The sequence below is a fragment of the Chrysemys picta genome, chromosome 2, assembly GCF_011386835.1.
Source record: "Chrysemys picta bellii isolate R12L10 chromosome 2, ASM1138683v2, whole genome shotgun sequence".
Taxonomy (NCBI): Eukaryota; Metazoa; Chordata; order Testudines; family Emydidae; genus Chrysemys; species Chrysemys picta.
Window position 1 is genome coordinate 287,355,236 of NC_088792.1, and position 68,843 is coordinate 287,424,078.

Consider the following 68,843-nt stretch of genomic DNA (forward strand, 5'->3'; position numbering starts at 1 on the left):
AATAGACAAGCCCAATGAAGGGTGGGGGAAATGAGGCGTGTTCTCCCCCTTGGACAGATGGGGACCGGAGCAGAAGATTTGCCCTGGATTACACAGGGAGGCTATGGAAGAGCAAAGGATTGAACCCAGATCTCTCCAGTCCCTGCCTAACACTTCATGCACCCGCCCATCCTTCCTCCTTTCCCCAAATAGTCAGTGTGAGTTTTTAATTGGGTGTGTGTGTGTGTGTGTGAAGCTTTTGACTTTAGTTTTAAAGACAAAAAATTAAGACCTTTCCCCAAGGGTCAAAGAAAACAATGCGGAAGCCTAGAACCTAGCAACCCCAGTGATCAAGTGCCTTACAACTAAGTGTGGCAGAATTCAAGTCTTCTGGGTTTTGTACTACTTCAATGGGCCATATCAATGTTTACATTGTTAAGCATTTCCCCCCCCTAATTTTTATCTATTTAAATTTTCACATTTGTGGGAAATCAGTGGGGGGCAAGTTTCAGACAATGGGGGCTCAGAGAGTAATTATTTAATGACCATAGATGTTGAGCTTCAAAAAGCGAGATCTGCGTAACTGTTAAAACCTGTTTTGTGAACATCACATGTTAAAATATACAAAGTAAATATCCTTAACTCAGAGACTAACATTTATTTGAGCATAAGCTTTCATGGACTACAGCCCACTTCATCGGATGCATAAAATGGAACATCTAATAAGGAGATATATATACACATACAGAGAACGTGAAACGGTGGGAGTTCATGTTCTCTGTATGTATATTTATCTCCTTACTAGATGTTCCATTCTATGCATCCGAAGAAGTGGGCTGTAGCCCACGAAAGCTTATGCTCAAATAAATTTGTTAGTCTCTAAGGTGCCACAAGTACTCCTGTTCTTTTCGCGGATACAGACTAACACGGCTGCTACTCTGAAACCTATCCTTAACTCAAATTAAAATAAATTCTCAGGCAGAATTTGTTTTTTTCAGTAAATTTTGATAATGGACAGAAACATGTTTGGTGAAATTGACAATTAATGATATTTACCGATAAAAAACAAACCCTTCCAAACCTCCTCCTAAATACCATGATACAGGCACCTCGTTAGCTTGACACCCCCTTTAACCACACAGCAAAGACAGCAGACTATCAAATACTGCCATGCACATGTCCCTCTGAATGAGAAGACTTCAGCTCCACAGCCCATTCACCACTCACCCTCACTTCTGAAATGCAGCCAGCCAGTGCTGATTAATACTTTTCATTCATAAGATACAGGGGGTGGGATGTTGGCTGAAGAAGTGGGCAGTAGCCCACGAAAGCTTATGCTCTAATAAATGTGTTAGTCTCTAAGGTGCCACAAGTACTCCTGTTCTTTTTGCGGATACAGACTAACACGGCTGCTACTCTGAAACCTTTTCATAAAATAAATTTCAGCAGGAAATATCGGTTTTCAATGAGGTTTTTATTGGGGGGGGGGGGAAATCAGACAATATCCCCAAATGACCCTGTTTTTCAATGAAAACCTGAACATATTTGTAGAAAAAATGTAAACAACGATGAAAAACCTTACAATTCCTGACCAGCTCCAGGTGCAACCTCATGGTAGGGGGAGGATGGATGGAGGGGGACAGAACCTCGTCTTGTCCGGCGCTGTTCTTACTCTGGAGGGATCGCTCCTCCCGTCCCCCAAAAATTCAAGCTCCCTGCAATTCCCCCTCTCGGTGGCCCAATCCGAAGCTCACTAAAGCCAATGGAAAGATTCCTATTGACTTCAGTGGGCTTTGGACACTGCCCTATCCAGATTCCCCTCTCTCCTCCTGAGCCAGTCCCTCCAGCATCCTACCTCCTGGATCCTTTATTTCCTTCCCTCACGCCGCTCATTTCAACCGGAAGCCAATTCAGGGTCCTGCACGGGCGCTGCCTGCACAGCACTGCAGGGCTGCAAACGGGGGTGGAACAGAGACGGCTGGCTGCATGGCTGAGAATTAGCCAACAGGATGGGGGGCAGCACATGAGATGGGAACTGGCCTTGCAGGGACATCGGTTCAGGCCCCTAAATGGAGGCCCTGTCCCTATCTGTGTCATCCTCCAAAGCCACAGGAATATTGCATGATGCCACCTGCCAAGGTGCATTACGTAGCTGGAGTCCCAGGACCGTGAGCTTGGCGGACAGATCCCGGCGGGAGCAGTGGGGGAAAGCCAGGCAGGCAACACATTTCAGAGCCATTTGGAGAAGGGGCCCACAGAGCACATCCTCCTCCCCTGGGCCATGCGTTGTGCTGGGGTCACAGCTGGCACTGAGTGGCTGGTCATGCAGCCAGTCAGAGATTGCCAAGAGCAAAGGCACTTTCTACTTCTGTTTGCAGCTCACCACTCGGCTTAGAGCTGGCATTACCTACCCACCCCACACCAGAGCAAACGGGGGTCACAGTTCAGGAAGGATCTTCACTGCCCTGCTGTGGGTTCCCCTGCATGAATGTGAGAGGGCTGTTAGCTCCATGCTGGGACCAGCTCACCGGGCAGGAGTGGGATGGCGGGCCTCAAGTCTCAGGCTGCCAGATGAGACAGAGAGGCTGAGCACTCAGGAGATCAGAGCTCTACGCTCTAATACCGAACTGGCTTGTGTCACTTTGCCGTCCCGTGCCTCGGTTTCCCCAGCTGTAGAATAGGGACAATCATGCCACCCAGCCTTCGAGAGCCACAGAGGGAAAAGCACTCCACGCACTACCTTGTGATGGCCAAAGAACGCGGGTGCGTTCTCCGAGGGAGCAGGTCGGTAAGTATAGTTGGGAGTGGAGTCTTGTGCAGCCGGAACACAGCCTTATGGGTACCTCTGCATGTCATCGTTAACTCTTTCACTGCTGAGCATTTTATCACACATCCAGACAACGTACTGTTGGTAGATGGAGTGGCTGACAATAGGACAGCGGAGCTGTTGGTCGAGGTTTGCTGACATGGGGAGATAAACGTTGATGCCCCCGCCCAACCTACAATCACCACTGCCCAAAGGAGGGAGGAGATCAATTCCCTTTCCCCCTTCTAGCTACCAGAAGACCCAGTTACCCACCTCCCTCCCTGGTTCTGTCAATACAGTACCAGGTTTCACCGAGCATTTGGCGGGGCTGCGGGGGCTCCGACTTCGATTTGACAGTAAGCCAGGGACAGTGTGTAGTGATGGATTTGGCGCTGCAGCAGAATGGAGGAGCTACGGTGCATGGAGGATTTGTACCAACCCCCCCTTATTGAAAATGCTGCAGCCGGAAGAGGGTTAACACAACCTACAGCCACGGAACAGCTTCTTTTCCGCTTGCGATGCACTCTGCCTTAGACTGACCGCTGCTTGCCCTCAGGCCAGGGGCCAGCTTGCATGGACTAGAGCAGGTGGGGATGCCGTCACCATTAACCCTTTAGTTAGCAGAGGAGCCAAGAGATCAGCAGACCTTTGGAGGGCACCGTACAGCTCTATTTCACCGCCCGCTGCTGGCACCCATGGCTTCCTACGCCGCATGCCAGCTGGGGCTCTCCTGGGACTGCCGGTGCAGCTGCTAACAGGCAGCTGGAGCTTACGGTCTCTCCCAGGCCCCTGCTGCTACGTATTTCCTACCCACCCACCAGTGAAAAGAGTCAAGAATACAGGGAATTCCCCCATCACCCAGGCACTCAGAGGGAGCAGGGGTTGCTGGAACCTGGGGACTTGCACCTCCCTGCTAAAGGGGGAGGGAAGCTGCAGGCTGCATTAAGGCTCCATGAGCCACCCCCCCCCCCAGGAGAGCATCCTATAAACCAGCACCTGCTCACACCGTCCCCCACCAGACCAGACACACCGGCACATGAGACGCTGGGTGGATCGGATCGGCACCAGGTTTCCCCGACAGCTGCGTGATCATTGCAGCGTGAGACGGCGAGCCTGGTGCCAAGGCTGCCTTCTGAGAATGGGCACCATCTCTAAACAAAGGAGAGCAGAAGAAGCCAGGACTCTGGGCCAGCAGCTCCCACGTCCTGCTGTTGTTATTATTTATTAGGGACCCACCGTCCGGAGAGAGCACACAATGCGTATGGAATGGCTACGAGTGTGAAGTCCCCACAGCCGAGGCAGGGCTGGGCCAAGGCAGGTCAGGGGACTGCCAGGAACACAAGGGGACCCTGCCTCACCTGTGGGGAAGCCATGTCCCGTGGGGAAGGACTGGGGCTAGAGGATATCACTGGTGACCTGGAGCTGGGAATCCCTCAGGCAGGAAGAGAGGCACCTAGGAAGGGAAGAATGGGATCTACATCCGCTGGACAACCTGGGAAACTTCCTTCCATCACGGGACGGAGATTCCACGTGGCTCAGACAGGCCAGGCGCCCCGGAACACCCCGCCCGGCTGGGCCCCTATCTCTCGCCCAGCTCGCGAGCCCGCATGGTCGCAGCCTCCACGGCGTTCATGACGGTGGCCCGCAGCGCCCCCTTCTCCAGCTCGTGCAGGGCGTGGATGGTGGTGCCGCCAGGCGTGCAGACGTTGCTGCGCAGCTTGGCCGGGTGCTCCCCTGTCTCCAGGATCATCTTTGCTGCTCCCTGCAAGAGGAGGCGGGTTCAGAGGAGAGCGGGATGGGTGGGGGGCTGTGATTTAGCATCCTATAACTGTCCCTGCTCTCTGATTTGGGGAGCTGGGGGAGGGAGACCATGCTCCATCCAAACTGCTCCCTTCCCAGGAAGAGACACAAGCTCACTCTGTGGCCTTTGGGAACAGAACCTAGGTCTCCCAACCTGGGTGCCTTGCTCTGATTGCTAGACAGCGCTGCCTCCCATTGTCATACATGGTGTGAATGCCATTAACACAAGAGTTACGGGGAACCAGGTCAAACTCTCGTCAGAGTAATGCAGCTAATGTACCCCATTGTAAATTCATGACCTGCTTCCTCCAAGTGCCTTACAATGATAGACTCACGGAGCTTGGTCTATTTAGCTTAATGAAGAGCAAGTTAAGGGGTGACTTGATCACAGTCTATAGGTACCTACATGGGGAACAAATATTTGATAATGGGCTCGTCAGTCCATCAGAGGAAAGTCTAACACCATCCAATGGCTGGAAGTTAAAGCTAGACAAATTCAGACTAGAAATAAGTCAGAATTTTTTAACTGTGAAGGTAATTGGCCATTGGATCAATTTACCCCAAGGGTCTTGGTGAATTCTCCATCACTGGCAATTTTAAAATCCAGATGGGCTGTTTCTCTAACAGCTCTGCTCTAGGAATGATTTGGGGGCAGGTCTCTGGCCTGTCTAAAACACAAGGTCGGGCTAGATAATCACAATGGTCCCTTCTGGCCTTAGAATCTATGATGGATGCAAGAAATTGGCCAGTTGGTAATCCTCAGATTAAGGGGCAGCTGGCTCCAGGTGCCCTCTTCCCCAGTCTGTGCACGGGGATCCTACCTCTAGCCTGCATCCTGCTCCCCCTCTGTTCACATGGTTCTGGTTTCGCTAACTGGAAGGACTTTGGGGCAGTTAGTGACTCTTCCTAGGTTTGTCTGGTGCAGCTGCAACCACCTCCTCCCTCTGGTGGCCATGCTAGGACAGCCAAAGAGGCTTTGCTTCTTCCCGTTCAGCCCCATCACGTCCTGGATGAGTCCCCAGGAATCTTTTGCACTGACTGCAAGGATTCTTAAGCAGCAAGGCCCCTACGGGTCCCAGAGGAGCCCTTACACCCTTGGCTGGTCACAGCTCAGCTCAAACGGCAGAGTCCGTCAGAGAAGCTAAGGGGATAGGAACCAAGGTGTGGTAAGATAGCAACAGCTAAGGAATTACTGGAAAGGCAGATGGAACCACAAGGCTCAGAGGCGATACAGGACTTTTCCTTAAGACTGAGAGCTTGTCCTGGGCACTTGCTGTCCGGGCAGTAGCAGCGGGTGCTGCTGGCTGCATAGGGGAACCCAGGACTGGAATAGACGTCGGAACTGCAGGTCAGAAGAAAGGTGCATTGGCGCTGATGGAGGGGACAGGACTGGGTTAAGCAGGGGAATCTGAAGACTGACAGCGAAGTCCAAACTTACCAGCAGTGTCTGGGCTGCAATTTTATTGGCCAAGGCACTGGGCATGCCCATCTTCACAGCACCGTCTGCCAGGGCTTCGGCAAACAAGTAAACCTGGAGCAGGGAAAGGCGGACGTTCAGGGAACAGCTAGATCTTATGCCTGTTGCTTCTGGAGGACAGGACATGGAGGCCTCCTAGGACAGGAGCCAGCCTGGCAGTGCTGAACCAGCAGAGCCTTCCAAAAGCTGCTGGCCACCATCCTGATCCTGGCAGAAATCAGACGCCCATGAAGCTATAAGCAAGTTACAGGCAAGGGACTGAGGTCTCCAGCTGGACTCCGTCAGACCCCTGATTCCCAAGCCTCTATGGGCAACGGCTCCAGTTACTAGACTAAGAGCTCAGCTGGGCCCCCCGTGTGCTGTCTAACCTACCAGGGGCGCAGGCTGCCCCACTCTAAGATCACATGGTTTAGAGGCAGCCGAGGGTCTAGCACGGGCATGAGCACACACAGCTCAGCAGGCACCAGGGATTTGTCCTTCAGGGAGCGAGGGGAGCCCCGGGTGCCCATCGGAGAAGCCTCAGGTGTCAGGACTGATAACCCAGAGCACTGCTTGGGAGTCGCTGTATGGAGCTGCAGACAGGCCAGGGTGGAGGGAACAACCCTGCCCTGGCAGGGCTGGCAGATGATTAACCGCGAAATCCCTGGGGCTGGAGGGCCCAGCGCAAGGGCACTTACGTAGGCTACCCCGCTGCCACTCAGGCCTGTGTGGATATCGAGGTAGGACTCCGGCGTTTCTTCACACAGCCCGCAGGCGGACAGCAGGCTTCTCAGCAGGGCGGCCTCCTGCTCCCCAGCACAGCTCCCCCGGGCAACCACCACTGCCCCCTCCTGCACCACGCAGGGCAGGTTGGGCATGACCCGCAGCACCTTGGTCCCAGCAGGGAGAAGCTGCAGGGAGAGACGGCCGTGATACTACACCAGGAGAACACTGCTGCTGGTGGGGACAGGGGCTGGGAGACAGCCCAGCGGTCTCAACGGAGGGCGTAGTATGTGCCTTTGGTCACGGAGGACATGGCAGGCTTAACCAAGCCCTTGCAGTGTGTCCACATGGCAAACCCACCAGGCAGCTCAGGAATTCAGCATGATTGCCAGGGGAAGCCAGGGCTGAGAAGGCCAAGGGGCTGAAGGTCAGGATTGCGGGGCATCGGCAAAGCTGTGTGTGTGTGTGTGGGAGGGTGTCCAGGACTGGGATAACAGGGGGGCTGCAGGTCAAGATAGAGGGGCACAGGGCATAATACTCAATCTGTGGCAATCATTTTACATAGTACAGGGAGGAGCAGAGGTGGGTGGGGAAAAAACATTGACAGCAACTGAGGAAGGAGGGTTTGCGGAGCCTAGCCAGGGTGGTGTGTGTGTCAGCTCAGCGCCCCCTGCTGGATTCAGTCTGTACAGAAAGGCAACAATCCAGAAGCAGGACTAAACAGAGAGCAGCTGATTGATGACAAGAAACACAAACCCACCGGGGATTACGCTTGCTGGCTAGCACAGCCCACCAAGCAGGCCCATGTATGCCTGTGCTAAGCTCCAGGGCTTTGGCGCCTCTGCTGAGACTAGCACAAACTGACCTGCTTGCTGGCAACCAGTACCTGGCGACCTGGCAGGGGTGGATTAAGGCATAGGCATGACAGACCCATGCCCTGGGCCCCAGCTCCTGGAATCATGGGATTACAGCACATTTTCAGCTTTCACTTAAAAAAAAATAAAAGTCTCTAGCTCTCTTGACTGCAAAGGGAAGCTTGAAAACATGACCTGGGCATAACAGGTACAGGGACGGCTGCCTGAGTCTGCAGAGAACCTGGGACAATAGCTCTGAGAGGTGTGAACTGCCTTATACACCTCAATGGGCTGGATTACACCTGGAAGTAGCAAGCATCCCCCTTCCCAGAACAATACTCCATGCGTGGCAGAAGGGGAAGAGTACAGCAGGCCTGGCGTTCCACCCCAGCAGGCCAGGTGTAAGTACTGATACACCCCTTGCTACCCCCTGCCTCTCTGGGATGGAGAGGGTAGCTATTCTTAAGGGATGGATGCCTCCTGCAACTCCCTCCCCTGCCCCCACACCCATTCCATGTAGGGGGGCATATCTATGGCACATGGGGGGGGAGCCTTGATCTGGCCCTGGCTGTATACTCACTGGAGAGCTGTGTGGATTTGGAGCGCTCTTCACCTACAGGCATTCTTCCTCTTCTCCAGGCCATTGTATAAAAGCAAATATAACCCCTTCACGTGTGTGTGCATGCCCCGGACACTCACAGGTTAATGGGGGGTGGGAGGGACAAGAGGGACCATCAGATGCTCACCTGTTGCAGGGTCTGCAAAGTGACCCCAGCAGCCACCGATACGATAATGTGGTCCCGGGTAACGGCAGGAGCAATCTCCTGCAGGACTCCAGGAAGCAGGTGAGGCTTGGTGGCTAGGAAGACCAGGGTACAGCGCTGCAGCACCTCGCTGTTGCAGTGCGTCGTCCTGCAGCCCAAATCCTGCCGCCCAAGGAGATGGGACACGGTTACAGGCTTGGAGAGGAAAGGCCGGCAGAGCGGGACAGGCTGGAATTCACCAGTACAACAGCAGCACTCAGCCCTCGCCTGCTCTTAACACGCTTTGTGACATTAAAACTCAGCCCTGTGAGGTGTGGAAGGGCCATTTGAGGATCATTTCATCCGGTACTGGCATGCACTTTAAACTGCAAGGCTGGGGTACTGGGCTGAGCATTGACCCAAAGGGAAGGGCTCCCCCAGCTAATTCACCAGCACCATTTCCCAGGGCACCCCGGGTGTTCCTCACAGGAATTTAGTAGCTGGCAGGATCTGATGGGATCACAACAAAGTGGCATCAAGCGCCGCTACTGTGTTTGCCTCCTGTTTCCAGACATCAAGACACTATTAGCTCTTCCAGTCCCGTGGAAGAGAGACTCAACCTTTCCCACACAGCCTGTCCTCGCTCACCTGGAAGGCGCCCAAGTTCCTGTCGGACGGCGCACTGGCCAAGATGTTAGCAGCTTTGACTTTTCCTTAAAACACAGAGCAAAGAAGGAATCAGCTGCGTTAAGATGCATCCAGACAATCCTGCATTGCCTCCAGCACAGACGAGAGACCAAGACAAACACAGATGAACCTTGGAACCATCACCCAAACCGGGCTGGGGCAAGACCCCAGCCCAAGGGTTCCCCCCTCACCAGCAAGTGTGAGATTCCCAAGGGCTGTGAAACGCTACTAGGCAGGAGAAGAGGCTAATCACTGCTGGAGGAGCTGGCCAAGCGTGGGCAAACAGGGGCCGTGTGCTCTGTGGGCAGCGATGCCAGGTGATTGCAGGGAACTTACTTTTACCATATGAGGGCAATCGTGTCAGCAGACCTGGAACGGCTGCAAGCATCATGGGAACAACCAGGCAGCTCTATGCGGCCTTCACTCCCTAGGGATCGGATCCCAGCGCCATTGATAACTGGACCTGAGCAGAGACGCCCCTCGCAGGGGTGCGGATGCTGGGCATTGCAACTACTTATCCCAGAATCCTTTGCACAGCAAGGACATGCAGACGCTTCTGGGATGATGGGTGCAGCCGGGGCCTATGGAGGGACGTAGCCGCGGCTGGCATGGGGCTCTGGAACTCCAGCGCTGGGCACGGCCTGGGGCTCCATCACTGAGCACCAACATGCAGCTGCCCCCCGGGTGGTTATACAGGGACCCATTGCCCAGCGCTGAAATGCAGCCACCTCTGGGGCGAGGCACGGGGTTATACAGGGACACCTCATGGGGTGGGGGAGCAGGGCCGCCCGGAGAGGCGGGCAAGTGGGGCAATTTGCCCGGGCCCCGCATTGCAACCTTTTTTTTAATGGAGGGGGGCCCCGAAATTGCTTTGCCCCAGGCCCCCGAGGGACGCCCTCTGCAGTGGGGCGGGGGCTGATTACACATGGAGTGGCAGGGGGTGCGCTCTAGCATGGGGGGCTGGTTACCCCGTGACCCCTGGCGGGGGTGGGGGCAGAGGAGGGGGAGTCCCGCCGGCGCCGCGCCCCCCCGCGCGCCCTACCTGCGCGCACCACGCCCTGCGCCACCCCTTGGGCCATGCGCCCGGCCCCCACGAACCCGACCCGCAGCTCCCCGCGCGCCTCCATCGCGCGCCGCCTCCCCGACGTCACGCGGCCAGGCCCGTGGGGCGGGGCTCTGTGCTCGCGCCCAGCACCGCGCGCCGCCACCCTGACCCCACCCCCGCTGCCGATGGGCGGAGCGCCGCCTGACCCCGCCCCCGCCTCGCGATTGGCCGCGCCCGGGTGTGACGTCGTCGGGCGCCGGTTTCATATGGCTCCCGGGAAGGGTAAAGCTGCTTCTCGAGGGGGCGGTGTCAGGTGAGTGCCGCGGCTGGCCCACGTGGGGTTCCGATGGGGGCGGGGCGTGGTTTCCGCTCTCCTCCCACGTTGGCAGCGCTTGGGGGTGCACATGCTAGCGGGGGGGCTCCTCCCCGGGGGGAGGCAGCCCCGCCCCCGTCTCTCCCCAGCCCCGCCCCTCTCCCTGGCTGGTTAGCAGCTTTGCACCCCCCTTGCTCCTTCCCCCCCCCCCCCCGGCTCTCCGAGCGCTCCCCACAGGGCGGTGTCCTTCTCCTCATGGTGGGGGCTGCAAAGGGGGGGCAGATCCTCCCTCGGCCTGGAGTCTGTACATCCAACTGGGGCATCTCTGTGCCAGCGCTAGCTCCACCACCAGATGTGGGCTGGGGGCTGAAATGCCGCCGTGGGCCCCTCCGGCCCGTGCCAGACAGGAGGCCAGTCTGAATGATGGGAACGGGCCCTTCGGTGTCTAACCCGCCCCCGCTCCCAGTCATCCCGTCCGCACCAGAGTTAGTGCCCGGAGAGCCCTGCTCCCATCCCCTGGCCCCGCTGCCATCTGCCTTGAATGTGTCCGCTCTGCGCGGAGTGACTGGCTCAGGCTGTGAATGGACAGCCAGGGCTGTGGCCTGGAGGGGCTGGTGTCACGGTTTCTGAATCAAATGATCAGTTTTAGTCCATTACCACTTTTTTTTTAAAGTTCTGTAACATCGCTGTTCAAAGACCTCAGAGACCCCACATCTAGTGGCTAAAGCTGGGGGCTGGGAGTTAGGACTCCTGGGTTCTGTTCTAAGGCCTGTCATTGAGCCTGAGTGGCCTCTGTTTCCCTTTCTGGGAAATGTGGCTAGGACTTCAATCATCTTCGGTGGCGTGCAAGGACAAATCCACTAATCTTGGATGTGCTTTGAGACCCTTAGACAGCAGAACCCTTTGAGTTACAATTTACAACACGCTAATATGGTAAATTCTGATATGAAAGGATGGGGAACCAACAGAGATTGGGGTTAGAAAATAATTAGCTACTTCAACAGGCACTTTCTTTTCAGCTGGTTTCACCTAAGTATTGATATGTCTGATCCTTTCCTAACATGCCTTTCTGTAGATGTCACAACTTGACACCGCGGGCTTTGTTCCCTCCGAGGGGTGGAGGGCCTCTCTGATAAGATTGCCTTGGCTAGCTTCATCTTGGCCAAAGTCTCCTGTTGTAGGGGACCAATGTTTAAACGTACGGAGCCGCCTCCAGAAGTGTGTTGCTCTCGGATAAAAAGGATCCGAAGGTTAAACGTTAAGGGAATTAATTGAGGCACAGAGCCTACCAAGAAGGAGCAGTTTTCGCTTTAAAAGTATATCTTGGATAGGGAAGAGCTGGGAGCCAAATTCGAACTCCATTGCTCCTGGGAGGCTTTAGCATCCTTAATGTTATCTTGTTACAATCGGATCTGTGAAATGAGAGCTCCAATAACCGGAACGCAGCAGCACCATTGTCGCTAGCTACCCATGGCTCCTACCCTGGCAGCCTGGCTCACTTTGCTTAAAACCAGCTGTAGGAAAATCTGGAGAATGTATGCGAATATTACCTCCCTGAGGGCCACGTCGCCAGCAGCATCTAGGAGCATAAAGTTCTTTATAACGGAGAGACCGGGACAGGTGCAGGTGTGTGGCCTGTGGAGACTCTAGATCCCAGCATGTATCAACGTGGGACTTTTGCATGCTGGGGCTGTTAGCTTCCACGATCCCAGACACTCCGTTAGTTCTAGCTATCTGACCATTAATCTTCCTCTCCCAGATGCCCCCTCTAGGACATACACAGGAGGAAATCGGGGAGGAACCGTAAGCCCCTGGGCACCTCCCAACTCAGTGTCACGAATATCACTGTTATTATTTATTTGTATTGTTGTAGCACCTAGGCACCCCAGACGTGGCATTGTGCTGGGGGCTGCACAAATACAGACACGTCCCTGCCCCCAGAGAGCTTCCGATCGAAGCATGAGACGAGATCACAGATGGGTACAGACAGGGGAGTACAAGGCATCAGCGAGACCGTGCGGTCGGCGTGGCAGGCCGTGGCCTCAGCACACCACCGGCATAGCTGTTGTCAATGTAACATCAGGCCTGTGCCGTTCGCTCCCCTCTTCTGGAGCTTGTGGACGGTGTTCGGGCCAGTCCCACGCCTGCTCCTGGATGGGCCCCACTCTGCAGCTCAATGCCGTGCCATTGACCATTGCTCTGTGCGGGGCCTCCTAACCGAGCCAGGCTGAGGTCTCTGAGCTCAGGAGTGGGGAGGGATGCAGGGGGCTTGGATGTGGAGCTGCTGCTCAATGCCTGGGGCTCCCCAGACTCCTCTCAGTTCAAACTCTCTCTGTTTTCTGCCTGCAGGATCCCCCTCCATGCCTCAAGATGCTGCGCCTGGACCGCCGGGCTCTCTTCCTTCCTACCCTCCTCTCCCTCCTTTTCACTCCCTCCTCTGGATTTTTTGGCTGGCTGAGGCAGGGAGCAGCTCCAGAAAGAGACCCCGTCCCCCCAACACCAGCGCCAGCCTCGAGGAGTCTCCCTAATGCTCCCTTTGAGATGACGACGGGGGATGAGCGATTCCTGGCTGAGGCCAGGCACCTGGATCTGTCTCCACTGGACTCTTGTCACCACAAGGTGTCACTTATCTCTTTGTTGCAGGAGGGCACTAAATGGGCTGGGGCCGGACCGACAGGGAGGAGGGAATGGTCCGTGCCCCAAAGCACTTGCCATCCAAGGTCCAGATCCTGTAAGCACTTCTGCATGCGCTTCCCTGTGTGCAGGAGCCGTGCATTGCACTCGATGGGATTGTTCCCTGTGCACGGATGTTTCATGTTTGCATAATCCGGCCCTAAACAGAGCCGCAGTGAAGGGGAGGGGGACAACAACCAAGCAACGGTGCTCAGGCTGCTGGTGTCACTGTTCCATGTGGCCACAAATTGCCCTGTGTCCGTATGAGCTCTCCTCATCTGCCCTGCCCCTCGTTAGCTGGCTCGTTTCCTGTAAAGGGGGTCTTGTGGGGGGGCCTCAAAGGGGAAGAGGGTCACCCTGTTTGTCCGCTTTGTCACCCAACCTCTCCAGATGTACTTCCAGCCCACCCCCTACCTCCGGAACGCTCCCCAACCCTGGAGCGGGTCCACGCAGCCTCTGCATGTTCACATCCCTCCTCCCCGCCAGGAGGCCTGCGGGAAACAAGCCACATTTATTTGTATATTCAGATGATGCCGTCTTCCTCCCCCTGCTGTGCAGCTGTTCCCGGGCAGAGCCCTTGCTGATGGCCTGGGGGTGCCAGCAGGGCACATGGTGCGGGCTCCTTGGTCAGTCTGCTTCTCTGAAGGCTTTTAGGCTCTTCCGCATTTGCAGAGCAGCTAAAGTGGGTAGGGGCAGCCGGCCTGGCGGGAGGGGAAACAGCTGCTCTCAGACAGGGAGAGGAGCCGCCCACTGTGGGGGGAAGGAGGGGACTGAGCAGGGAAGAGGCATTGGGGTAACATCTCCAGGGGAGCAGAGGCAGAAGATCACCAGCTGGCTTGACTGTGCTTTCACAGGGAGGGGCTGTGTGAGGAGGGGCTCCCCTTGTGTTGTGGGGTGTCTAGCATGCTTCTGGGTGCTGCCGAACTAATCAAGGGGTATGGAGGTTAGCGGGGAGGGGAGGCGAACCCCAGGAACTGAGCTCTCCTCATTAAGTCACTGTCCAGCATTAATGATTCTCCTATCGTGGGGCAGCGGGTGAGGATTTAAAATGCAAGTCTAGGGGCAGAGGCCACATGTGGCCTGCAGATGAGGAGTTACCTTCTCTTGCACCTGGGAGAGGTCAGGGGGAGTGGGAGGCACCCAGCTTGCTGAAACCACAAGCCCTAACGAGCGCCTTCCCCTCTGCGTTGCTGCTGGCAGGTTATTGCCCAGATCCACTCCTCCTGTACGGACCTGACGGAAGAGGAACTGGCCAAGCTGGGGGTGTCCCTGTTTAACTGCCAAGCGAGCGTGGAAGGGCGCAGGACCTATCCCTGCACTGCAGACATGGTAAGACGGCGAGGGGCGGCTCTGAATTCACACCCTCCCATGCTGGCTGGGGAGAGGGCTGCAGCCGGTGCAAGCACCCTGAGATTCTCCTCACGCGGGCCTGGGGAGTGAAGGAAGCCATGGAGCAGGGACTCCTGGGCAAGGCGACCATGTCGCACCAGAGTGGCCCCACCAGGAATGGGACTCGCATCACCTTAGGCCTGCAAACAGACATCACGTGGTGGGAACGACCTTCAGCCATCCCTCACCTTAGCCAAGTTTCCATGGGGATGAAAGGAGAGGCCTCCATATCCTCTTGCTGACGTCTTTCGCCCCACAGCCACCCTTCTCCCCCATCCATCTTCTTCCCTCCGCCCCACAAACATCTTCTCCCCCTGCACAGATGGAGCTATTGAAATGGGCTGGGGGTGCTGATCCCCCGGGATAGCTGCACAGCTAGCTTGGTTCATGTTCCCGACGGGCTCGTTGCACGTAGCCGGGATATCGAGACAGCGAGGCCAAGAGCATTTCAATGAGAGAACCTCTTGGGTGTGAGAGATGAAGACCCGTTAGGCGGACTGGTCCATCTCGCACCCAGTGCAGGACTGGTTCCTAGGATTGATCTTGGAGCGTTTTGTGCCATCAGCCTCTTCAGTGTCCCAAAATGGTCTCCTGCCAGTTGCCTTGGGTTCCACCGCCCTGGAGAGTTCGCTACGCAGCATCACCACCCTGTGTGTTCCCCCTCCTTATCTCATCCCATCCTCCATCTCACATGTGGGTATTGCCCTGTGTAATTTCTCTCCCCCTGTGGTGCTCACCTTTCAAATGTGAGGCGCATCGTCTGCCTAGCTCGCTATCAGTTAGCTAAGTAGCCCTGCATGCTTATGTATTCCAGCCTTTCCCTCCAGCCCTTGATCATGTCTGTTGCTTTTTTCTCCAACTCCCTCCAGTGTCAGTCTCTTTCAGTCCCATGGTGACCAGGACCGAGCACAAAATCCCAGGTGCGCCCACGCCAGGGCTGTGTCAATCCATTTGTGATGAGCAGCTCCTGCATAGCACTTTTCAGCTGTAGGGTTCTAAGTGTTCTGCAAAGGTGAGTCAGTGCAACTCGCTCGCTTTTAAAGAGGGGAAACTGAGGCACGCAGGGATGTGACTTGCGTACAGTGGTGAAGCCAGGAATAGACCTCGGGTCTCCTGATTCCCAGTCCGATGCCTTGTATAGTGGGCCATGCTGCCTAAGATCTAGCGTCTATCTGCCCTTGAGATCTGCCCATGGTAGGGTACTTTGGTCTAACACGGTAGTGCTTCAGCTGGGTGAGAATAGGTTGGTCTTGCTTGTGAGGATAATTCACCCAGCTTGGTCCTATGTTTGAGTCCTAAACTGTCCATAGCTGTGGAAGCTATTGTATTGTGGGGACCCAGGACAGCTTTGCCGTATCACGACCTGCTTCTCGTACTGTAGTTTCCTAGATTAAAGCCAAAAGGGACCATCCAGCCTGACTTTCTGCATGTCACAGCACGACGAACTACACCCACTTGCACTTGTCTCGAGGCCAGCAGCATGGGTGTGGCTACAGCATCTCTTCCACAAAGGTAGCCGGTCAGGATCCGAAGACACCAAGAGATGGAGGATCTGTCACGTCCCTGGGGAGCTTGTTCCCAATAGTTAATCACCCTCATCGTTAAAAATGGGTCTTCTTTCCAACTGGACTTGGTCTGGCTTCCGCTCCCAGCCTTCCGTTCTTGTTCTGTCTTTCTCTTCTGGATTATAAAACCCTGTGAAGTTACTGATACGCCATGATCAGGTCACCTCTTGCTTTCTCTGAAGTACTGCCATGCAGTTCCTGGGCTAGGAGGGATGAGGGGCATTGGGAAGGGACCTCTCCTGTGGCTTTATTGAACCTAGTCCTGCTTGGCTGTCTTTCTAACCAGCCCCTCGCGGAATGCACCGCCGACATGGACCCCGACACCTGGAACGCCTACCACATAGTCAGCAACCGGGCCCGCGCTGTCTGCTACTCCACCCGCCAGATGCAGTTCAAGCGCCAGACGGAGCACACGGTCAATACGCTGGTCTCCGCCGCCGTGAGTCAGCTGGAGGCCATGAGGCTTCTGAAGGTGGGTCGTGGCGGGTGGGCGGCTCCAAAGAGGTCTGAACCAATGAACAAAGGGCGGAGTGAATGTAGGGCACAGCCACCATGGCCTTTGATACAGAGGTGGAGATGACCGATCCCCGTGTGCCATGCTCCACTGTTAAGCATGGCATGCTGGGACTTGTAGTCGCTCGTAGTCCTCTGCGTGCACCACTGCGGTCTGTGCGTCACTACTGGCACCTCGCTGATGGAGTCAGTGTCTCGCTAACAGGACGGCCAGGAGGAACTGAAGGAGCTGACGGCAGAGTCCCTGCACAAGGTGGTGAGCAGCCAGCGCGAGCTGCTGCTCCAGCAGGAGACGCTGCAGGGCAGCCAGGAGCAGATGGAATCCTCCATCCACAGCAACCTGGAGCAGCTGACTCAGGAGAAGGCCTTGATTGCCAGCGGGCAGCAGCAGGTGGCTCAGCTCATTGAGGGCATCACCAAGAGGATGGGTGAGAACAGGGAGACACGGGCATGGAGCGTCCCCCGGCTCCCTGGAGCAGGGGTTCTCCGGAGGTTGCAAACAGCTGTCGAGGGAAGTCAAGCCCCTCCTCCCCATCTTGCTAAATGGGGCGGGGGGATCCCAGTTACACGGGAGGATGGTTCTGATGGGGGGAAGGGTCACGAGACTGGGAAAAGCGGGTCAAGAGAGTGTGGTTCTGGGGGAAAAGGGTGCGAGGAAGAGGGTCAAGGGAGATTCTGGTGTGTGTGTGACCCCCCCCCACACACACACACACAAAATGGCAAATGAAATTTAATGTGGATAAATGTAAAGTAATGCACATGGGAGGGGGGGCGGAAATAGCCCCAACTAATCAGGAAAGAGATCTTGGAGTCATAAATTCATGGTGGTGAAGTCCATTAATGGCTATTAGCCAGGATGGGTAAGGAATGGTGTCCCTAGCCTCTGTTTGTCAGAGGGTGGAGATGGATGGCAGGAGAGAGATCACTTGATCATTACCTGTTAGGTTCACTCCCTCTGGGACACCTGGCATTGGTCACTGTCGGTAGACAGGATACTGTCTGGCTGGACCTTTGGTCTGACCCAGTACGGCCGTTCTTATGTTAAGAGGGTGATCAAGGGAGCAAGGGACAGTGTGACCTCCTCTGCAGCATCTTTGCTCACCTAGGCTCAGAGGCTTTGACCATTGGTGGGTGAATAGATCACAGGTGTGCAAGACACTTAACATGGGGAGTGGCTTCATGGGAGTTTCTGCCAGGACCTGAGCTCTGCCCCATCTCCCCCGCAGAGAACGTGAGCAGCCACCTAGATGACCAGGACGTGGAGCTGCAGCAAGGACACAGAGCCATCCTCACCGACCTCACCCAGATGCAAAGGCGAGCCCAGGAGGTCTACTCCAAAATAGGTACCGTGACTGCTGCTGGCAGGGCAGGTGGCTCCCGGCTGGCCAGCGTGGGTGGGGCTGGTGTATTATTTAGCTGGAATACATGTGGCCCAGGGTCAAAGATGTTAACATGCCCCAGGGTTAAACAAGGTTCGGGGTTTGGTACACAGAGACCTCAGCCTGCTTGGTCCCAGAGCAAACCCACCGGTAAGCATCCTTTTGACTAAGATCCATTGTTTTCACTCTTTTTTTGTGAGTTACTAAGTCAGTTTTTCATTGTAACATCCCTTTCCCTTTATCTGGAGAGAGATTTTAGCAGGAAATCCCCTCCTTGTTGGACAGTCTCTTGGATAACCGTCCTTTCTGGGGAGACTGGGCTGGAGGTGGCATTATAGCTGCTGTTAGTCTGATCCCGTTTCCTAGAAGCCAAGACAACGCACACAAGGGTGAGAGAAAAGAGCAGCAACAATAGAAAATGCAGCTTCTGTCTCTGGGGTTAACTCTCGCTTGCGATCTCACTGCTGGAGAAATACAGGCCCAGCGCACAGTCTGATCGGCCACTCGGAGGCCACGCTCGTACCCGCGTCGGGCTCTTCGGGGCACTGCTTTTAGCTGCCTCCTTCTGGTCACAGTCTCGCAGCAGTGTTGCAAAATATCCAGTCTTGTCCATCTAAGCCAGACTCTTATTAGACACAAGGCAAAAGGAGCAGTGGGGGCCAAAAACCAAACTGGCTTCAAGGCTGAGCGTGATAAGTTTAAGGAGGGGATGATAGGACTGCCTGCAATGGCACATAGCCAGGGCTGTCCCTACCCATACGCAAAGGACGCAGCTGCGTAGGGCACCAGGAAATTTTGGGGGCACCACATTTCCTGGTGCCCTGCGCAGCTGTGTGCTGCTCCAGCCCCTGCCCTGCCTCTTTTTCCCCCATGGCCCCCGCCCCTACTTGGCCCCAGCCCCACCCCGCCTCTTCTCACCCCTGCTCTGCCCCTGCCCTGCCCCTACTCCCCACAGGACTGCTGCAGGAGTCGGGGCTGCACTCACCGCGTGGTAAGTGGAGCGACCCGGTCCCAGCCTGCTCCGCTCCCCTGGCTCCCAGCCGCGCCGCCGGGAGTGCTGGGGGACGCTAGGTAGGGATGGCTCCTGGATCTTCATTTTAAAAAAAAAAAACCTTCCAGTTCATTAACCCTTTCCCAAATTCCTCAAACACTATAGCAGGGGTAGGCAACCTATGGCACGCATGCCGAAGGCAGGATGCAAGCTAATTTTCAGTGGCACTCACACTGCCTGGGTCCTGGCCACCGGTCTGGGGAGCTCTGCATTTTAATTTAATTTAATTTAATTTTTAAATGAAGCTTCTTTAACATTTTTAAAACCTTATTTACTTTACAGACAACAGTAGTTTAGTTTATATATTATAGACTTACAGAAAGAGACCTTCTAAAAACGTTAAAATGTATGACTGGCACGCGAAACCTTAAACCAGAGTGACTAAATGAAGACTCGGCACACCGCTTCTGAAAGGTTGCTGATCCCTGCACTATACTATGTCCCTCGATACTGTTCCTGTACCACACTTATTGCTCTAATAGTGTTACTGGTAGCGCATTAAGCAACCTGACTAACAGCTGCCCTGTGTTTTGGTGGTCTAGTCCCTGCAAATTCACCCTGATGCAGCTTGAGACCAACACCTCCACAGCTGGCCCAGCTACTCGGGAGGAGGCTGGAACCACTGGTGAACTGTGTTCCCTTCTATCTCTCCAGAACCCACCCTGTATTCTCACTTCTACCCTCCCAGTTTCCTGGAGGTGCTGGCAGATCCGACAGACACTGTCTCAATGTGGGATCTACCCTGTAATTGTAGTGACCCGGGCCTCAGCTAGGCTGTGCCTACAGTGGGGAGAGGTAGAAGCAAACCTTACAATGGAGATCACCTTACATTTTAAACTTGATAAAGGAAATACCCAGACATTTGGCAGGAACAAGACTAGACTAGAGATAATAGACTATAAAGTAACCTCATAGACTCGCTCAGCAAAATAATAAACTGTAAATTACTTCACAATACGACGCTTTTCAACACCAGGCTGTGTCACCCCTAGAGGGAATCCAAGCCCAGTTCCACCCCGGCCATCCCACCTTGGCATGTCTCTGGCTTGCGATGCTCCAGCAGGTCTGCCCGCGATGGACCGGTCCTCCCCATTCTGAGCTGCTGTCCCGCAGGTCCAGCAGGGGTCCTACGCCAGCTCTGAACCCTCTCTGCCCCTCTCTGCCCAGAGGCCAACCTGGCGCTGTTCCTGGCCTACCAGAACCAGACAGCCTTGTACTACGACGAGCTGATGGGGAAGCTGCACAGGATGAACCGGAGCCTGGGCCTGGTGCTCTACGCCGTGGATCACATGCAGAGCAGCGTGGAGGGCCGGCTCCTGCACATCCAGAGATTCATTGGCTGGGCAGGTGACTTGGGGGTGGGGGCAACGTGCGTCTCAGGGCAGCAAGGCGCTGAGCAGCCTCCTCCCCCCCCCGAGTTCGCTGGGCTATGCGCTGCTCGGTGGCTGTGCGCTGGGAACTGGCCAGCCAACGGATTGGTTCTCCGCTTGCAGCTCCGCTGGGGTGGGCTCCACAGCCCAGCTCTGAGCGCTGGGGAGGCAACTGCTCCCAGCGCCTAGGTGGGAGGAGACTTGCGCTACCAAACAGCGACTCCGGGCTTCGAAGGGTGTCTGAGCATCCGCCGCTCAGCGGGATGGAGGTGGCCGGTGAATAAGGCAGCGTACGGCCTTTCTCCTCCCTGCGCTCAGAGACCTGGATTGGAGCCCTGGGCTTGGTCTCCTGCTCTCCTCCCCAGCTGGGGCTGCACAGAGCCTCCAGGCCCTTGTCTGCTGTGCAGGGAGCATGGGCCTGGGGAGAGGGAGTTTCAGAGGTGTCATGGGGAAGGGTGGGAGAGACATTTGCAGGAGCAGACTCCCCTCTGTCCGATGGCAGGGCCTGAGCCGCTTGCCCCCTGGTGTGGGAGGGTCCCAGCCCGGAGAGGATACGACGGGAGTGGGTGTCAGAGGCTGGCGGGAGTAGCAATGGAATGAGCAAGCTGCTGCGTGAGCAGGTCCTGTGGCAGAGATGCCGCCTACCCCTCGTTAATTATCTTAGTAATTAAGATAATTTCCCCCCCCCCCACAAACCCTGGGCGAAGCTGGGCAGTGTAGTGTGTCCCCACCCCCCGGACTTAGGGGAATGTTGCAAGGGGGAGACGTCTCTCCCTAGGCCACACCGCTGGCAGGAACCAGCCGGGAGTTAGCGCTGGTCTGAGCATGGATCTGTCAGGAGGCAACGTGCCCGCTGGCCCGTCTCCCCATCCCGCTCTCTGTCTCACAGGAGTCAGCCTCGGCGCCGCCTGCACCTGCGTCCTGCACGCCGGCTACTTCCTGCTCTCGGCTCTGCTCATGACCTTCCTGCAGACCCCAGGCCTCCCCCGCGCCGTGCTCCTGGTCTTGGTCATCGCCAACGCGCTCTCCGAGCTCAACCACGCCGTCTCCCTGGGCTTCAAGTCCCTCACGCTTTTCCTGGTGCTCGTTGTCACCGGTGAGTGCAGCCGGCTCCCCCTCTCTCCCTGCGCTGGCTTCTCCGTATCGCTGGAACCAGGACCAGGCAGCCTCAGCAGGGAGGCCAAGGGCTGAATGGGCCCCGGAGACAGAGCCCTGCTCTGGAGTGGGCTCACGAGGTGGGGACACGCCGGCACAGAGTGTAGGGAGAGTTTGCCCTGCCGTTGGCCACGCTCGGGTAAACAGGCCTGAGTCGTCAGGCTGTCCATGAGCTAGACCATTCACCGCTCCTGCGGCCGCTGGTGCCGTCAATTTCAACCACCCCCTGACCTTTAAAGCTTGCGTTGTCCAGCCACCGGAGGGGGACAAAACCACCCTGTCAGCTTGGGTCACACTTGCCAGCTAATCTCCTCCTCCCACCAGCCTGTGCTAACTCCCACAGCCCCCTGCGGGGTAGAGCCACAGGGAGTCAGTGGTAGTGCCAGAATTAGCCCCCCGGCGCCCTGACCCCTGGCTCTGAGCAGGTAAGTTTTCCTCCAACAAAATATTGAATCCATAGGTCCATCAGCCCGCTCCCCTGGCTCCCCTTCTGTGCTAGCCGGACGCTGCTCTGAATTTGACCCCAGCTCCGGCTTTGCTCACGTTTTTGTAGGTAACTGGCTGCTGGCGAGCGTGTGCTGCTGCGCCCGGAGCGTGAGGGGCCGGAAGCCGCCTCTGGCGCTCTCACTGACTCCCCAGAGGGCAGCGGGGGCCAGCAGCCCCGAAGCAGAGCTCAAGGATGATCCCCGCTGTCATATCACCTCCACCCCTGACAGGTAGGAGTGGGCTGGTGGGACCAGCACATGGGGACCTGGGGCTAACCAAGGTAAATCTGGAGCACTGTAGGGGATACTGCAGGGGACAACAGGTTCATGGCCAGATGTGCCTTAACAGCCTTCCCTCCTCAGGTCTCTGCTAAGGTCACTTCAAACGCCCTCTGATCACACGTTAGTGGAGGGTCCGGATTAGCACGTACAGTCGAGTTAGTTAGCGACGTGCTCTCGAAAGCCGGCCTTGTTTCAAGGCTGGTGCCAGGAAGGGTTTGTGGCCCTGTTTTCACATGAGGCCCGGGGTTGTCCGTTGACTCAGGTTCCAGCTAATCCCAGGGGAAGAGGCTGGTAGCGAGAGTGCCTGGTATTTATATAGCATCTCACCCTCCACTCTCCCTGCCCGCCGTGGGGGTCTGTGTGCAGTGGGGTGGGGGCATCCAAACCTTACCCGGCTTGATGTGGGTCGCTGTGTTCTGTCGGGATTTACACCGCATCCTCTGGCTGTTCAGATGGGGAAAACGAGGCACGGGTCGTGCAGTGACTCCGTGGCAGAGCCGAGAATGGAACCCAGGAGTTCCCTGCAGCAGGAGCACCCAGGCCTGTGCGGTGCAGAGTCCGTCTGTGTTAGACTGGGAAACTGCCCCGCAGCACCCCAGCGCCTCCAGCCCTGCGGGCTAACATGGTGCACAGAGGCTGGCTCCAGCCGGGCTTGTTTGCTTGCCGCCATGCTGCTGCCCGGCCTCTGGGGAACACAAGTGCTGCTATAGTTGCCGGCAGCAGCCGCAGCATCCTGCCGGCGGGAAGGAGTGAACACCTGTCACCGTGGTGGCTGCAGAAGGGGTGCGCTGGTGCCGAATAGCCTCTGGGTGGCAGCAGAGAGCTCCCCCTGCAATAGCCCTTGAGCATGGGGGTTCCCAGTTGGGCCCTGGGGGACCTCAAGTTACGCCCATGCTTGGCTGCATTAGCTGTATGTTACAGCAGCTGTCCAGCACATGCCCTGGGTCCTACGTCTGCGTGCAGCTCAGGGTGCGGGTGCTGGTGTAGGAAGCCTGGTATGGTTTGGATGCCCCCACAGGTATCGAGGACCACATCTTCCCGTGTGGGGCCAGGCCAGCTGGGATGCTTGTGCACATCTAGGTCTAGTGTGTCCTCTCCTTGGGGCGGGGCGCTCCGGCTCTGGATCTCACTCCCCCATTCTACACCCACTGGTCCGGCAGGATCAATCTCCCATGGAGGCGGGAGGCCCACCTCTACTCTTCCAGCTGTGCCCTGAAGGGGCTGAGGATTGGGCATGTGTCTGGGGCAAGTCTGCTCTTCGTTGTTCTTGCTCCAGGTGCTGTCGCCTAATGCTCACGCGCCCAGGGACACCTCTTCTGAAACTTACAAACTGATGCACATAGAAGATGACGAGGAGGAGAGAGATCATAGAAGATCAGGGTTGGAAGAGACCTCAGGAGGTCATCTAGTCCAGGGTTGGAAGAGACCTCAGGAGGTCATTTAGTCCAACCCCCTGCTCAAAGCAGGACCAACACCAACTAAATCAGATGCTTGGTGCAGAGAGGGCTCAGGCCATCTGGTCTGTAGGGGACATGCACCTCTAGCCAGGACCCCCTGCAGCTTCACGCTCTGAAGGGTGGGAATGGGGCAGTGGCTTAGCTGGGCAGGACTTGGGGTGAAACTTCGTCAGTGATGGAATCTTGTAACCTTGCATCTTTCCCCTGGCAGGGAGTGTGAAATCGGCCTCTTGCGGGAAGAGCTGAACAAGCTGGAGGAGATGAGCTACCTGCAGGGTAAGTGAGATGAGAGTTCAGTATGGAGGGTGTCTGGGGAACATGTTGCTGCGTGCCAGAGCGCTGCAGCAAACCCCACTCTGCCCTGGGGGGGACCATGGAGATGCTGCATCTGAAGAGAGCAGATCCCTGCCTTTGGTTGGCTGGGAGCTGGGGTGAACACTGCAAAGAACAAGCAGTGTGTTCAGAGCACTAGTATCTACCCGCCCTGTCGATGCAAGACCTGATCCCTATGGGAGAATCACCCCCACCTCCCCGGGGAGCTTGGACCCCCAGTCTGTAGAGGGACCTGCACTCAGCCTGAATATCTTAAATAATAACCATAACAATGAATGTCTGTTTCTTACCTAGCGCATTTCCGCCATAGATCTCCAAGCGCTTCACAAACTCTAAACGTATCTCTCCTCATGCCTGCGTAGCAGGGAAGCATTGTTATCCCCATTGTACAGATGGGAAACTGAGGCACAGAGGAGGCTTAAGTGACTTGCTGAAGGAAGCTCACAGCAGAGCTGGGGCCTGAACGCCGGTCTCCCATGTCCTAAGCCGGTGCCCTAACCACTGGACCTTCCTTCCTTCCTTCCTTCCCCCTCGTTGGCTTAGGCAGCTGGGCTGCTTAAAGCTCCCTTAGTGAGACTTCTCTCTGCTGCTCATCGAAGCATGTCGGCTCTGCAGTATCCAGAGGCCACAGCATCTCCAGCCAAGCCGCAGTGGGGACGTGGCATGAACTCCTCTAGGGCTGGGGACGGCATCGGGGGTGTGCCAGGCCCGTGTGGCTGGAGAGCTGTACGCACAGGGGCTGTGCTGTAGCAGGTGGGCTGGGGTAGGGAGGCTTAAAGCCATAGGCGCGCTCCTGGGGCTCCAGCGTTGAATGACTCGGCCTGTCTGTGGGCGCAGGAGCCGGGTACTGGAGGGAACTGGTCAGGCGGCCCAGTGTATTCGCTGTGCTAGCCATTAATGTGTTGCAGACGACTCCTGCCTGGGGAGGGCGCCCCCGCTGATGGGAAACCCCTTTCGGGATGGGGGCGTACCTCTGCCCCCTACAGGCTGGAAGGCACAGCAGAGATCCGCTGCTCTGCCGGCTCCCTCCGTCCCCATCGGGAACTTGCGCCGTGTCACTCTGAGCCGCACCAGCAGGCACGAGGTGTTGGAGAGGCAGGTAAGTGGTGGGAAGTTGGCACGGCTGCTGTGGGCCATGGGCAAGTGGGCAGGGGCAGGGCTGGCACTGCCCATCGTGGGGCACTGGGAGAGGCAGGCAGGAGAATGGGGGTGGGTCCGGGGCTGCCCCACGTGGGGCTCGGGGAGAGGTGGGTAGGTTTGTGTGTGGGGGGGGGGGGGAGATTCAGCAACAGGTGGGCCCTGGCATTGGGCCTGCAGCTGATCCTGGTTCTCTCGCTGTTGGGGAGCTTGTCTTCCTCCTCCTCAGTGCCACACGTGACTCCCTCTTTCCCGAACAGGCCACACTGGAGAGGCGCCACCTGGGCCCCGCGTTCGAGCCCTTTTCTGACTTCAGATCCTGTAGCCTGGACCAGTCCATGGCTAGCGACATGTGAGTATAGAGCGCTGCTCCCCTCTCTGAACAGGCTGCGCCGGATTCCTTCTGCGCAGTGCTTCACTGATCCCTGCTGGCTCGGCGCTGGCATCCCCAAGGGAGGCTTTTGGGCTGGGTTATTCCTGCTAGTAACCAGCCCTGCCTCCAAGACAAGGGGTGACTGATGTCTAGGGCGAGGGTGGCCTGACCTACGTGATGGGAGGAGGAGAGGAATGCTGCAGACACGTTCTGGGCGACAGTTGTCCCATGGCTCCTGGTTTTACTCCTGGGGGAATTCTGTACCGAAAAATTAAAAATTCTGCACACAATATTTTAAAATTCTGCATATTTTTTGTCAAAATTACACAATATAATCAAGCTGGTTTAAATTATTTTGATAGTTTTATTTAAACTACAATACAATGAATGGAGAGTGGGAGTGGGGAGCACTGGAGGAAATCACCAACCCCCCTCTGTTTAATAGTAACGTAGCTAATGTTGACCCTTTACTTCTAGTTGTTAGTCGACAAATATATGCAGCCATACGCTCAGGGTTGCATCATAGGCAACTGAAGAGCAATCAAGGGCTGGGGACAAGCTGGGCCACTCCCTCTAGGGACTAAATGCTCCATTATCTCTCCGAATCCCGAGGCCGTTGGCTTCTGATGCCCTGACTTTGCTAAGTGGCCCCTGGCTTTAGTGGCTAGAGGCAGACCAATGGGGAAGTACAAGGACACCATGAGACTACATTGGCCAGCATGATGGGCAGTCGTCTCTACGCGCCGACTGCCTCGTCACGTTTTCTGACGTCGCTGCAAAGGAGAGTTTTGACAGACGATAACAAGGTGGCTTTGTGGGTGCTTGCGGAAGCTCCTCCCAAGAGCAAGGGGCAACACGGGAGAAAGCACAAAGTTGTTGGTTTGAAAATCTAGCAAGAGGGTGATGGAGGCTGACGTTGGCATTTTGATACTGAACGAGATGATAGGGTGGGGATGGGCCGTGGAGGTGAAGACGAGCCGCTTAGGTTCCATACGATGGAGATGAGGGAGCCAATGGAGGGATCCAAAGAGACAGGTGGCATGGCCAAAGTGATGGGCTAGGAGAATGATCTTCACAGCAGCATTCTGCCTGGGTGTGAGCAGGGCAAGACTGCATTCGTCAAGGCCGGAGAGAAGGATGCTGCAGTAATTGAGATGACAGCCTGGAGGACAGTTCTAGCTGTGTGGATGGATGGGAAAGGCTGGATCTTAGAGATGTTTTGCAGTAATAATTGACAAGATTTAGACACTGCCGGGATGCGAGGACCTAGAGAGAGGTCTGAGTTGAAGATGCTGCCCAGGTTACAGGCTTGAGTGATGGGCAAGATGGTGGGATTGTCCACAGTGATCAGGGAGGGCTTGGGATGGGGCTTGGGGGGGAGATTAAGAGCTCTGGTTTAGCACTATTGCACTTGAGTTGATGGCTATACATTTATCTGATTAGATATTGGGAAAAACTTTCCAACTGTGTAAGGGGAGTTCAGCGCTGGAATAGGCTTCCATGGGAGGCTGTGGAATCACTATCACTGGAAGTTTTTAAGAGCAGGTTGGACAAATACCTATCAAGGATGGTCTCTGTTTACTTGATCCTGCCTCAGTGCAGGGAGCGGGACTCGAAGGCCCTTCCAGCCCAACCTTGCTATGATTCCATCCAGGAGCAGGTTGTAATCTGGCCAAGTCTGGAGTGGAGGTAGATCTGTGAGTAACTAGCAGACGAATGGTAGCTGAATTTGTGTTTGCAGATGAGATTAGCCGTTGACAGGGTGTAAAGGGAGAAGAGAAGGGGACCACGGACAGAGCCCTGTGGAACCCCACAGGAAGTTGGAGCAGGATTTCTCTGAAAGACACGGAAGGAGCGATTGAGAGGTAGGAAGTCATGGAAGGACAAGAGTTCAACAAGAGGATCATGGCGAAGGTGGCTGGTGGGTCAAGGAGGATGAGGATGGAGCGCTGGTTCTGAGCTCAGGCTAGGAAGAGGTCAGGAGAGACTCTGGTGAGAGAAGTTTCAGTGGAGTGTAAGGGACAGAAGCCGGATTTGGGGGGGGGGGGGGTGTAGGGTGGAATTGGAAGAGAGGAACCCCAGACAGTGATACTAGACAGTGCATTCAATGAGCTTAGAAACTAAAGGGAGATGGGGCTGTAGTTGGACAGGCAAGTGGGATTTTTTTTTTTTTTAAATGGGAGAAGCTAGAGCATGTATGTATTGTGAGGGGAAGAGCCGGAGGAGAGTGGGCACGAGGGAGATCAGGAGATAGGATGAGGAGGAGAGCGGGACACTGTGTCCGACAGGGAAGAAGGAAGGAAGGTGTGGGAGGGAAGGGGAAGGAGAGGGGGAAGGTCGCATCCGTTTGTCAGTTTTCTCTTGGACGAATTTGGCGCAATCCTGGGCAGTGGGAGTGGCAGGGGAGGGAAGGTTTGAGTCAAAGGTGGTGAAATGCAGCTGGCGTTGTGGGCGTGGGATTCAGTGTAGTCAGAGAAGTGGAGGAGTCAGTCTACATAGATGGCAGAACCAAAGGAGGAGAGAATGAATCCGCAGTGGAGGAAGTCGTGGGATTTCCATCAGTCAGAGACGCTCTGCAGTCGATATTGGGGGTGAGCCAGGTCTGAGGGTTGGCGGGACAGACCTGGGGATAGGAGGGAAGAGAATCCTGGGTGGAGGAGAGTGGAGGCGTGGACAGAATCAGCTACTGCATGAATGTAAGAAAGGGAGGGGAGGGCTTAGAGCAGGTGAGACGTCCTCAACACTGCAGGGCTGGAAGGCACAGAAAGGCCACGAGACAGGACGTGAGGGAGGGGGCTGATGGATGGTGCTGAGAGACCAGGTGATGCAGGAGCTCCGCTACAGAGAGATCCGAGAGAGCAGGTTGGTGAGAGAGATTAAAAAGACTGGATGAAGTTGGACTGGGATTTTTCAGCTTGGAAAAGAGACAACTAAGGCAGGTATGACACAGTTTAATAAAATCATGACTGATGTAGAGAAAATGACTAAGGAAGTGTTATTGACCCCTTCCCAATGAAATGAATAGGCAGCAGGTTTAAAACAAAGAAAAGGAAGTATTTCTTCACACAACGCACAGTCAGCCTGTGGAACTCACTGCCTGGGGATGTTGTGAAGGCCAAAAGTATGACGGGGTTCAAAAAAGAACTAGATATGTTCATGGAGGATAGGTCCCTCAGTGGCTATTAGCCAAGATGGTCAGAGACGCAATCCCATGCTTTGGGTGTCCCTAAACCTCTGACTGGCAGAAGCTGGGAGTGGACAACGGGATGGATCACTCAATTGCCCAGTTCTGTTCAGTCCCTCTGGGGCACCTGGCATTGGCCACACACAGTCAGACGACTGGATACAGGTTTAGACAGACCAGTGGTCTGACCCAGTATGGCTGCTCTTGTGTTAAGTGAACAGCCCGTGGGCAAGTGGGAGAGCTGAGGCAGGGCTGCAGGTGGAATGAAGAGATCAGGGCGAGGAAATGTGCATAAAGCGGGGTGTTGTCAGCATGGGAGCGAAAGGCCCAGAGGATGAGTGTGGGAGACTGAGGGGAGGAAGTGAGAGAGCCAGGGGGTGAAATCCAAGAGCAAGGCAGATGGGGAGGAGCTGGGGGGGATGGTAGATGAGGAGGACAAGGTGGAGTTAGGAGAGGGAGAGTTGGATGCAGGAAGGGGCTGGAAGTGTTGACATCTGGTAGACGGCTTGGCTTAGGGTGGGTGTTTCGGCAGCTTAACTTGCTCTCCATTGGAGACACACACACACACACACACACACCTTCCCCCCCTGCTGCTGGTTGTCTGACCTGACCCCACACTTGATTCACAGGGCTCTAGACCTGCAGGTATAATCAGCCTGTCTCACCATCCTTTCAGGTCCACCTCTTCGATGTCTCCGCGACGCCTGTGCCAAGGCATCACCAAGGCCGGGCAGCCATGCCGGAAGAAGGCCGTTCCCGGACAGGAGTTTTGCCACGTTCACGTATCTGGACAAGTATCCTACACCAGCTGAGCCTTGGGGCTCTCTGTCTAACCTGTGCAGCCGCTAGGTTAGTCTGGACCTTGGGTGGTTGGCCAGGAACCGGTGAACTCCTGGAGTGCAGCTGGGGCCCCACCCCCACATCTCAGCAACAGCCATTCTGTGGCATTATTTTAAACACTGCCTTTGATTTTAATGTGTACGTTTGATTGGAGGGACTATGGCTGCTGAGGGCTGGCAGCCCCTGCCTGGCAGTTTTGCTAGGGTCTCATGGGGCTTCTTTGAGGAAAGCCCCATTTTAAATAGACCCCCCTGCTCTGCGAATGTTCCAGCCAGTCTCAAATGCTTCAGCCCCTGGCGAAAGTTGGGGATCCCATGAAAACAGCAGATGAGGAGCCTCTACGTTCACACTGACTCAGGAGCCAGTGGACTCTGTTTACAAGTCCAGCTGGCTTGTCCAGTGGCCACAGCTGCCCGGCTCCAGCTGGGTGGTTCTGGCCTGCCCCACCTCTGCCAGCCTTTGAGACGCTCATCCGGGCTCCGCTGAGCTGGTAGAACAGACTCCAGCTCCATCAGCACCATTGGGACAAATCTCTTGTCCGTAGAGATGCCTGGGGTCAGAAGGTGCCATGTTGGTAGCCAAGTTTTTATATGAAAATCTGCAGTTTGCACATTGGTTTAATAAACAACGTTTATCTACTGCTGGGATTTCTGTGTCTATCTCAAAAGAAACCTGAGAATTCCTGGGCTGTGGACAGGGGCTCCAACCTCTGGCTAAAGGGGGATAGGGTTGTATTAATTTAGATGGAATAAAAGTGTTAAGACCTTGACTGTCCAACATTAAACAGTATTAACCAAGGTGTGGGGTTAGGTGTATCTCCATATATTTATACCAATCTCATAGAACTGGAAGGGACCTTGAAAGGTCATGAAGTCCAGCCCCCTGCCTTCACTAGCAGGACCAAGTACTGATTTTGCCCCAGATCCTTAAGTGGCCCTCTCAAGGACTGAACTCACAACCCTGCGTTTAGCAGGCAATGCTCAAACCACTGAGCTATCCCTCTTGAAACTACAGTTGATGTTTTTTCTCCTCTTCTATCTGTCAGTGGTTAGCTTCCTCTTAACTATTTCTCTGCCCCCCCCCCAAGTATTTTCTTTTAAGGGCCCCAAAAGGGAGCGATGGGTGGAATAGCCCATCCTCTCATGATTTTGTTTGCCAATTAAGCCTATTTCCAACACAAATTTAATCCATTGGTTTTCGGCCACTGCACCTTGTTTATCTGCCATGATCTTAACAGTCCTACAGTCACAGCAGTGGACTCTACTGGTTTAAATTAATTCCATGTCTCCTTAAATATTTTTTCTCAAACAATTTATATGACAGGCCATTAGGACAATCCATGAACCTTTACTCACGGGGCCAGTTCTAAATTAAAGTAGGCCTGGCTAGACCTCATTTACTGCACCGGGGGGGTAGTAGGAAACCTGACCTGGGGGGGAGGGAAACGGAGGCTTGTGGCTGTTTCCTATCCCACCTTCCTCCCTCTTTTCCCAAGCTCGTGCCTGTTCCAATGTGCTGGCACTTCGGCTAGTTGAAAGTAAGGGTGATGCTGGCCAGTGGGTGGTAGGAGAACAGGGCTGCAGAGCTCTGGGGTGACCCCTATCTCCAGTCAAACAGCAGTGAAGCATGTGGGCTGGGAAGATGCTCGCTCATCCTGAGGAGAGGAACAGTCAGCAACGGTAAAGCTGGGTATGGGACCTCCTGTTCCCTCAACAGGCAGCTGTTCAGATTCTCTAGCCGAGCATTTCTCAAATGGGGTGTGTGTGTGTGTCCATGACATCTCTAAAGCAGGGTTGGAGATTGGGGGAGGGGCAAAGCCCCTCGCTGCAGCACACGGCTGTTACTCCTGAGTAGCCGTTACCACGAGCAGTGAGAGATGCGTTGGTGTCGGCAGCACCAGCAGGGAGCAGCTGCTGGAGACTCGTACGGGTGGCATGCCTGGCGCCAGAGGCGCTTCTTGTCAGCGGAGGCAGCTGCAGCATTCGGTTGCTGGGGCATTCCCCAGGGCAGCTCCACTGCTCCCACCCGGCCAGGGAACAGGGTGCCTGGGACCCCACAAGTGGCCAGTGAGTTCCTGACCCCACCCCCACCCCCACCCCCAGGGCAGGCTCACGACAAAGGGCTACGGGAGCCAGGGACAGAGAGGGGTTTGTCAGAATGGCCATGTAGCGAGGCGGTGGGATACCCGAACCTCCCCTAACACCAACGTGGGCAGAGCCACCGGGTCCGGCGCCGACCCGGAAGTATAAAAGCCCGCCTACAGAGCTCAGTGGAGAGCAAGCCGGCAGGGAGAGCAGACATCTGTGGCCGAGCTCCCGCTTGGGAGACAGCAGCAGGCCGTGACCAGCCTGCTGACTCACCAGGCCAGCCGAGCCTACCCCTCGCCCGGTACCCTGAGGATGACTGGCCAAGCCTGCCCCTTTCCCACTACCCTGAGGAGGAACCGAGCCTGCCCCTTTCCCGCTACCCCGAGGAGGCGCCGAACCTGCCCTCCGCTACCTACCCGGAGGAACCGATGCTGGTGGAAAGCACCAAGGACACTAGTCTGGCCCAGGTACCCTACGAGGGGGAGTGTGGAAGCAGCCCGGGGGCAGCCGACCCCCGTCTGGCTGCTGCACTGCCAGAGCCGATGTCAGTGTGTTGCGGCCAGGATCCCCACTGACAGCAGCGAGTTTCCGCCGCTGCTAGGGCCCCGGGCTGGGACGCAGTGGAGTGGGAGGGCCTGCATCCCCCCTGCCACCCACTCCTTGGGTGGCAGACTCCCCCTTTCCCTGGCCTAGAGAGGCGGAGACCTGCTGCTACAAATATTGACTCAGCCCCTGCTTAAGGGCCTGGGTTCCCGAGCTACGGACTCAGCCCCTGCTTGAGGGCCGGAGCTCCGGATTGCGTGATTACTGCCCTGCCCTGATTGAGGGCTCGGGGCTCTTTTCTGACCTATTGGCTCAGTCCCTGCTTACGGGGCTGAGCCCCTAACCATGTGTCTGCTGTCCCAGACTGCCGCCAGACCAGGACTGACGGTGGGCCAGAGCGAGGCGGTGGGACACCCCACAGCCCCGCTGAGGGCCAACCCTCGGCCGAGACTACAGGCCACCAGGAAGAGTTGGTGGCTGCACTGAGGTCCCCAGAAACATTTGTGAGAAAACTAAAGTTGGGCCCAGGCCAGGTGACCCAGGCAAACATCCCTGCAGAGACTGAACTAAAAGGCAGGGATGGAAGGGGATTTTCCTTGCTCGCTGTGTGCGCAGCTTGGGCCAGTGCAGGGATAACAGCAAACCAACGGGCCGCTGCTGTGCCTCGCAAAGGGGAGGGAGGGCGGCCCCAGCATCTGAGCCTCTCTGTTGACACATCACTGTGCTGTCAAATATGCTTTGTGCTGAGAGCCGCTGGAAGAACCCAGGGGTGGGAGTGTCTCTAATGCTAAACTTACTGGTGCCTTGGTTTAGTGCCGGCCTGCTCCAAAGGCAACGCTCACTGCTAACAGATGTATATCGTTTCAACACCCCTCCCCCACAAAAAGCCTGTCTGTACCTAGGTGTTGGAACACAGTCCATGAATTGCTGGTGCAGATAGAAAGGCTGTAACAGTGGCTGGAGAGTGAATGTTTCACAGTTTAAGAGCTACACAGCTGGGCCTGTTCCCTTTCTGAAAGAGACCCTGGGGAAATGCTTTTGGGGAAAGCAGTGGGCCTAGGAGACTGGAACATGGGCACACCTCAAGCCAGCCCTTGCGCAGCTGCAGACATTCATGGTAGATTGTGGTGGCATCTCCCAGGAAAGCTTCCTGTGTGAGTCTAGGGGACTGCACGTTCTCACAGGGTAGGTGATGGGAGCATCTTCACAGTGGATGGTTAGCAACAAGACTAAATAAAGCAGCAGCTGTAATAGATCTCATCCTCTCTCTTGTTGCTCTGCAGGAGAGCACTGGAAGCTCCATCACCTGATTTAAAATAAGACAAGGCACCAGAAGCTCTTGGGGACAAGTCCACACTGATCCAGAGGGATACCCTAGAAAGCCTGCAGCCCTTCCACTTGACTTCTTCCAAACATCTGTGACAATAGTAGTTACAGGGGCATGGATGGGCACCTGCTTTGGCTACAAATCTTATCTCCCCCACCCTGACGTTCTAGCCCTAGGGGAGAAGGCAAGATTTCTGATGAGCGGCACCAGGCCCTGGCAACGAGAGAGGGAGTGTCCCGGGAACGTGACATACAGCTGGGCTGCCCGTGCCCTGGTTCAGGATTAACACTCGGCATCTTGTTTTTACAAGAGCATAAACACAAGGGAAAAAATCCACTTCGATTTATTCTGAATCTAATTACAGACTGCTTTATGCTTGATTGGCAGCCTGACCCATTACAGCGTAACACCAGCATGGGCAAGGGAAAGGGACCCAGCAAGAACAGTGGTGAGGTTGGATGGAGAGGGGGCTCTGTCTGTTTTAAAAATATTCATTACATGATGCCAAGGCAGCATGTAAACTTCCCGGTACCTCAACCTGCAGGTCCAACCCTCCGGACTCTCCCCGGGCAGTGTCTTTGGGGGAAGCCCAAGAGGGTTCTCACTAGGCAAGACTTCCCTTACTAAACTCTTTTTGACTGAAGCGAGATCTGAACCTGAGGGGCTCTTCAGGCTGTAGTTCCTGGGATATTTATAACCACAGGGAGGAATAGTGGAAGCATTGCGGGGGATGCCTCAGTCTTTGCATTTCTGGAACCTTTTAACAAAGATTCACTTTGATCCCTGAACAGAGAGTTTCTCCCCATTCCACCCCACGAAGTTCTACACCCCTGGCTGGCTGAGATGACTAGTAGTGTGAGTCCTGTGTCACAGAGAAAGACAGGGTATCTCCACCCCTAATGCTACACATTTCTCACTCATGTTTGCTGAGCTTATCAGTGATTTGGCCGTTCAGGATCTCTCTGCCCCCCAATTCCATTCCCCACCCCTCTCAAATTCTACTTTGGAAAAGCTGTATCTCCAGCATCATTTCACAGCCCCAAACGCCCTCACGCATCCCCTCCTCTGCTCCAGCAAAGGAAAACCCTGAGTCTCAGAGGAACCTCCAGGGCAGTGTTGGCCGCTAATCACAACGGCTTTGGTGTGCTGGTCACTTCCGGGCAATGTCATAGTGCGCGTTGAACCAGTCGCAAGTTTCCTTCACAGCTGGAGGGGAAGGGGGAAGACAATTAGACCCCCATACAGCCCGAAGCATCACAACCAGCGGCGGCTCCCTCCCTCCCTCCAGTTAACGCTGTGCCACTGGCCACTGCTTACTGAGCTAGGAGGAGTGGAAGAATCATTGTCCTCATGCCAGAGGAGGAGGAAATGGATCAGGGAGATGAAGTGACCCCATCTAAAGTCTCAGAGCTGGGAACAGACCCCACAAACCGGAGCCCCCAGGCCAGTGCTTCAATCACTGCACCGTCCTGCCCCTACAACCAGAGCCGCTACCTCTGCTCACAGGGGTTTCTCACAGCATCTCTTTAGACACTCGCTGCCTTTGCATTCTTGGTGCAGGCACCACGGTGATGCCTGAGGCTGTGGGACCAAGTTCCCAGCACTCGCGGGAGGGAGAAGTCCTTCCCCACAAATCCTACCTGACTCCTTTGGAGGGCAGAGGTGAGATCAGACATACGCAGCCCATGCAGTGCAGCGGATGTTCCCACCGAGGGGCAGGAGAGCGAGAGCGACTCCTGACCAGCGCAGCCTTCGAGTCTTACCTTGTTTGAACGGCGTGAACTGGAAGTCGGGCAGGCACCGCCTCAGCTTGCTGTTGCTGGCTGTTTTCTTGAACTGGCCGTCGGATTTTGTCGTGTCAAACTGGACACAGCGGGGGGTAAGGGAAAACAAACGGGAATTCTGCGGAGTACTCCGGGGCGACCCCTACTGGTAGCAGCCAGGCAGGACAAGAGCTAGGGCCTTGGTAGCAAAGGTCTACTTTACGTGTCCCTTTCTGTAAGGTTTGCAGCTATCTCAGGCCTGCCAGCAGACCCTGGGCCTTAACCAGAAGGTCTTGCTGTTGGTTAGTCCTGAACAGCCAGGTGCAGGGGTGAGCGGAGAGAGATCCCACAGGAGGGAGATCCCTCGCGCCCGTTGTTTGCAGGGAAGAGGCTGACAATAAAGGGAGCCCCTAGCCAAACCTGGAACGTCCAGTGCGAGCAGCAACTGCGTTCACCATTTCAGGTGCACCACGAATGGAAGCCGCTGTCTCCAAGGAGACCCCGGGGTCACCATCAGATCGCAGAGACCTTGATGGCCCCAACTTCCAAGCACGGATCGAACATCCATGGAACAAGCTCTCCAGTCAGAGACGACCCACGGGAAGCGGTGGGAGTCCCATCGCTTGAGCCATTTCACACTGGATCAGACTGAACATTGGAGAACATGATGCAGGGAATAATCTTGCACCGGATCAGCTGGGAATTAAGCCTTAGATGTTTGGATGCGACAGTTCTCCCCCTCCCGAGGGTGCACGCGAGTGTGGAGAATGGGTGCCAGGCAAGGATCCTGAGAGCCGGGCACAGCTCAGGGAGGCAGGGCATTGGAGCAGTCATTTGTAAAAGGATACAATGAGTTCTCCCTTGAAATCCATGGCTTCCACGACGTTCTCCGCAGCTTCCCTGATAGAGACCTCGTCTTCTTCTCCAACTAAACAGAGAGCAAGGGTGAGGCTAGGCCGCTCTGTGGTGCTAGCCACAATGCTCAGGTAAGCCTCGTCGCCGCCCGCTCCGCTCTCGTAGCCACTTCCCTTCCCTTAGAGATGGGAGGGTGGGGGATTAGAGCCTGTGGCCGCCTCATGCCACCACTGCGGGCTCTAGGTCAGAATGTGGGGGGTGCTGAGGAGAGGGGCATCCTGCATTGACCCCGCTACAGAAGGCGATGGGACGGCATGGGGAGGAGTGGGGACATGGGACTTTCCCTCCCAGTGCTGCAAGAAGAGCTGAGGGCATCTGCCAAAGGGGCCAGGGTCATGACACCGTCAGAGGGAGAGAGAGGGTACAGGGGACACCTTACCTGAGAGGATGATGGGCTCCACCTCGTCGTACTCCCTTAGGACCCAGAGGAAGAGACGTGCCAGGTCCTGTGGGCACAAAGGAGCAGCTCTCAGTCCCTTTCCCCTCCCGGGAGCCACAGGATCCCAGCTCAGGGCACAGACACAAGCTCCTCTTTGCTGAAGGCCGGGGATGTTGTGTGGGGGCTGTTTGCCAGGAAGCTGAATCTGCTACAGCGGGGCTGCTGCCCCCTCCGCCTCCAACTCGGCAGGGCAAAGCAGGAACAGCTCCAATCTCTCGCTCCCCCAGCTGCCAGCTCCCTCCCTCTGCAGCTACCCCTCCAGGCCTTGCCACAAATGGCCTTTAAAGAGACCCCAGCCCTGGCTTGGCAGGAATAAACACAGTCATTCCAGTAGACACGGCCATGCTAACAGACAGAACCAGGATACCTCCGTCAAGGCCCAGCTCCCGGGAGCACGCGCCCACACGCTGCCAAGGCAGGGCCACTCTGAGCCCCTCTCCCCAGCTCGTGCACAGGGCTGGATGTGCAATCTGGGACCTGTCCTAGGTTTATTGCTCGTTATTTGTCAGAGGCACTTGCTCATCTTGGCAGCTTTATGTGGCTTATATAACGGCAACAGGGAGCTAACAGCACACCCAGGCCAGGGTTCTAGACAGCCTAGGCGTAGGCCAGCGTATAGCTGCAAAGGGTCACATGGCTTCAGAGCCTCCTCTGCCAGCAACCCCCGCCCATTAGAACACACCTCCCACTCCCAGAGGTGGAACTAGGGGACCCATCCCGCCAGAGCCCTGCTAACTGCTGCCAGCCTCCCAGGGCCAAGCAACCCATTCTCCCCGCCATGAGGTCAGGATGTCTGAAATCTGCTCTGGGCCCCAGGAAACTCAGGGCCCAGTCCAGCGGGCTGGACTCCGTGAAGGCCGTGCCTACCAGAGAGTAGATGAATTGTCTCCTGGGCTTTCCTGTCCCCCAGACGGTGAGAGCCGTGCCATTTTCTGTGGGACAATCACAAGAACGGCCATTAGTGGATGTTCCAACCGCAGCATTGGCCTGGTCGGCCACAGGTTCCCCCCCGCCCCCCGATCCAAACACCCTCATGCAACAGAGAGCCAGGGCTGGCCCGGGGTAGCTTTACATCACAGCCCTCCTCTCTAAAGCGGAGGTGCAGCCCCCAGAGACTACAGATCCCAGCATGCCATGCTCCAGCTTGACGTAAGGGGCTGTAAGTAGCCATGTGTGACACTACGCCCCATATTTTTCAGAGATATTATGATATAATTATAGCATATCCATGATGTATTTTATGCGAGATGGATCATGTGAGATATCATTGGAAAGGTTATGATTTACTGAATGTGATTATCCTGTTTATAGGCCTGTATCATTTCTGGATCTGAAGTTAGGAATATTGACTATGTATCAATTACAAGTGTGTTTACCCCTGGGGGACACCCACCAGACGGAATGCAATCAGTCTAGATAGCTCGCTATGAGAAAGGGCCATTAGAGAGGACAAGAGGTCTCAGAAGATGTTTATCACCCACAGAGAAGTTCTTCCTGAGAATGCTGCAAACCAACTCTGAGTTATGGCTGCAAGGTCATGTGAGCAAGTCACCTGATACTGGACTCCAGGAATCATACCAGTATTTTTCCACTGACCGTAGGTGGGAATCACACTGGAAGACAAAGGATTCCTGCCATACGTAAAACCTATTTAAGGCGGGGGAGTGACATAATCATGGTTCCCTCTTGACTGAATCCTGTCCCAAGATAAGAGCTGTAAACATCTAAGAAAAGACTGAATGAGGGGAGAAGGACTGAGCCTGTCTAGCTTGTGAATGAAATATCTGAAGTTTTAAGTTGCAAGCAAGTGCATCTGGCCTTCAAGAATCTCTACAATCTGCCTAAAACAACATTTAGGGTGAGAAATTACTTCTTGTAACCAGTTTCGTTAGTATCTTAAGCTTAGATTGCGTGCTTGTTTTATTTGCTAGGTAATCTGCTTTGATCCGTTTGCTATCATTGAAATCTACCTTTTGTAGTTAATAAACTTGGTTTTGTTTTCTCTAAAACCAGTTTATGGAATTCGTAACGGGGGCGGGGGGGGGAGGCTGTTGCATACCTTCCTCCACATTGAGGGAGGGGGTAAATTCCATGCTCTTACGCTGTATTCCTTTAGCTGACCCTTCCCATACAGAGCTGATCTCAGCTGGGTGTGTCCCTACCTGTGTGTGCGCTGGTGGGGGCTTGAGAGCCTGTCACAGCAGCGCAGTGTAAAGGGAACCCAGGCTGGTGGGTCAGGCAGCTCAGTGGTACGCCAGTTCCAGGTGGCGCCCCAGGGGGAACCCGTCACACCATGGAGTCGGAATGGCCCTTCTCCGTTTCCTCACTGGCTGAGATTTGAGCATGGACCCCCTTCCCTGATGCTGCACAGAAATCACTTGCTAGTTTCACTCCTGCAGGGAGGGGCGATGCCCAGCCTAGAGCCAAGTGAGAAGGGAGGAATCCAACCATCATGGCTCTCAGGAACTTACCATCCAACAACTGTAGCAGAAAACCCTGTTAGCAACGCTGCAGCTAGGGCTGCCCGGAGCCATCCATGGCTCGTTAGAGGCAGGGAGGTTTAGTTGTACAGTAGGAAAAACCCACAGGGTTCCAATGGACTCCACAAATTGTGACACTGCAGCCTGGATGCAGATCATTCTGGGTGCCAATGGGTTAATCCTCCCATTTCCTGCCCCTCCCGCAAGCCCATCTTGTACCTGAGGATCAGTTCCATGCAGTTTGCTGCGTGTGTGTGTCTTTGAGACATGACCCGGGCTCCTCTTTGTATGTGTCCATTAATGAAACCATGGCACATGCGGGAGGGATCTGCCCTAATATCCTAGCTGAAATTCCCCTCTGTCTCCCATTCACAGTTGGGTGTTCACTTGGCAGCTGTCCTCCACCCCCGAGGCACCTGCATTTCAGTGGTGATGCTTGTGGAGCTCTACAGAAAGGTACATCGTCACCACTTTACAATTGCAGCGAAGGGCAACTTATGCTTACTAAACGCCTAATGCTTTCATTAGGAAATCAGCCCCATGATCTTCTCGTGGGGCAACCCCCTTCCTAAATGAGGGCCAGAAACTCCCAGGACATTACTGCTTTGCGTACATAAATTCAGTATGGCAATTCTCTATGCTGAGAGATGTAGACACATTCTGGATGGACCAAGAGCTAAATGGTATCTACTCAACATATCTGCAGCTATGAAACACCGTCACCTCAGCAACCTCGATAGCACACCAAGCGGCCAGGCAAAGATCAGAAAGAAAAAGGGATTTTGCAAACTAAATAATTTATAGTAGCCCCTTCAGCTATGCAACTTAAAGCACTTCATTAACATTAGCCAGGTAACCCACATTTGAAGAAGGTAAGGGACATGCGAGGATCCATTCACCCACTGCAGAAATGCAGCAAGCTCTGGGGTGGAACATGGCACTTGTGTAACAACACACAGCAACACTTTCAGATAGTTTAGGGATAGGATGCGAAGAATGTCAGTTTCATTAGGAGCAAAAAAGTCACATGACTTCCCTCCCCCCAGCAGGAACTGTCTTTGCTGCCCATATTGCCCTGGCAACACAACCCTGTTGGGTGGACTATGAAGCTGAGAGCTGAATGAAGGCTCCCCACTCACTCTTTGCCAGGTACACCTTGTGGATCAGTCCCGGAAGGACATGCCCGTCCTCGATGTTGTAGTTATCATGAGGTCCGAAGACATTGGTGGGGATCACGGCGGTGAAGCGGCAGCCATGCTGTTCGAAATACCCCCTGGGAGAAGCGGGAGAGAGGGCCAGGGTAGGTGAGTGACTAGCTCAATGCCATGTTCTGTGCAGCTGAGGGCTGCGAGCACAAGTCACTGTCCCCCCCTCCGTGCATCAGGGCTTAAGCCTGTTCTTCCAGCAGGGCTTAGGGAAATGAACTGGGGCTGGCCAGCCCCCCTGGGGCCCCTGCAAGTTCCATCCACCCCCAGCCTCTCACGCCTTGTGCCCGCTGAGGTCAGAGAGCACGGGGGGGGAAGGAATTATCCTATAGTGACAGTGATAATATTTATACAGTCCTTCATCTGGGGATCACAAAGGTCTTTACAGAGATGTACGGACTGTGAGAGTCCCTCCCCTGAGCCACACAGCTCGGGGCTGGGGCAGAGCAGGGAGGGGATGGACCATACCTGTTCTGAACGTCAATCATTCTCTTGGCGTACGAATACCCAAAATTGGAGCTGTGCGGGGGCCCGTTGTGAATCTGGTGAAACACAGTAGATGGCACGGTTGGGAAAAGTAACGGCAGCTTGATGAAAATGGGGTTTCAACCTCCGGTGCCTGGCCCCCAGGGGAAGGAGGCGTAGGGAGAGTAAACAGGAGCGATGTCTGCACGGGAGCTTGACACCTAGGTTAGCCTAACCTGAGTGCGAGCGTCCACACAGCAAAGCTCTCCCCGTGCCCCCATGTCCTCGCTGTATCTGCACTTGCCTGTGTGTGTTTGGGGGGGCGTATCCCGTGGTTCTTTGTGACGAGACGCTCTAGGATTCTTTCCCCCATCAATCAGGTCAATTGCAAGAGAACTTATCTGTCCTTCAGGAAGGGATTGTGGGAAGGCACCGGAGGACTATTGGCACTCCCGTGATTTAGCCTGCATCCTCACTGCAGAGTAGGTGGGTTCCAGCCCAGACCCTGGGCTCTGACTTGTACTGTACCCCCAGCGGGGTCAGCCAGCCCAGGCTTACAGCACCCCCAAGACCAGGCCAGAGCTTTCTGAAGGTGGACAGTGGGGAGCAGGGGGCTGGTGTTAAGGCTAGAACCCAGGTAAGAGCCCAGATTAGCTGTGCAGCGTTGACATATCCTGAGTTCGGAGGGAGAGAGCAGCCTCCTGGAGCCCCTCGATCCGCTGAAGGGGAAGCTGTCCTCACCTGCCAGCCCTGGGCTCAGCTCGCATCAAAGACAAGTCACAGGCAGGCAGAGATGGCAGGAATCCTCTATGTCCCCTTATTCCCCTTGAGCCGGTGTTGCAGGGCTGCCCGCCTGTTTCTGCCCGAGGAGGATGGGACAGGACTTGCACTGGACCTGATGATCCTGCTCCTTGTTTGGCCGGAGGGATCGCTGTTGAGCAAGGCAGGCGCGCCGCACTCTGCCCGACCCCACGTGCACGTCAGTGCAATGAGGGAGGGACAGCCCCCACGGCGGTGCAGAGAACTAGGATGCAGGTACTGGGCCAACCTGACCGGTTACGGCACAGGCCTGCATCAGAGAGCTTCAGGAATCCCAGCCCACGCAGGACGCTAGCCAGAAGTGTCAGTTCTGTTCTCCCCATCACCCACCCACCCACCGAGTCAGCCAGCCAGGGCGGGAAAGAAGACCAGAGTCAAGATGACCAGCTGTCACTCTCTCAGATCAGCGTAACTGGCATCACAGTAAGCTGTCCACCCGCTGCACTGAGGCAGCCCCTAATGATCTCCCCCCCCCAAGGTGCACGGTAACTTAACCAACGTTACTGTGCTTAACCCACAGCTCTGGGCGGAGCAAAGGCGAAGCTGAGTGAGCAACGGGAGTTGTAAGGCACGGTGCTGCGTGCCCAGCCCAAAGGCCGTCCCTTACCATGGACTCGTCGATAGGATAGGTGGTCTTATCCGGGAAGATGCAGGTGGAAAGGCAGGAGACGACTTTCTGCACTCCGAATTCGTATGCTGAGTGAAGGACGTTGTCGTTGATGTGCACGTTTCTCCGCTGGGGAAAAGATGTCCAGCGGGGAGTTAGGAGTCCCGTTATATTCGGATCAGTTACCGCACGACCCACCCGGGCCTTCCAGCACGTCAAGAACCTGCCCCGTCTCTGAAGTCGCAGGCTCAGGACGGGGAACGGGTCGCCATGGAGCTCTCAGGCTAGTCTCATTGGTGGTACCAGAGTTGAACGGCCGAGGGCTGAAGGGATAGTCCTTGGGGGAGACCCCAAGTTTGTCTCTGGAGTCAGCAGTGGGATCAGCGCCAACCGCTCAGGTCTGGACTTTACCTTGCATTCCACCTCTCTCACAGCCGTGTCAGCTCTGGACACTGCGAAGGCCCCACTCCCCAACCCACAGCTCCTGCCAGAGGGCTGTCACTGCCCCCCCCCCCCCACACTCAGGGAGTTCAGCTGCTCGGGTTGGTGCTATGGGGCTTTCAGGCCCCCTTATCTATGCACAGCCCTTTCATATTGTCGCTCCCCAACCCCTCCCCAGGCACAGCCCCTGCACGTACTGGGCTGGGAACAGACCAGCATTTTTTTCTTCAATGTTGATCCTCAGCCAGGTGAAGGGAGACCAGACGAGGAGATGCGCACACAGAGCAGTGAGCCAGGAGGGCCACACATTACCCAGCCCAGGACTGTATCAGCAACTTGCCAGGTGCTGAAGGACTGCACTTAATATGAGTAGGAAGGAGCAGATACCAGCCACCATGTGAAGACTACACATCCCAGAATGCAACGTTCCATCTGGGGTGGAGTGAAGACTGCTCAGATCAAGGAGGAGCATTGCATGCTGGGATTTGTAGTCACCATGGATTGTTCTTCTGTATTACGGATAAGGTGACTACAGGCCGCTGAACTGCATGGGCCAGCCCCAAGAAATCTAACCAAGCTAGGTTGACCTGGTGTGTGTGTGATTCAGAGAGGAGGGCCAGGGGGTCCAACACCGGCTGCTAATAAACTGCACCCCTTCATATTAGAGAGTCACTCACCAGCGCCTGTGGAGAGAATCATCCCAGCCAAGGCCCTGGGGTTAATCTCTGGATGCAGGGCTAGTGCTGGGGACAGTTCATTAGCCCCACAAGTGCCCTGGTGGGAAAGTCGTTCCCGGTTCAGCAGCACTCACAGGGCCCATACACTGTAATCACACGTCTTGGTAACCCAACAAGAGGAGTCCCACCTGAAGTGTCAGAAGGCCCAGCACCCAAGGGGTTAATGACTTTATCCACCCATTTAATAAGCCTGCGCATCCTGGGCTCTATTTCTGGCCCTGCCACACACTCCACGTGTGACCCAGGGAAGTCATGTCTCGGTGCCTCAGTTTCCCTACAATTACAATGGCGCTAACACTAACCTACAGCCTGGAGGCAGGGGGTGCAGCGAGGGTTAATTCATGAATGTCTGCAAAGCGCTCCCAAGTCCTTGGAGGAAGGGCAAAGGGGGACCACACAGCACGGTGCCGGCTCGCTGGACCCGACGTTACACCTTTGCATTTGCCAGCCTGGCCCCTTACCCAGAAATCCAGGTTGTATTTGATGTTTTTGAAGAGGCCTCCCACCAAGGCTGCCAAGTGGATCACGTGGGTGGGTCTGTGTTTCTCATACAGGGCTCTGGTCTCCGCCGCGTTCCTACGGGGAGAGGAAACAACAAACAGAACCCTCAGGGGCACGTTCTAGCCATCCTAGGTACCTATCTGGCCCCCAGGACCACGGTATCTGAGCACCTCACAGTCTTTGATGTATTCAGCCTCACAACCCCTGGGAGGCAGGGCAGTGCTATTATCCCCAAATTACAGGTGGGAAACTGAGGCACACAGTGACTTCCCCAAGGTCACACAGGGAGTCCAATTCCCTGCTCTGCCACAAACCCAGATCTCCCGCGTCCCAGATCAGTGTCATCACCACTGGGGCATCCACATGCCAGTTGGACCCTATGCTGCGGGCTGGCTGCCATGAGATGGGAGCAGATGGCGGGGGAAGAGGTGTGGAAGGAGCCTGGTGCCAGACCCTTGACCCAGCAAGCTCCGTTAACGAGCAGTTAACTAACCGACTGTACAGCAGTGGCAAGAGCATCCTGGGGAACGAAGCTGAAGGCAATAGCCGGCCCGTGTCCCCTTTAATTCCCAGTCAGGTAACACTCCAGGGATAACGCTGGCAGTAAAGGAGCTCCGTCATGCTGCTTAGCATTAGTATGGAGCGTGGCGGCTCCCACGACTGGGGAAAGCCTTATGGATGCTTGTCAGAAAGAACAGCAATAAATGTAAAAATACCTGAGAAGTGGAAACCCCGAGCAGGGAGAGGAGTTACTTAGTGCAGCCCCAAGGAGGAGAACTAGGAGTAACAGGATGGAAAAGGAAAGGTTAGGGACGGACGTCAGGAAAAGCTTCCTGAAAAAGGAGTCAGCGGCAGAAGAAGTGGGTCTCAAGGGAAGGGGCTAAAGAAGCAGGAAAGAAAATATGCTGGCGGGAACAATCCTGCATGTCAGTTACACAGCTCTTCTTATCCTCAAAGCATTTTACACAGGTAACTAACGGGCCCGCACAGCACCCCTAAGCAGTGTGTTGTACAGTAAGAGAAACCGAGGCACAGAAAGGTGATGGTGACTTGCCCAAGGCCAAAGAGGGAGTCAGTGTCAGGGCGAGTTAGAACTCAAAGAGTTCCTGGCTCCCAGCCTTGTTCTCAGGAGGCAGTAGGCTGATCTTGCTGCTGATTAAATGCCACTCCTGTTAGCACAAGGAGCGTCAAACAAACCTGCAGCACAAGGACAATGAGTCTTCTTGCCTCATGAGGGTTTGATAGTTGTGTGCTGGCAATATCTTTTATTGGACCGACTTCTGTTGGAGAGAGAGACCTGAAGAAAAGCTGACGTGTAAGGTAACATCCTGGGAACAACGTGGCTACAACACCATATCACTAAAACCAGACTGGATAAAAGCCCTGGATGGACCAGACAGGACCTCTATTCAGTCACTCGGACTGTCTGACTCTCACCCGGAAAGGAGGCGGGGCTCAGGGGAGTGGCATACTTGGGGAAATGGGATTGGACCCGGTGATAGCAAGGACTGAATTACCAAAGAGAGGGTATCGTTTAACTTCCCTTGGCTGGGATTGGCCAGGCTCCTTGCCTGGTGCTACAACAGGCAGCACGGAATGACGTGGCAGCTGCAGGAGTGAAAACAGCATGTCGATGGGAAGCCAGCAGATGGAGGGCCCAACAGCAGAGCTAGCGGATAGATCCAAAGGACAGGTCTCGTTAGCCTAGCCCCGGCATGGTCCTACAGCGCCCCCCACTCACACACAATACTCCTGACGTCCGTCTACATGAGGATCAACACAGCCCAGACCCCGAACGCAGTCGGGGTCTCCAGCGCGCTGCATTTCCACTACACCAGAGGCCCATGAAATAGAAGCACTTATACCCTGCCCTCTGCCCGACTTCTTCTGGAACAGAGCTGCTCCCTGATCAACCCCACGGCCCCGGTCACCGGCAGATCCTCTGAGCCACACGCCGCATCTGGCCAGCCACCTCCAGCTAATCTGACATCAGACTTTTGAATACGCATCCAGTTTGCTTTCGTTTCACGACGCTGCACCTGGGAGGGGAGTGGGCGTCCCGGAGCAAAGCTGGCGCTAACACATGCGAGGCAGCTGCAATGGGCTCACTCTGTGGCTGTCTCAACTACTCCAAAAGCCAGTTTAAACCAGAAGTGAACATGATTTTCCTACCCTCTACACTTAGGGTACGTCCACACAGCAGAAGCTGCACGTGGGCTAGCCGACCGGAGCTAGCTGGAATCCAGCTAGAGTGGGTAACCATAGCAGTGAAGACAGCACAGCGTGCATAGTGCAAACCCAGCATGGACCCTAGGTATGTACTCAGCTTGCTAGCTCAGGTAGGCTAGCTCGTGGCCGGCTTTTGCTGTGTAGACACACCTTTAGTGGGAAGAAAGAAAGTAAGGGGCTGACAGTATCCGCTTAAGTCAGGCTCTGGCCATGCAGTTGTGCCAGCGCAACTCCACCCTAACATATAGCACCTTCCTGCTAATCCAGCACTAGGGCTTCACACACAGCTCTGCCAATGCTCCTCACCACCAGCAACGCCCATTGCTAGCTCCGTTCCTGGGCGTCTCTGGAGAAGAGACTGCCTGTCATTCCAGAACCACGTGGGAGTTTTGTAACAGGGTCTGAGACGAGGCACAGCCCTCCACGCCACCCACATCATTTTCCACTTGTCTGCCGAGGATTTGAACCCTGCTCTCCCGAGACACTCCCCCAGCGAGCCACCCCAAAATGGATAGGGACATTTCAGACAACAATGAACAAGCACAGAAGAGTCCAGTGCAGCAAGGATATTGGAGATGTATTGGAATTGGAAAAGGTTCAGAAAAGGGCAACAAAAATGATGAGGGGTACGGAACGGCTTCTGTATGAGGAGAGATTAATAAAACTGGGACTTTTCAGATTGGAAAAGAGACGAGTGTGGGGAGATATAATTGAGGTCTATAAAATCATGAATGGTGTGGAGAAGGTGAATAAGGAAGTGTTATTTACTCCTTCTCCTAACACAAGAACTAGGGGTCACCAAATGAAATCAATAGGCAGCAGGTTTAAAACAAACAAAAGGAAGTTTTTCTTCACACAACACACAGTCGCCCTGTGGAACTCCTTGCCAGAGGATGTTGTGAAGGCCAAGTCTATAACAGGGTTCAAGAAGGAAGTAGGTAAGTTCATGGAGGATAGGTCCATGAATGACTATTAGCCAGGGTGGGCAGGGATGGTGTCCCTAGCCTCTGTTTGCCAGAAGCTGGGAATGAGCGACAGGGGATGGATCACTTGATGATTCCCTGTTCTGTTCATTCCCTCTGGGGCACCTGGCATTGGCCACTGTCGGCAGACAGGATACTGGGCTGGATGGACCTTTGGTCTGACCCAGTATGGCCGTTCTTATGTTCTTAAGGACTCACGTTAAGTCAGCATCCTTGGAGCACACGAAGATCCATTCCTCATCTGGCCTGCCCTCTCCATCAGCAACCACCTTCTCAATGCCTCTCCCCACCAGTCCGGTGCCACCGGTTACCAGGATGCGCTTTGGCTTCGTTCCTGCCGGCTCTGCCATGGCTACAAATTCTGCAGGGCGGGAGGGAAGGCAATTAATCCCAAATCATCTCAGTGCTGAGATTCATGCTGCAAACCTGCCTGGCCAGATGCAACTGCAGAAGCCAGGGGCATGTGTGAGCTGAACAGGGGCAGAGATCCTGGCAGGGTGAGCAAACCTGGCTTCCCACTTCCTCCATGTCACCAGAGAGGTCATCAAGCCCCCACTTGGAAGGCGGTGGGCAAACTAGGGTCCTGAGTAGGTCACGAGGGCAGTGGGAAACACAGCTGTTGCAAGGCAGCTGCCCCACAGTTAGTGGGGAAGAGATCTGGCTAACCTGTGCCATTTCCATCCCTCCACTGCCATCCAGTGGCTGCTTGGTGAAATGAATTGCTGGATGCAGGAGGAATTTCCCCTGTTTTGGAGCTCAAGTTTTAATAATCTTTCAAGGCCTCTTTAATAAAAGCACAAGACTCAGAGAGAGTTCTATGGGCATTAAAAGGACATCATCCATGGAGCAGTCACAGCCTGAAAACACCTACCATTGTCGCAAGTAACCCTTACGATCACTAGAACTTAAAGCAATTGGAGACTTTTTTCTAGTTTGTTTCCTTTGGGCAACCCTTGCAATTTATTTAAGCAACTAAAAAATATTTTTGTACATGCTAGTTAAAGGGTGTTTTAAAAGAGCACTGATTTTTTACAAAATGGTTAATAAAAAAAACTCAGGTTATCAGTGTGCCTTAAATTAATTATTTTTTTAATAAACCAGACACACTTCACGTTGAGGACATCACTGAAACTTTTTGACAGTGTCTCGCATTTAGGTTTTGTTTGGGCAGAGAGTGCTGGTAAAGCCCAGTATGAAAAGAAATGTTTCAAGAGATTCTCAAAAAAGTTTATGGGAGAGGGTTTTCTTGGATTTATATCTGCCCCTGCAGAGCCCTGAACACAGAAAAGGAAGTGACACTGGACAGTTTCACTGTTCAAGCTGCATGAAGGGCCAGAAATAAATCAGACACAGGATCTCTAATTAATCAATCAATCACAGCTTGCCCCTTCCCCAGCACTTCCGTTGCAAGAATTTTAACATGCATTGCGAATGTGAAAGAACTAAGCATCAAACCCGCCACCCCATGATTCAGATGAATACAGTTATGGCAGGAGTCACCAATAGCGCTGTTACAAGTTATTTTACTTAGTGTTCAGTCTTTCAAGAAATGCTGTACTGTTGTTAGCTTTGTGATGGCATCTCAATTTGGGGGAGCTGTTGCAAACAGCAAGAGAGTTTGCTCTCTGCCTTAATCTATCAGAGTCATTTCTCGGAGTAGAGTTGCTTTCGGGAAACTGGGCGCAGGCGTCTGGGCTGACATTTCTGGAAGAGTTGATTGACTGTGTGCCATTTGGGACCACTTCTGTTTCAGGACTGGTGCACAGAGTGCAAACAAGTTACAAACATACTGAGGCCAGGTCTACACTACCAACTTACGTTGCTTAGGGGAGTATGGATTTTTCACGAGAGATGCAGTTATACCGACCTAACCTTGGGTGAGGACAACACTACATCAACGGGACGGCTTCTCCCCTCGCCTCTCAGGGAGGTGAATTAACACCACCAACCGGAGAGGCCCTCCTGTGGGCGTAGCAGAGTCTTCACTGAAGTGCTACCCTGGCGCACAATGCAGGGTTTTAAGGTAGACCTACCCTCAGACCCCCCGTGTCACTGATTTCTCGGGGCAAAGCGACCTCCCCACCTTTCCCCGGGGCCCCTCGCAGAGACAGCATCCTCCTGCTCCCAGGCGGGGCCAACCAGTCACCAGCACCCGCATGGGAATGGGTATCCATGGGCTCCAGTCAGGCCAATGGGGCTGTGCGGGGGGGGGGGGGGGAGCAAATTCTGAGCCTGTCTGAGGCTTGCAGTTTGGGGGGGGCAGAAACCACGCCCATGTGGGTATCCTGTGAACCCAGGCTCCCACATACCAGCCTCCCACCACAACCCCAACACACACACCACGGCCCCTCCTCCTCTTCCTCCCCTCTCCCTCCCCTTGCTCCCCCCATACCAGGGCCCCCACTTCCTCCATCCCCCGATACCAGGCCCCCCCTCCCTCTCTGCCCCCTCGCTCCCCCTATACCAGAGCCCCCACTTCCTCCATCTCCCGCCCCCCCATACCGGGCCCCCCTCCTTCTCTGCCCCCTGCTCCCCCCATACCAGCTCCCCCCATGCCAGGGCCCCCTTCCTCCTCCTCCTCCTCCCCCTCCCATACCAGGGCCCCCTTCCCCTTCCTCCTCCCCCTCCCATACCAGGGCCTCCACCCCCGCCCCCCCATACCGGGCCCCCCTTCCATGCCCCCGCCCCGGAGCTCCCCGGCTCTCACCTGTGCCGCGCTGCCCGGCAGCTCCCTCCCGGCTCCGGCTCCGCTTCCGCCCGCCCCGAGTCCGGGTCGCTCGCAGGTCGCAGCCCGCGGGGCTCTCTGGGAAATGGAGTCCGGACAGACAGACGGGGGGGGGGGGGCAGAGAGACAGACAGAGGGTGCAGGCGGAGAGGACAGACAGACAGACAGACCGGGGGGGGGCAGAGAGACAGACAGAGGGTGCAGGGGGACGAGGACAGACAGACAGACGGGGGGGGGTGGGGCAGAGAGACAGACAGAGGGGGCAGGAGGGCGAGGACAGACAGACAGACGGGGGGGGGGCAGAGAGACAGACAGAGGGTGCAGGCGGAGAGGAGAGACAGACAGACGTGGGGGGGGCAGAGAGACAGACAGAGGGTGCAGGGGGGCGAGGCAGAGAGACAGACAGAGGGTGCAGGGGGGCGAGGACAGATAGACAGACTGGGGGGGGCAGAGAGACAGACAGAGGGTGCAGGGGGGCGAGGCAGAGAGACAGACAGAGGGTGCAGGGGGGCGAGGACAGACAGACAGACTGGGGGGGGGCAGAGAGACAGACAGAGGGTGCAGGCGGAGAGGAGAGACAGACAGACGTGGGGGGGGCAGAGAGACAGACAGAGGGTGCAGGCGGAGAGGAGAGACAGACAGACCCGTGGGGGGGGCAGAGAGACAGACAGAGGGTGCAGGCGGAGAGGAGAGACAGACAGACCGGGGCGGGGGGGCAGAGAGACAGACAGAGGGTGCAGGGGGGCGAGGACAGACAGACAGACGGGGGGTTGGGGCAGAGAGACAGACAGAGGGTGCAGGGCGGCGAGGACAGACAGACAGACGGGGGGGGCAGAGAGACAGACAGAGGGTGCAGGGGGGCGAGGACAGACAGACAGACGTGGGGGGGGCAGAGAGACAGACAGAGGGTGCAGGGGGGCAAGGCAGAGAGGTCAGACAGACGGACAGCTAGAGGGAAAGACAGTAGGACAGACACACCGCTGAAGAGAGAGACAAACAGACGGACTCACGGACACACTGATCTTCATGAAGCATTAATAACATTTCGCTCTGACCTGGCATTTGTCGCCCCAGTGCCCACCACGTACAGGGATGTGTGTAGCTGGACAGACGCACAGACACGGACCCCCAGCTACCCGCTCGCATCTGGCCTCCCTCCCCCAAGGGTGTTCTTTACTGTCCAGTCTTACACTTTTTCAGCCGCCCCTGTTCTGAAAAGCTTCTCCTGGGCCCATTGTCCAGCCCAGCCCAGCCCTGCACTTTGGGGAAAGTGCTGACTGGGGGCCGAATGTCCTGGCTCTCTTGGTAACGACCCTGAGGCCAGAACCCCAGCTCTGAACACGCCGCCCCGGACTTGGGGAAAAGCCCAGGTCTGGATCTAAGTGCCGAGGCCCTGGCCCATCTCTGTGACAGTCCCTCAGGGGAAGCCAGGACTCATTGTACATATACATTTGTATCATAGTGGCCGAACGCCGCAAGGATGGAGGCCTTAGAAATCCGTATTATAATACAGAGAACGAGGAAATATGCAAATCAGCACAAGGATGTGCTCATTGCTACAGTCTCTTAGCATTTCCAAAACACTCGTCACTTTGATATCGACTGAGGCACTGACGATAATGTTTTTCATCTGCGTAATTCCTTCTATCCTGTAATCACAAAGCACCTTCCTGCAATCTGATCTGTGCAGCTGGACTCTGAGGCCCACGTGAAGGCAGCTGAGCACCTCCTGGGTCTTCTGCACAGAATCAGGACCATTAAAGACCTCCCTGCCCCTCAAAAAGACGGGAGTATCATTAACACCGTTTAATTTCTGGGGAAACTGAGGCACAACGTGGTTAAATGTCTTGTCCATGGTTACACACTGAGGGCTTGTCTATACTTACCGCGCTGGTTCGGCGGCAGGCAATCGAACTTCTGGGTTCGATTTATCGCGTCTAGTCTGGACGCGATAAATCGAACTCAGAAGTGCTCCCCGTCGACTACGGTAATCCTGCTCGCCGCGAGGAGTACGCGGAGTCGACGGGGGAGCCTGCCTGCCGGGTCTGGACGGCGGTAAGTTCGAACTAAGGTACGTCGACTTCAGCTACGTTATTCACGTAGCTGAAGTTGCGTACCTTAGTTCAATTTGGGGGTTTAGTGTAGACCAAGCCTCAGAGGCAGAAACAGAAGTTGAACCCAGAACTGCTGATATCCAGGTCTGTTTTTGGACTCCATGACCATCCTGCCTCTTGTACTATATGGACCCTGATAGCACCTTTTTGACATTTTTTTGTTCCCGTTTTTTCTCCTCCCCAGTCAGGCTGTTCAGTGTTTCAGGTCAGCCACTGACTATGGGATTTGTTTAGGACTAATTACTGACTCCTATTCCAGCACTGGTTTCATCAGAAAACTGCTTTCTTCTCTGTTTTCTTTGGTGCATTCTGCATTGCAAAATGAGGAGATCAAAAGGCAGTAAATAGTGGAGAGGGAAACAGTTGTTGATATTCTGATTACTCCTGAGGCAAAGGGCATCTGAAACAGTAATTCAACCAATGAAGCAAATTAGCTCCAGTCAAGAGCCTAGAGGCTTTCGTGGGCCGATGTTGCTCACCAAAGCAGATGTGAACGCAGCGCGCTGAACTAGTTGGCTACGGTAATCCAATTGCATTCATTTCATTGCACTCTTGCGTGCCAAGTTCAGTCACACCTGGGGCCTGCAGAGTAGAAGTTGGTTGTATAAAATGAAATGTGAACTGAAGATGAACAAGAAGTGCCCCCTCACAGCCTGTGGGAGTGCGGGGTAAGCGTGATCTAGTGTCTTGGCCTCTACTCTCTAGCACAGAGTGCATGGACCTCCCCGCCACCCCTCCCGCAGTCAGTGATCCGGATTCTGCGCAAAGTTATGTCCATGTAAATCTCAAGGAGCCCTATTAAAAAGTGGGTTGATTTCAGATTCACCGCAGTCTAACTGAGATCAGAAGCTGGGCCCATGTAAAATGTGTATGCAGAACACCGCCCCCTGCAGGATGGAATAGGTCAGACCCGTGTCTGTGTGAAACACTGCTCCCACGTGCCGGACCTACGAATGTGTGTGTGCGTGCTGCCATGGGTGTGCTCATGCACCAGCAGAGGTGTTGCTCTCCTGTCCTGAATGGAATGGGACATGTTCATTAATGCTGTGTGTGTACTCCCCAGCTTCGAGCTGTCGGACCAGCTGTTTCTTTAGAGGGCCATTGTCAACTTGAAATCTGGTGATTTTTTTAAAAAGCATTTGCAGTCATTTCAGGCCCTGCATCTTCCCCCCAAGCCCCGCTGCCCATTTTTATAGTTGTATAACCACAAGGATAACGCTAAGGCTGCTGACCTCCTTTGTAAAGCACTTCGCTATCGACTGATGAGAAGCGCTAGAGCTGATCTAGGCATTATTATTATTTTATTTTCCTACGGCTAATCCCGCCCCCCCTCCTTGCTGTTGGAGAGGCGCACAAACAGCAGGGGGGACTGACTGTCAGTGTCTCCTGGGGACTCAGTGACAAGGGCTCGACACAAAGTGCTGCCGGTCGCTGCACGGTCATTCAACCGAAAACACAGAGAGAAATATAGTTTTTTCTTCAGCCCCTTTCAGCCATTGCAGTCTTAGGGGAGTTGCTTGGAACTATAGGAGGTAAATGATTTTCACACCAAAGGAGGATTTTTGTTTTAAGTTGATGCTGTCTCTTTACCTCCTGGAGCGGGGACCTGTGTTACTGGTCAGCACACAAAGCCAGCTTTGTCCAGAAGCACCCTGGCACCGTTACCCCCAGAAGGCCTTTCTGCTCACCCTTGAACATTGCCCCCACCCCAGGAAACAAACTGCACCCTGCATCCGAGGAACAACCCTGATCTCTCAGTCATGCGTGCAGCGCTTCACGCTGGACGGGAGATGTCAGCAGAGAGGCAGAGAACAGCGCGAGCCAGCTGCCCTTTGGCTGAAGGTTCTGGAATTTCACTGGGCACTGTTTCATGGAATGTTACGCCAGCTGAGCATCTTGGTGACACACGCGCGCACACACACACACACACACATTCTCTCTCTCTCTCTCTTGGCTTGCACAAGGAGGCCAGAGCCATAACAGAAAAACCTGAAGCATCCTTCTTAATGTTGCCCCACGGCAGGGGTTGGAGGGTTTTGACATCTGGGTGGCAGGGTTGGCTTAGGGGGCACTTGTCCCTGGGGGTGAGGTCAAGTCAGGTGCATTTATCACTCGGGGACTACAGGAAGGCTTGCACGACACGCCAGGCTCAGGTGATGTGCGTGATTGTCAGAGCTCGGGCAGGGGCTGGGGGTGCTTGTCACGGGGAGGGGCTGGGGGGATTGTTAGATGGGAAGGAATCAGGTGAGATGGGTATGTGGGAGTCTTTGCCAGATCAGAGGTGGGAGGTCACCGTGGAGGTGCTTTTCACTAGGTCATCTCCTGGCCCAGCAGAAAGGCCAGGAACTGAAGGGGCCAGGGAGATCAAAACTCCTCCCCAACTCCAGGCTGAGGCCTGTTGTCCGGATCCACCCAATCTTAACTCTTCCCCCAAAGAGACGCCAGAAGAGAGCAGGCACATCTCAGCACCTTCCCCATCCCAACCAAAACCGGCGATTGCCTCTGTACTCACTCGTCATACAGTGGCAGGACCCTCTCTGTGCTCTGAGATTCATGACAGGCCTGCAAGGCTGCCCTAGAGATGGTCAAACAAACGCCGCTGGGGTCACCCTGGCACTTTCCCAGGCGAGGTTAAGCCAGTCCCTATTTGACTCAGCTACTGCTCCCCTGCCTGGGCAATTAGAACAGCTCTTGACATACATCTGGGCTGCCAGCAGAATGGTCCCCACCGTGTATTATGGCCTTTGCATAGCCAAAAGCTGTACCCGTGGGGTGATTTCTGTAGGGGGACGCTGGCGCTGACTTTGGTTATCCTGGAATAGGGCCAGCCACATGAGATTCAGGGAGGATCCCAAATATCTCAGGTTCATACCCAGATCATACTTGGAAACTGCCATTATTCACAGCAATTCCAGTGCCAGGCTGCTGGGGATCCCGGGAAAGGCCTCAAGGGGCGTCCCTTAGCCCGTGTCTGCACTAGGAAAAGGGGCTTCTTTTCTTTTCTTACCACAGAGTAGCTGAGTCATGGTAACTAATGCGGTCAAATTCTAGTGTGGACAAGTTGGGCTGTAGTTTCAATGGGTCGAGATAAACCCCACCTGCCCCCCACTAATGTGTGTGAACACTACAAGCTGTCTTGGCCACTCTGTGCTTTTCTCACATTAATCACTAAGTGTCAGCGACCATGTGACAACCCCCCACTGCCACCCTTTTTCCTAGTGGTGACACCCCCATTAGAGCAGTGGGGTGAGGAGGAGCTAGACTACAGAGCCTTTCACGTCAGGCTACGAGTTCAAATCCTACCCAAGTTAATAACAGCTAACAGAATTATCCCTGTTCTCAGAGGGGCATAATAATCCCCATTGTGGCCACCCAGGGGGCGGTTAGCCCCTCCCCCCATTGTTAATGTTTGGAAAGTGCTTTGAGATGTTTGGCTAAAAGGCCCTAGAGAAGGGCAGGGTGGCGCTGATACCTCTCCGTGGCTCCTTCTTGCTGTGGAAGTGAAACAGCTTCTCCGTGAACTCAGCAGCTGGGAGCGGCCCCTGGAATTGGGATGAAGGTGAGTTTATGGAGCCCTGAGTGGGGCAGGTCCCAGAGAGCCTGGCTGGCAGAACTGCTGCTGCTGCTTTATTTGAAGGCCAGATCCTGCAGCCCTGACTTCGATTTTGCGCAAGCAAAACTCCCCCTGACTTGACCGGGCGTCTGGCTGAGTGACAACGTGGGCAGCTCTGGAGGCGGAGCAGGGGCGCCTGTGGGGCACCGTCCTAAGCAGTTTGTCTGGGCTGCAGACTCATCACATTGTCCTGACAGCTCGTGTCGCTCCTCAGCCTCTCGCCGCCACGTGTCAGCTTCTTCCACGCTGCTCACGGCTGTGACGGGGCTGCTAAGTTGGACGGGACTGTTCCAGGGCTGAGGTGGAGAGCCGAGCTGTGCTGGCAGATGGGGGGTAGGGGTGGGCCGTGGCTGAGCGTTCAACTCTGAGTGCTGGGACCTGCCCCTGCTTTGCATTGGGTCTCACAAAGGTAAAAGAGAACACAGCCGCTTTGGCTTGGAGCCCCTCCCCTCCTGGGGTGTGTGGAGACGCACAAAACCCCCTCCTCGAGTGTGGCAGTGCTAGTCACTCCCATTGGTGCCATGACCCGTGGGACAGGCTAAAGCCCAAGCGAGCACAACTCATCAGCTGCTAAGCAGCATGGACACAAGCCAGCGCGATTCGAGCGCTGCTCATCCCCCAGTGCCTTCCCGCGGTGCCTGTGAGCTGTATTTCCTTGACCCCGACTCATTCCCAGCTTCCAATTCATACAGGTCAATCCAGGGTTCAAAACCCACATTCGCATACCGCTTCCAGCACCAGCAACTGCGCTCATCCAGCTCCAGTCCGGCCCAAGAGGCCGTCGTCTCAGTGTGCTGCCAGCTGGCCAAAGGTTGACACATAGTTCTGGTGGTTCTCGGGCAGGAGGCCGGCAGGAACCATTATTTCTGGTTCAAGACCTCCATGGAAGTGGTTTCCATCATATCCAGGCTTTACAGTTTGGTTCAATGGCTCTCCGCCCCCCACTATACAAATTGTTCCAGCCCCCCTGGCCCCAGACAGCTGGCAGAGCAAAGGATCCACCCAACAGGGCCTCAAGTGCATTAAAACCCTATACGGGAAGGACAGTTCATAACTCCCAGCCCAGCAGCTCCCTGCTGAGATTGTGCCGGTTCTACACTAAGATGGACCCCACGCACAGAGTCCAGTGTCACAATGGACGGTTGAAGGGCTCTGAGCCGGGTTGTGGCTATACCAAAATGCCCTGTCACAGGGTGCCTGGCCTCCGGGGCTGGAGCAGATTCTCCCTTCTAGCCTGTTAAGAGGGCGGGGCAGCACCTGGGAGCGATAAAGGCTCAGGGAGTGGCCTAGTGAGAGGGAGTCAGCCCAGACTGGGCAGGTGAGAGCTACCAGGGGACTGTGGGACGTCCTGGAAGGAAGGAGACGGTGTTTCCGGGTGGAAGGCTGAAGGCAAGGAGAGCAAGTGGAGTTTGATGGCTGACGTCCCCAAGCCAGAGCCAAGGGCTGGGGAGGCTGGAGAGCAGCAGAGGGGCTTATCTGATGACCTGCCCAGGGCCAGAGAGCTGGTGCCAGACCCTATGAGTGTGTCGGGGGAGCGAGGGAGGCTGCGGGGGTGGGGTGCCTGCTGGGAAGAGGGAGATTGCCCTCTAGTTGGAAGGAGGGCTCAGGCAGGGTGACTGGCAGGCAAAGGCAGGAGAGGCATGGAGCGGGTGTTACACAACAAAGGGAATAAACCCAGGGCCCTTTGAAGTTCCCCTCCGCTAGCTCCAGGTTCAGAGGGAGAGATTCCCCCCCCCCCCCCTTGGGTGTGTGGGTCACAATATCTCCAGCCAGGAGAATGTGCTGTTCCTACAGGTTCTGGACATGCCTGGGACCTGGGAGCAACTGAGCAGAGGGAGTTAGGGTGGAAGCCACAGTTCGGTTCGCAGTTGGCCTATAGGGGAAGGCCAACATTGCAGCTGGAAGCAAGTCTCCCAGCCCGGATAGCCAGACACACACCAGCGGGGTTCAGGTTAACGCATTAGAAATAGCCATGTGGACGTTCTGGCTCGGGGTCTCGAGCCCACTCGACCCCGCCTAGGCGTCACAGCCCTACCCGGAACGTCCACCTGGCTGTTTTGAGCATGCTAGCTTGCATGCCGCTGGCACTAGCTTGAGCCCCGCTAGTGCAAGTTTGTCTACCCAGGCTGGGAGGCTGCTTCCCAGCTGCAGTGTAGACATGGCCTAACACACTGACCAAATGCGCTGTGTCCCTCTCCAATGACTGGTCAGCATCGAGGATAAGAGCCTACTACTGTTACTAGCTAATGGAGTCACTCTGTTAGACCAGATAGCCTGCATGTTATGTTTGTTGTATAAAGAACAAAAGACACAATAAATGTGCAGCGGCACTCAAAAAAAGCTAACAATGTTAGGAACCCTTAGGAAAGGCACAGGTAGTAAGACAGAAAATATCAGAATGTCACTATATAAATCCATGGTATGCCCACACCTTGAACACTGCGTGCAGTTCTGGTCACCCCATCTCAAAACAGATATTAGAATTGGAAAAGGTACAGAGAAGGGCAACAAAAATGATTAGGGGCATGGAACAGCTTCCGTATGAGGAGAGATTAGGAAGACTGGGACTTTTCACCTTGGAAAAGAGTCGACTAAGGGGGGATATGACAGAGGTCTATAAAATCATGACTAGTGTGGAGACAGTGACTAAGGAAGTGTTATTTACCCCTTCACATAACACAAGAACCTGGGGGTCACACAATGAAATGAATAGGCAGCAGGTTTAAAACAAAGAGAAAGGAGTAGTTCTTCACACAGCGCACAGTCAGCCAGTGGAACTCACTGCCAGGGGATGTTGTGAAGGCCTAAAGTATAACTGGGTTCAATTCATGGAGGATAGGTCCATCCATGGCTATTAGCCAAGAAGGTCAGGGCCGCAACCCCATGCTCTGGGCATCCCTAAACTTCTGACTGCCAGAATCTGGGACTGGACAACAGGGGATGGATCACTCAATAATTGCCCTGTTCTATTCATTCCCCCTGAAGCATCTGGCACCGGCCACTGTCGGAAGACAGGCTACTGGGCTAGATGGACCATTGGTCTGACCCAGTGTGGCCATTCTGACGTATCTTATGTAAATGTGTATGTGTCTTCCTATCTCACTGCAGCATGTTCGTTTACCCGACTGGGGTGAAGAGATGCAGCGCTGACCCTAGTGATATTCCAGTGGGCTGGCTGCCTGGGTCAGGAGACGCCAGTGCTTTTAATTTCAACACGACTTCTCTGCCTTAATCCATTTTAATCCATTTAACAAGTCACTGCGGGGCTGGGGGGAGAGGGAGAAAATTCTACCCCCTCCCCATCCCATTTATTCCCCTCCTCACATAACACTGGGGCTTATCTGAGCTCCTTAACAACGGATTCCATTGAGACAAGATTTAACCATCTTTAATACACTTAATCTGAGATTAAAAATGGGGGGGGGGGAATTCTGCGGGGCTAGGAAAGGCTTCAGAAAGTCTCAAGCTGGTGTTTCCCCCCTGGGATATCTGCTAAGCAAAGCTGGCCCATGTAAAAGGACAAGGTGAAGGGAGTTCAGGATCTGAAATTCCCCATTTCTTCCCTACCCCCAAAGAGAGCTGGAGTCCCCATTGTTGTCAGCGGTAAGCGGATCTGTGGCTTTTCACCCCTTCTTATCCCCCCCTCCTCCTTCTTCCAGGTGAGAACTGAAGAGAAAGTTGCACATTTCATTTGGGGAGTTGGGGGGGGGGGGATGGTTAGAGAAGCAATTTCATTCCCAACTTCCCCCTGTCCCCTCCTGGCTTCAAACAGCGGTGAGCGAGGGAATGCAGTGGCACAACCCTCGCCCCCCAGTGCAGCACCCCTGCTTGCAATGCCAACAGGCTGGGCCAGATTCTCCTTTCACATGCACTGGTGTGAATCAGGAGTAGCTCCACAGAGGTCAGTGGAGTCGCACCAGGGTAAGTGAGGTTGGAATTAGGCCCCCGTCATCCATCTCTCCCCTTTCACTGGAGGAGCTCAATCCTCGGCAGCCCTGCACCCTGTGTCAGCACCGCAGTGCCAAGATCGGAGTCGCTGGCATTCTTTGTGCCAGAGTCAATGAGGACACAAGCTGCAGAAGGGGTGGAGAACCAGGCCCTGTGTTCTGAGTAGTGGCTGAGTCACAAGGGGGTTGGTAGCAGCAAGAGAGGAAGGCTGGGGCGAGAGGCTCTAACCCTTTCCAAAACTGGAAAAATACTTGTGTCTTTATTTTGCTAGAAAGAGACAAACTCAGCCCAGATCTTTCTGTTAAGGTGGGGCCCAGAACTAACCACACTGTTGTCATCATAATTAATAATACTTGGCGCTTATCCAGCACTCGGCATCCACCACACAACTTTACAAAAGCTGGTGCAGGGTTATTTTGCCCTCTGGAGGAGTCGGGTGATTAAGGCAGAGAAGAGGGATTCGGGATTGCCACAGACTCCCTGTGTGGCCTTGGGCAAATCAAGCAGTCAGTCAGCCTGAGCGCCATGGGCGGTGGGTGAAGCACAAGCTCAGGGAAGCTCGCCCCTCCGCCTGAGGCCCCGCCCCTCTTGACCCCCTTCCCCCACCGAAGCCCAGAGCCCATCCCCCAAGGCCACCAGCCCACCCCCAGCCCCAGGCTGCCGGAGCATCTCCAGCCCTGGAGTGCCGGGCAGGCAGGCAGATGGCACGCGGCATCCCCCCAGCCCCGGAGCACCAGGTGGGCAGTGTGCGGCTCCTCCCTTCCCCACAGGCCCAGAGCATCAGGCAGCGTGGCCCCAGTGCCCCCAGCCCTGGAGCGTTGGGCGGCATGGCCCCAGCACTGGGGGCCGCCCCAGCACTGGGGGCCGTCCCAGCCACCCCAAGTCCAGCCCCCCTAGCTCTAGCTCCAGCCGGCTTCCCGGAAGAGAAGCAGCCTGCCTGGGCTGGGGCCAACTAGTGGCAAGCAGGAGAGGGCCTCAGGGTGGAGTGTGGGTGGGCCCACATGGGTCTGTTTGGGGAGGCACAGCCTTCCCCTCCTCCCTATTATACGCGCCACCCATGCTGACCTTGATACCTGGGAATCTACTAGAGCAATGTATAAAACATTCAATTTGTGAATACCTGGAGGATGAAGAGGTGACCACTAGGAGCCAGCATGGATTTACCAAGAACAAATCATACCAAACCAGCGTGATTTCCCTCTTTGACAGGGTAACTGGTTTGGTGGATGGGGGAATGCGGTAGATACAATATACCTGGACTTCAGCAAGGCTTTTGACACAGTCCCACATGACATTCTGATAAGTAAGCTGGAGAAATGCGGGCTTGACAGCTACCATTAAATAAATACATATTTGGTTAAACAACCGCAAACAAAGAGTAACTATTAATGGAATGATGTCAGATTGGAGGGAGGTCTCAAGTGGGATTCACAGGGATCTGTTCTGGGTCCGTGTTATTTAACATCTTTATTAATGACGTGGATATAGGAATAGAGAGCATACTGATCAGATATGCAGTTGACACAAAGCTAGGGGGGTTGCCAATACTTTGGAGGATGGAGCCAAAATTCAAAGGGATCTTGGCAAATTGAAGAACTGGGCTAGACAACAAAATGAAATTCAACAGAGACAAATGTAAGGTGCTACACTTAGGCCTGGTCCCCACTAACCCCCCACTTCGGACTAAGGTACGCAAATTCAGCTACGTTAATAACGTAGCTGAATTCGAAGTACCTTAGTCCGAACTTACCGCGGGTCCAGACGCGGCAGGCAGGCTCCCCCGTCGACTCCGCGTACTCCTCTCACCGAGCTGGAGTACCGGCGTCGACGGCGAGCACTTCCGGGATCGATCCCAGAACATTGATTGCCTGCCGCCGGACCCGGGGGTAAGTGTAGACGTACCCTTAGGGAAGAAAACCCAAATGCACAAATAAAGAACGGGGGATAACTGGCTTGGCAGCAGCACTGCTGGGAAGGATCTGGGAGTGGTGGTAGATCACAACCTCAACATGAGTCAGCAATGAGATGCTGTTGCAAAAAAAGCAAACGCAATTTTAGGTTGCATTAATGGAGGCACAGCAGGCATGTCACGGGAGGTGACAGTACCGCTCTACTCGGCGCTGGATAGGCCTTAGCTGGAGAACTGTGTCCAATTGTGGTCACCAATGTATAAAAAGGATGTAGAGAAACTGGAAAGGCTCCAGAGGCAAGCAACAAAGATGATCAAAGGGATGGAATGCCGGCCAGATGAGCAAAGGCTGAAGGAACTGGGTATGTTTAGTTTGGAAGAGAGGAGATTAAGGGGGGACATGATAGCGGACTTCAAATACTTGAAAGGCTGCCATAAAAATGATGGAGAAAAATTGTTCTCTCTTGCCAAAGAGAGCAGGACAAGAAGCAATGGGTTCGAACTACAGCAGAGCAGATTTAGATGAAATCTCAGGAAAAACTTCCTAACGGTAAGAACAGTAGGACAGCAGAACAAACTGCCTAGGGAGGTCGTGGAAGCTCCTTCACTGGAGATTTTCAAAAGGAGGCTCACTAGCCATCTGTCTGGGATGGGTCAGACACAACAAATCCTGCATCTTGGCTGGGGGTTAGACTAGATGGCCCTTGAGGTCCCTTCTAACCCTGTCTTTCTACGATTCCATCAATCTCTCAGGGTTTCACCTGCAAAATAAAGATGATAATAATACTGACCTATCTTACAGTGTTGTTCTGAGAGTTAATTCATTGTTGTTCAGTGACTTCAGTGGAGTCACATGACCTGGCCCTAATCCAGAGTTATGCCACATGCGATTGGAAACATAATTTGGCCCCAACTCTGGAGTCACACCAGATGTGATTGGGATCATGACCTGGCCCAGACTGGAGTCACTCCAGGTGTAACTGGGATCATGACATGGTCCTGGATTGAACCATAGGAGAGCAACCTCAAGCAACAGGTATTTTGGCTGAAATTCCTTGTCCCACTCCAACATGGGCTCCCAGCGTTTTGCTGCTGAAAACAGGTGGCAGAATTGATGGAGAGGAGCCTGTCCCCTCCCTTCCTTCTCCCTGCCTCTGCTGTCACTTGTTCACCTTCACAAGCTACAGCTGGTGTGAGGCAGCTGAGTGATGTCTTTGCTACTGGCAGCGTTAGACTTTCCAGAAGCCATGAGCACTGCAGGCCATTGCAATCAAAAGAGTCAAGTGGGAGGCTGAGCTGGGCTAACAGGATGGACCCCCCGGGACAAACTCCAGTCCCTTAATTAATGGAGTAAACAAAAAGAGAACCCAGCAAATGTGGAGGTTCTTTGCAAGAGATGCAGCCCTTTCGCTCCGGAGGCTGCCAGCGACATAGCTGCTCAGTCTGCCTTCAATTTCATCTGTGGCACGGATGCCTAGAGGGGAATCCATGATAGGGAGACGGGGGAGGGACGGGAGATTGATAAACAGCTCCCTCTGCATTATTTCTGTCACAAGTTCCCCTGGAAACCGGCAACGTGAACTTTCTAGAGCTAAAGGAGAGAGCGGCTAAGGAGTGAGCGGGTGAGCGTTCTTGTGCACAGGGTGTGTTTAAATGGGCTTACTTACACAGTTGTGTAAATCTGAATTAACCCCACCGATCTCAACAAAGTTACTCTGGATTTGAGGTTAGAATCTGGCCTGATAAATTCGTATGAGCCCTAAGAAGGTGCAGCATTGGCCCTTCTATACTTAGAGCCACATTTCTGATTCTCCTTTTGCTGTAACCCGTATAAATCTGGAGTTATGTTCCAGTTCAGACTGGCCTTAGGGCTATGGGGAAATGTCCCGGGACACTGCGCCCCTGTAATGCTGCCCACAGAGACTCAAGAGCATGAGACCCGACCTCAGGGCAGACTGTTAGGAACGAGGGCACAACCCCCAAATTGATTGTGAATTCTATTCTTCGATTTCACCAACCAGTTATCAAGTGCGAACTTCGCAGGCACTACAACAGCCTAACTATGGAGTCACAGATAGTCCCCTTGGATGATCCAATTTATCTCGCCTACCTTTGTGATAGTTGGTCCTTCACATCAAGGACCACAGCTATATTTAGGTTACTCCCAGTCCCAAAGGACCAGTCACCCCAGGTGAGCTGCACCCTAGATCTCACACCAAAGACCACGCTTGTAGCCAATCTTATAATAAACTATCTAAAGGTTTATTAAATAGGAAAAGGAAACCAGAGAGTTATTGACAAGGTTAAAGCAGGTAACCATAAACACACAAATGAGTTACAATCCTAACTTTCAAAAGGTAACAGAAGCTTCTATAATCAGCAAGAGCTATATGTCCTGTAGGGCTAACCCAGGCTAAGCATTGGGGATGTCTAGCTTATGCCTAGAAACACCTTGCCCACCAGAGCCCAAGCAGCATAAACAGTTCCTTCTTGTTAGGGGTTTTATTCTCTTCTTCCCTCATGCTTTGGGCCGCAAAGCTCGGTTGATGGGCTGAGTCCTTTGCATGACTCGTCTTCATGCTGGAGGCAGAATAGCAAGAAACGCCTTTTGTCCTCTCGTGTGGATGGCGCTTTCCTGTTGGGACGGGTGTAACACCTTCTGTTGAAGGTCAGCCCTTCGCACTAATTAATTGCTCTCTCCTCTCTGGTGATTTACACAGTCGCAGATGCTCACCATATAACTGTGCAAATATTCCTTTGCAATAAGGGATACAGATGTTATAAGTGAGATTAATGCCGGCAGCAACTCACAAGCAATCCATAAAGGCTAAACACTGAACACTCTTATAATTCTAATACCCGTTTTAACAACGCTAACACACAGGAGAGCCAGACTGACTCCAGTTCTGTATTTGTCAGGGCTCAACTGAAACATGGGGACCTGGGCCTGAGCTGGGACCTGAATTGCCAGCGTCACCCCTCCACCCCCACCAATCTATCCGAGCAGTGGCAGATTAAGGCCCCGATTCAGCAAAGCACTTAAGCATGAGCTTAACTCACTGACTCTGTGCTTCGCTGAATAGGGATGCACATGTTGTAGTTAACCATGTGTTTAAGGGCTCAGCTGAATCAAGGCCTACGCACACTTCTGTGGATCCGAGCCTGGCTGGAAGAGGGCCCAGAGACCGACAGAATGTTAGATCCACCTGCGGGGGGCCCTCTCCTGAAGAAGATCATGGCCAGGAGGCACAGAGATGGGATCCTGTAGCATACCGGAATTGGGCAGTATCCCTTGAAAGAGTTTGTGAGCCTGTAAAAAGCAACAGAGGGTCCTGTGGCACCTTTGAGACTAACAGAAGTATTGGGAGCATAAGCTTTCGTGGGTAAGAACCTCACTTCTTCAGATGCAACATCTTGCATCTGAAGAAGTGAGGTTCTTACCCACGAAAGCTTATGCTCCCAATACTTCTGTTAGTCTCAAAGGTGCCACAGGACCCTCTGTTGCTTTTTACAGATTCAGACTAACACGGCTACCCCTCTGATACTTGTGAGCCTGTAGTGGCACTCCCTGTGTTCTATGTTAAGGAAACCTGGCAGAACACCAGTATATATGTAGCTAAGCCTGGCATATTGTATACAGCTAAGTCACAAGCGTGGTGATTTGGGACCCACTGTGTCCGTGTGGTTCCGTGATGGGACGTTTGTTGTGTAAACACCAAAAGACACAACTGCTGGCTCCCCAGTGATGCTGCTTCTGTTTGAATTTAACGTGGTGCATCATGGTCCAAGATACCCGTGATGTCACCATCAATGCAAACACAAGAGACAGGCAATGGCTAGAGGCCGTGGCGTATGGCACTGCCCACTCCCTGACCTGAGAGGAGAGAGCGACCATCCCTATCCCACAAGGCCCTGGTGGTGGTGGTGATACTCAGCATGAGGCACCGTCGCCCAGGCACCCTCAGACCCCCCTGGCCTGTCCATAGCTCGTTATGCCACTCCCCAGGAAAGCTCTGTCCCCAGCAATCGCTCTCTCGGTGGACAGCTCCCCTATCCTGAGGAGTCCATGGGAGGAGAATGGATTCCTCGGGTAGCTTGGTCCCAGCTCACGGAAGGCTTTGCAAAGCAGGACCATCACCTTGAGTTTGACCTGGAGTTCAGTGGGGAGCCAATATGGGGGCTGGAGCACCAAGGTGATGTGTCCTCTTCTGTAAATATCAAATTCTGCTCCTGAACCTCCAGAGTCACTGAGAATTTTGCCACTGACACCAACGAGTGCAGGATCAGGGACCTAGGCTGCCTAGTTCTGCACCAGCGTGACTTATCTCAGCGCTTCCGTGGTCATAAATGGTGTGGCGGGGTGCCCATTCCATACAGGATTGGAAGCAGTTAAGGTGGCCAGCCAGGCCAATTAACTCCACAGGGTGTACCTGGAGGAGCCAGGGAGCAGGGAACTAAGAGATTGTGAGCAGGCCCACCTGTGTAGGAATGGGTGGGGCCTATAAAGCCAGGTAGCAGGCTACAGATGGGGGTGCTCAGAAAGACTGCAGACAGACAGACAGACAGCAAGCAAGCAGGTACTCCTTGAGAAGAGGGTTTGTAGCTGGTACACCCAGAGCCAGGAGGGGAACCAGAGTGATAGGAAGCAGTCCAGGGAAGGAACAGTGAGGATAGAGAGAGGAATTCTGGAACTGCTGAGCTGAGGGTCCCTGGACTGGAACCCAGAGAAGAGAATGGGCCTGGGTTCCCCTACCTGCCACCGAGAGTGTGGCATAGAACTGGGGCAGTGAATGGGAAGACTGCCTAGGATTGCTGATGGACTGTACCGCGGAAGGGTGAATATTGAATGACCTAGCAACAGGAAGGAGCTTCAGACCAGTGAGAGAGACAAAGTGACGGCAAACTGCAGATGGGGGTGTCTACCTCAAGAGCTAATCCCAGAGCGATCAGGAGGAGGTGCCAGACCAGCAGTGAGTGGAGCATCCTGTGGCAATAGGCTATTATCTGACACATAGATGAACATGATTTGCTGGGGAAGAGTCAACATGGCTTTTGTAAAGGGAAATCATGCCTCACCAATCTACTAGAATTCTTTGAGGGGGTCAACAGACATGTGGACAAGGTGATCCAGTGGATATAGGGTACTTGGACTTCCAGACAGCCTTTGACATGGTCACTCATCAAAGACTGTTGAGGAAAGTAAGCAGTTATGCAATAAGAAGGAAGGTCCTCTCATGGATCAGTAACTGATTAAAGATAGGAAACAAAGGGTAGGAATAAATGGTCAGTTTTCACAGTGGAGAGAGCAAAATAGAAAGGTCATAAGAACATAAGAACGGCCATATTGGGTCAGACCAATGGCCCATCTGACTCAGCATCCTGTGTTCCGACAGTGGACAGTGCCAGGTGCTTCAAAGGAAATTAACAGAAGTTGGCAATTAGCGAGTGATCCATCCTCTGTTGTCCAGTCCCAGCTTTGGCAATCAGAGGTTTAGGGTCACCCACAGCATGGAGTTGCATCCTTGACCATCTTAGCTAATAGCATTGATGGAACTCTCCTCCATCAACTTATCTAATTCCTTTTTGAATGGAGTTATAGTTTTGACTTTCACAACATCCCCGGGCAACAAGTTCCACAGGTTGGACTTTGTGTTGTGTGAAGAAGTACTTCTGTTTGCTTTAAACCTGCTGCCTATTCATTTCATTGGGTGACCTCCTGGTTCTTGTGGTTACGTACTGGGCTGTTCAACATATTCATAAATGATCTGGAAAAAGGGCTAAACAGTGAAGTGGCAGAGTTTGCAGACAATACAAAATTACTCAAGGTTGTTAAGTCCAAAGCTGACTGCGAAGAGTTACAAAGGGATCTAAAAAAAATGGAAAAAGTAACAGAGGGAGCATAAGCTTTCGTGGGTAAGAACCTAAAAAAACTGGGTGATTAGGCAGAAAATGGCAGCTGAAATTCAACCCATGGAACTCATTGCCAGGGGATATTGGTATCTGGCACTGTCCACTGTCAGAAAACAGGATACTGGTCTAGATGGGCCATTGATCTGACCCAGTATGACCATTCTTATGTTCTTATTGCAATGATCCAGCCTAGAGGTCTCTCACTCTGTCACATCATAGTATCCTACTTAGACTGTAAACTCTCTGGAGCAGAGACCATGGCTGTGTTCGTTATACCCCATGCGGTACTTTGTGAGTGTAATAATCCTGTCTTGGGCCATTCACAAGGACTGAACCTTTCAGCTTCAGCACCAAAAGCACAGGCCTGTACCACTCGAGCTAAACGAGTTGCCTGATAGCTGCAGCAGGCCATTATCCTCTGTATGGACCATCCACTGTATTGACTGGAGTGTTACATTCCAATATTAAATAATGATCAAAGTCATTTTGCAACCTTAAACTGGAGCATTCGTTACTGTGGGGCTGATCTGTTTTTCACTCTGGGTCTGATCCAAAGCCCATTAAAGTTTCAGCTTGACACTGGGGTAATCTTACTGACAACACTAACATTACTCCTGAGTTACACCAGCGTCCCTGAGTAGAGAGTCAGCCTTAATCTCTCTCTATAGCAGCATATCGTAATTAATTATCCTAAGGCATTCTCCATTCATTCTTCAGCAGATGAAACAACAGTCACCCATTCCACAAACATCAATAAATGAGGGGGTGGGGAAAAAAGAAGAGAACGTCAATGTATAATAGCATTTCCAGCAAAAGAGAGGCATAGTGTCCCGTACAGATGGGATCATTAAAGTAGGAATCCATTCCCTGCTCGGCAAGTCTGTAAGCAATTTTTAGGATTCATCTTCATGACATTTCTCTACAACTGTGGTTGGTGAGTGGGTCAATAAAAATGGAAAGTAACCTTTTTTTACTGTAGCTTTTAGCCTTGTAGCTTAATTACTTTATTTGACTGTTACGATTTCCTGCTAATTCCCTTTTATTGCATGTTATACAAAGCACTTCTATTCAATTATGGAGATGGCTTCATTAGGGGAAATGATCATATTGTGATAGAGCGACGTTTCAGATTAATGAGAAAAATATTTTAGTATTAGGGCTTAAACACCCCAATATATCCAATTACTGCCATACTTAATATGGTTCGTGCTTTGTGTATTGATGCTAGGGTTTTCATTTTCTTTCTTTCTGATCACTAGTCACTGACCAGAGCTTGGGAAAAGTTTATTGGTCCTGAAAATGCGTGTATTGGTCCCATCGAGTTCCTGTCCTGAGCATGTCATGAGCTGTCAGATCTCAAGAATCAGGTCATTCTGAGTACTATCTTGATTGTTCTCCCCCTCCACTTTAATTGCATCTTGATTTTGACGGCTGATTACTCATGTTCTGTTAGGATGAAAGTCTGGCCCCACTGAAATCAATAGGAGTTTT

At 54.2% G+C, this 68,843-nt stretch overlaps 3 protein-coding genes across 9 annotated transcripts; 1 reads left to right on the forward strand and 2 right to left on the reverse strand.

Annotated features, from left to right (window-relative positions):
- Positions 1-3,967: 3,967 nt before the first annotated feature.
- On the reverse strand, positions 3,968-10,248 carry PYCR3 (pyrroline-5-carboxylate reductase 3). 2 transcript variants are annotated; one of them, XM_065586391.1, is made up of 6 exons: positions 10,091-10,248; positions 9,010-9,074; positions 8,365-8,544; positions 6,740-6,952; positions 6,024-6,116; positions 3,968-4,547 (listed from the first exon to the last, which is right to left on the reverse strand). In XM_065586391.1, exons 1-6 carry the CDS (start codon positions 10,173-10,175, stop codon positions 4,365-4,367), a joined length of 819 nt encoding a protein of 272 aa, XP_065442463.1. In that variant the 5' UTR covers positions 10,176-10,248; the 3' UTR covers positions 3,968-4,364. The 2 variants fall into 2 exon arrangements, with proteins under 2 accessions (XP_065442463.1, XP_005291166.4); XM_005291109.5 differs by lacking the exon at positions 10,091-10,248 and adding an exon at positions 9,385-9,873.
- Positions 10,249-10,256: 8 nt separating this feature from the next.
- LOC103305879 (protein brambleberry-like) lies at positions 10,257-30,325 on the forward strand. Of its 5 annotated transcripts, XR_010599046.1 has the most exons (14): positions 11,091-11,339; positions 12,756-13,025; positions 14,280-14,408; positions 16,320-16,505; positions 16,752-16,974; positions 17,773-17,889; positions 20,144-20,323; positions 21,236-21,442; positions 22,055-22,217; positions 23,937-24,001; positions 24,967-25,157; positions 25,456-25,547; positions 27,310-27,433; positions 29,429-29,562. XR_010599046.1 is itself a non-coding variant. In XM_065586386.1 (13 exons), exons 2-13 carry the CDS (start codon positions 12,777-12,779, stop codon positions 29,562-29,564), a joined length of 1,938 nt encoding a protein of 645 aa, XP_065442458.1. In that variant the 5' UTR covers positions 10,257-10,406; positions 12,756-12,776; the 3' UTR covers positions 29,565-30,320. The 5 variants fall into 5 exon arrangements, 4 of the variants coding, with proteins under 4 accessions (XP_065442458.1, XP_065442459.1, XP_065442460.1 ...); XM_065586386.1 differs by lacking the exons at positions 11,091-11,339; positions 27,310-27,433 and adding an exon at positions 10,257-10,406 and having other exon boundaries at positions 29,429-30,320; XM_065586385.1 differs by lacking the exon at positions 27,310-27,433 and having other exon boundaries at positions 11,093-11,339; positions 29,429-30,321.
- A 3,551-nt stretch (positions 30,326-33,876) lies between these two features.
- On the reverse strand, positions 33,877-49,969 carry GFUS (GDP-L-fucose synthase). 2 transcript variants are annotated; one of them, XM_065586389.1, is made up of 11 exons: positions 49,841-49,969; positions 47,332-47,494; positions 43,882-43,996; positions 42,243-42,371; positions 40,820-40,893; positions 40,286-40,419; positions 37,534-37,598; positions 36,607-36,673; positions 36,161-36,240; positions 35,313-35,412; positions 33,877-34,755 (listed from the first exon to the last, which is right to left on the reverse strand). In XM_065586389.1, the coding sequence occupies exons 2-11, from the start codon at positions 47,481-47,483 to the stop codon at positions 34,700-34,702; spliced, it is 972 nt and encodes a 323-aa protein (XP_065442461.1). In that variant the 5' UTR covers positions 47,484-47,494; positions 49,841-49,969; the 3' UTR covers positions 33,877-34,699. The 2 variants fall into 2 exon arrangements, with proteins under 2 accessions (XP_065442461.1, XP_065442462.1); XM_065586390.1 differs by lacking the exon at positions 49,841-49,969 and adding an exon at positions 49,001-49,138.
- Positions 49,970-68,843: the final 18,874 nt, after the last annotated feature.

Bases quoted from the DNA above. Each gene is read 5' to 3' on its own strand.
- PYCR3 (XM_065586391.1), bottom strand. From the start codon at position 10,175: ATGGAGGCGCGCGGGGAGCTGCGGGTCGGGTTCGTGGGGGCCGGGCGC. The intron at 9,075-10,090 runs GTAGGGCGCGCG...CTGTGTTTTAAG, and splicing joins GCAGGGCGTGGTGCGCGCAG to GAAAAGTCAAAGCTGCTAAC. The intron at 4,548-6,023 runs GTAAGTTTGGAC...CTCCTCTTGCAG, and splicing joins TTGCAGCCCAGACACTGCTG to GGAGCAGCAAAGATGATCCT.
- LOC103305879 (XM_065586385.1), top strand. From the start codon at position 11,277: ATGTGCTTTGAGACCCTTAGACAGCAGAACCCTTTGAGTTACAATTTA. The intron at 20,324-21,235 runs GTGACTTGGGGG...TCTGTCTCACAG, and splicing joins GAGATTCATTGGCTGGGCAG to GAGTCAGCCTCGGCGCCGCC. The intron at 25,548-29,428 runs GTGAGTATAGAG...CCATCCTTTCAG, and splicing joins CAGTCCATGGCTAGCGACAT to GTCCACCTCTTCGATGTCTC.
- GFUS (XM_065586389.1), bottom strand. From the start codon at position 47,483: ATGGCAGAGCCGGCAGGAACGAAGCCAAAGCGCATCCTGGTAACCGGT. The intron at 40,420-40,819 runs GTATGGTCCATC...CGCTTCTCCCAG, and splicing joins ATGATTGACGTTCAGAACAG to GGGGTATTTCGAACAGCATG. The intron at 34,756-35,312 runs GTAAGACTCGAA...CTTCCCCTCCAG, and splicing joins GTTCACGCCGTTCAAACAAG to CTGTGAAGGAAACTTGCGAC.